This window comes from Vicia villosa, linkage group LG5 (assembly GCF_029867415.1).
Source record: "Vicia villosa cultivar HV-30 ecotype Madison, WI linkage group LG5, Vvil1.0, whole genome shotgun sequence".
Lineage (NCBI taxonomy): Eukaryota > Viridiplantae > Streptophyta > Magnoliopsida > Fabales > Fabaceae > Vicia > Vicia villosa.
In genome coordinates, this window is record NC_081184.1 from 136,153,763 (window position 1) to 136,225,851 (window position 72,089).

The 72,089-nt window shown below is 35.7% G+C and overlaps 6 protein-coding genes and 1 pseudogene across 6 annotated transcripts; 4 read left to right on the plus strand and 3 right to left on the minus strand.

Moving 5' to 3' along the window:
* Positions 1–133: 133 nt before the first annotated feature.
* Positions 134–5,651, minus strand: LOC131602645 (transcription factor VOZ1). Its single transcript, XM_058874811.1, has 5 exons — positions 5,417–5,651; positions 4,675–4,933; positions 4,326–4,475; positions 1,312–1,813; positions 134–1,224 (listed from the first exon to the last, which is right to left on the minus strand). Exons 2-5 carry the CDS (start codon positions 4,900–4,902, stop codon positions 671–673), a joined length of 1,434 nt encoding a protein of 477 aa, XP_058730794.1. The 5' UTR covers positions 4,903–4,933; positions 5,417–5,651; the 3' UTR covers positions 134–670.
* Positions 5,652–12,957: 7,306 nt separating this feature from the next.
* LOC131605527 (uncharacterized) lies at positions 12,958–13,650 on the plus strand. Its single transcript, XM_058877875.1, has one exon. The coding sequence runs from the start codon at positions 12,958–12,960 to the stop codon at positions 13,648–13,650; it is 693 nt and encodes a 230-aa protein (XP_058733858.1).
* A 19,239-nt stretch (positions 13,651–32,889) lies between these two features.
* LOC131602646 (histone H3.2) lies at positions 32,890–33,571 on the plus strand. Its single transcript, XM_058874812.1, has one exon. It carries the CDS (start codon positions 32,982–32,984, stop codon positions 33,390–33,392), a length of 411 nt encoding a protein of 136 aa, XP_058730795.1. The 5' UTR covers positions 32,890–32,981; the 3' UTR covers positions 33,393–33,571.
* Positions 33,572–37,874: 4,303 nt separating this feature from the next.
* LOC131605528 (uncharacterized) lies at positions 37,875–38,294 on the minus strand. The gene has a single exon (XM_058877876.1). The coding sequence runs from the start codon at positions 38,292–38,294 to the stop codon at positions 37,875–37,877; it is 420 nt and encodes a 139-aa protein (XP_058733859.1).
* A 1,367-nt stretch (positions 38,295–39,661) lies between these two features.
* Positions 39,662–40,305, plus strand: LOC131602647 (histone H3.2). Its single transcript, XM_058874813.1, has one exon. It carries the CDS (start codon positions 39,749–39,751, stop codon positions 40,157–40,159), a length of 411 nt encoding a protein of 136 aa, XP_058730796.1. The 5' UTR covers positions 39,662–39,748; the 3' UTR covers positions 40,160–40,305.
* Positions 40,306–68,803: 28,498 nt separating this feature from the next.
* LOC131602648 (histone H3.2) lies at positions 68,804–69,435 on the plus strand. The gene has a single exon (XM_058874814.1). The coding sequence runs from the start codon at positions 68,888–68,890 to the stop codon at positions 69,296–69,298; it is 411 nt and encodes a 136-aa protein (XP_058730797.1). The 5' UTR covers positions 68,804–68,887; the 3' UTR covers positions 69,299–69,435.
* Positions 69,436–69,739: 304 nt separating this feature from the next.
* LOC131605529 (zinc finger BED domain-containing protein RICESLEEPER 1-like) overlaps positions 69,740–72,089 on the minus strand; it is a 6,957-nt pseudogene continuing 4,607 nt past the window's right edge.

The window sequence follows — 72,089 nt, forward strand, 5'->3', positions numbered from 1 at the left end:
TATTATCACTCGTTAATACATTCGTCAATTCCCTGTATTTTTGTCGATTACATTGCCTAGACCTTGTGTATGGGTTACATATGATTTCACAAGCAACAGCAAATAAGATAGCTTTAACCAGACATGAAAATCATCAAAAACAAGATAGGTAGCTCATATTACTGATGGCTTTCAAAGATTTCCTTGAATCATTCAAAAATTACTCAATGAGACTGAAACATTTTTATTACATGGCTAATACTATGTACCTGTAAAGGTTTGTCCTGCAGCTACAAAATACTGAAATGACTTAAATTGAGATCATAATTTGGAGAATATAATCAGAGTTGAATCACAGCAATAGAGCTTAAAGAGCAGGGCAATTCCAATGATGCTAGATAGATTCTAGCATCAAACAAAGTGCAAATCATAAATGACAAACAGCAATTGCTGTAAGTTTTAGGTTAGAACCTAGCATCCAGCAGCTTCCAATGTCGCACTCCAGTGAGAATGAGCTATTCACAATATCTTGACAAGGCAAACAAAAATGGCCTTGGATTCTTGTTACTAGGGGAAGGGAGAAAAAGAAAATCAGAAAAAGGTTGGCCAAAACAAAAAAAGAAACAGCATTGAATAATGTATAAGCATGTTGAATGCAGCATGTTGTACTTGACTCCAATGTGGTATCAGATCATGTCCCATAATAATCGCCCATGTTCTCAGCAAGATAGTCGTATGGTGCAGCTAACCCATATTCGTATGTTCCATTTAGAGGGGTCACTCTGTGTGAAGCTGGATAGACAGTAGCCATGCCAACTTTGGCATTAATCTTGGCTCTGCCTTTGGCCGGCCTTTTGTTATCAGGCGGAAACTCAGCAGAGAGCTTTACCATCTGTTTCTGCAAATCAGCAACTGAATCATTTGCTATTTTTGCCTTGGAGTTCTTCTTCCCATCAACAAGTTTTAGTTCTAAACGGTACAAGGCACATACATCACATTTGCTAATCTCATATTCGTAGAGGTGCCATTCAAAATGGTTCAGAGGTTGTGGATCCATATAATAGGATCTCTTCAGACCTCCAAATTCATTGATAACTTGCTTTCTAGATTCATGCCAACCACGCCCACTGTAATCTGGTAATGACCTCTGCTTTCTGTTTCCACTTTCAAATGCTCTTCGAGGCTTATCGAAGAAAAGCCATTCCCTAATAGTCTCGCCCTCAAGAACAGAAAGATCAAAGAGCTCTGGGTTCAAACAAAAGAACAATCTTGTCAACTCTTGTAGCAGATAAATTGTGCAAAATGAAAACCAACAAAGAAAGATTTAATTACCAGGTGCATTCCATGGAGACTTAGCAGTTGCTGCTCCCTCACACTCTGGGATGCCAACATCTTTTCCTTGTGCCTTTGCACTAAGAGCAGAAAAGAGTAAATTATCCTTTAAACCAATGCCCCCAGGTCGAAGAACTGGGGCCATGCCTGGTGGCCCTTCGTTCAAAGCTAGAGCAGCATGAAAGCTACTGCAATAATCTTGACACCAGTCCAACCCTTGTGCAGGCCTCGGACAGTCCCAAAGTGCACATTTTGGGCCCAAGAAAGCAGAAGGAGGAGGGCATGTACTTGGTAGATAGCTAGATATATGAGGAATAGCTTCCTCCTCAGAATAACCTGTACCATTGAAACCAGTATATAAGCTGTGATCAAAGTCTGGATGCAAATCAAACTGGTGATATTCTAAAGCAGGCCCATCCTGAATGTTAGTTGCCACGGCTTGAACTCCTGAGGTTGACTGCTTGCGCTCATCAACCAACGGGAAATCATGTTGCTGCTGGCCCTGTTTTACAGTTAAGCCAGGAAACTAATTTCAATTACAGGTGAGATTCAACAATGAAACAAGCTTGGGATTGACATATAGATAAATGTACAATGTGCAAGAGGAAATTTTGCTATCTGAAGAAAAACAAAAATCTTTAAAAGCAAACAAGCATAAACTCTAAGGAATAAACAAACCAAACCCCACCAGAGCCTCTCGTTTTTTCAATCACTTAAAAAAAGAAAAAGGTCATTTTAACTAGCCTAATGCCCATTGCAATAGAAAGTAACCATTAAATAAACTCAGGGCAGACAATGTCGTTGAATAGGTATGGATAAAAACAGCTAACTTGTAAAGAAACAAGTTGCTTTCAAATAAAACTTGATACTTGATGACTGTTCCATGCAGGCTATCAGATATAGCCCAATTTACTATGAAACATTATAAAGCAACAACCACTTCAGAGTCAGTATTATTTATTTATTTTCAAAACCTTGCAGAGTCTATAAACTGAAACATATAGTTCATATGCCCAAGATTGATTCACAAGGTAAAATAACCCACAATCCATTTTTAGTAAAAAATTGCATTAAAGAAATTCAAAATTTTGCATTAAGCTTTAAATTTTAAAATATGTACTCAGTAGCTCCAAGTAAATGAAATTAACAACTCAATTTTCTTTCAACCACATACAAAAGGCTGGGTTTATCTTGGATAATGGAATAAGATTTATATTTATCAAATCACAAATCAGGAGACATTTTCAAAAATTATGGATAGAAATTGATAATGAATCACAAGATTCATTAAAATTAATGAACCATAAAACAATATACAAATAAAGAAAATGCTACTTTCATTTTTCTGCACATTAATCTACTTATTTTCTAGCATAGCTATTATTAGGTTTCTCCGTGCTCTTCTCTTTCTAACTTAAAAAACCTAGCCCTCATTTTTTTCAACAACCTCTTTATTTCTCCTGTTTTGAGATGCATCAAGGTCCATAAGTCAAGTTGCATTTCACATCCAAACACGCACCAGCCCACTACCCTCACTTCCAGCAACAAACCATCCAATGCAAACCAGCAGAGGCTCACTATTACTAGAGCCCAGACTAGCCACACACACCCATCTAGGCAGCGAGTGATGGAAAACAAATCAATTTCTTTGGGCTACCTTCTTCATAAAGCTCTCCACCGATGAAAATCAGGCCACACCCAACCACCACTACCTTGTTTCATCACCACACAGATGGTTATCTCATCATCCATCTGAGATCTTAAACCAGAATTACATAAAAATTGAGATTCATGCAATCCTTACATGACCTAAGCAATTCAACATGCACTACCGGTGACAAAATAATAATTTATATAAACCGTATTGATTGAGTGAAGACTTGCATTGAGACGGCGCAAATAAAATTGCAATCCGAATGATTCAGTTATAATGTTAAGGATAGTCAAAATAAATCTGTGTGCATCAATATGCCATAATGTACTTATAACTCTACTACGAGGCAGCCGAGATGTCGAGTCGAGCAGCTAACTGTCCACTCAATTTACCGTCCGCCTCTCTTAAACCCCTTTCCATCTACCCTCCACTCGACTATTAGGTTTCTCAAAGTATATGACAACTGAATATAGTACAAGACTATAAATTAAAAATGTCTTCTTTTGTTGACTTACCCTAAGGAGAGTATTATTTAAAAGGTAAATGGAAAATTCTGTTAAAAGATTATTGCTCACTCTTAAACCGCACGCCTCTCTTAATTTATAGTCTTAATATGATTTATTATAAAAAATAATAAAAATAATATTGGTTCCAATATTCAATTCATAACCAGTATACCGGAAAAGCGTCGGTCTTGAGCATCACGAAATTGAAATGCTATACCGGTTTTCGTATCAGATAGCCAAAATTCCAATACTCTTCGTTATACCGGCACTATACCAGATATTTAACAACACTGACCCACAGAAAGATATAATAGATGAAGGAGATTGTGAAGAAAAACAAATAAAGCAGCGGGAATGAAGAAACTGCTACCAAGGCATGCACATTGTGCATTTTGGCTTCTTCTATATAAACAATAGATAGATAGATAATTAGATAGATAGATACTATTCAAATTTCAAGAAAGGAGGCCATTGACTTTAAACTAAATATAGTTACATTTTCAATCCAAATTTAACAGAAGACCTTGTTTGTCCCACTGAAAGTTCAGACTTTAAAACGATCACACTAAATGTTCGATGAAAACAAATTAAAATAAAAAGTATCGTAGCACCGTTGTCTGAAGCAGAAGAGATAAATTAAAATCTTTCTTAGCTAACATTACATGATATTAACCATTACCGAGGCATATATGAGACTATGATATATATAAAAAGTCAAAGAAATGCACCTAATAAAGTAAAAATAGAGAAACATGAGCGTGATAGAGAGAACTTAAGCAGCCAATGCCACAGGGCCTGCAAAAATATGAAGTGCAAAATAGATTATTTATTTTAAAAGGGAATACAAAACTCACCGCTTGAAAAATGACTTTATCCCCCGCCTGAAGAGCCTGATCATTAGGTTCAGGTTTAGGTGCAGCTAATGGACTAGAGGCATCATCTTCTTCCTCACAGAGCTGCAAAAGCCGACAGATATCGGTGGAGAATGACCCAAGACTTCCACCCTAAATTCACCCACAAATACGAAAGTTAACAATCACACCTTTACCACTAATATTGCCATTCAATTTCACAATTAGCAAATTGTCATAGAAACAACTCAACAAGCTCCCGTGACACGACAATTATCTCAAACAAAGCCCACTGACTAGTCACAACTGCATTGAAGCTAATAAGAATAGCACACAAATAGTATGATCTTACTTGCTGCAAAGAAGAAGCAGGAGAAGGTTCGTTCAGTTCAGCCTTCCACTCACGAAGCATCTGATGCACTTGTTCCTCCAGAACCGCAGCATCAACAGTTCGGCTCTCCTTCCTAGCAAACTGCAAATCCATGAATGTCAGCTGCAGGTCATCAACGCGATTCTTCGCCTTGTCCTTAAAAAGCCGGTGCGATGCAGATTTGCAGCTGCTCTTCGAAATCTTCTTCATTGTCAAACCTAAAGCTCTTCCTTATAAAACCCTAAACCCACAAACACAAAAACGGAGTTTCAGTCCACCACAAGTAAAACATGCAAAACAAAAATCAAAAGAATAACCCAAAAGTACACACATCTAACATGCAAATTCATTATCATGATTCATGATCAGAAGCATATTCCAGTCCAAATCATTCACAGCCCCAACTTGATCTTCAATTATATTAAAAGATTCCCTCTATTTACAACTAATTAACCGATAAACAGGGTGTGTATGAACTATAAACACAGATTCTTCTCCTGATGAAAAATAAACCCTAAACATAGATCGAGACATTTACTAGTATTGATACAGTGAAGTAGAACAGAACCAAGTCAATAAACTAGTATTCAATAAGAAATTGACAATAAAAAAAACAAAACAATGGAAAAAACGCAAAACGAAATGAAGAGTAAAAAGATGATGAAGATCGATTGACAGGTGTGTGTGATTGTAGGTTAGGGTTGAAATAGAACGACGGTGGTACCTCAGCTTATGTGATAATCGCTTTTTTTCACTCCGAAACAAACTGTGTTGTGAATTTTGAGGCGAAAAACGAAGGGTTCGGTTTTTTTTGGGAGTGTCTCTTCCAAAAATTGAGAAGGTGAAGAAAGTGATATATAAAGGAAACGGAGAGAGAGTTTGGGTTGATGACTTCTTTCTCTCCCTCCTTTTGCTTGCTGAATTTCTGAGGCAATAAAGCAAAGACTATTAGGATGAATTAAGATGGAGAATCAATATTAATACGTGATCAGAAGCATTTTTATTTTTGGTGAATAATAATTTAAAAAAAGGTATTGTAATTTTTTTAATTTTTGTAAGCAAAAATAACATAAAACAATTTATTAATAAAAAATTGTTTAATACAATGTCATATTTTTACCTTGGATTTGTGATATGGAATAAAATGGAATGAAATTGAGTGGTAACTAATTAGATTTCATTGTTAAAATTTGTAAATAATAGATGGAATGTAACGTGATGTAATTTATTTCATTTCATTCTGTCGTTTTTTTTTTTTATTCATCTAATTTGGTGGAACCAGACTTTTTTAATAAAATAATTAGGCAATGAAAAAATAATTATGCAATAGACATGCGTCGAACGTGTTTGATTGGTACTTAGAATTTAAACTTAGGTCACCTCCAATTATCCAAATGGTCTTGTGACCTTGGTCCTCATATGCAAAAACAAATCCATGAACAATTTTGGATACGATTGATGGATATTCCACAAGAGTATTTGTACCCAAGTTTTTTTTTTAAGTTGCATTCAGAGTTGGAATACCACCATACATGGAAGAACCAAAATAATTGAGAGGATGATTTACATACACAACATACCCATTAAAGTTATAGAGCCTCTCATATCACACGAGTTTGCTATTTCCATAGCCAAAACACAACCTAACAGGACCTCTCGTCACCATAGGCAAGCCCTAACCACCAAAATACTACTAAGGCCTCTGGTCACCGCTACTAACTTAGAGGTACCACACACTCTTGTACTTTTTGTCAAGTACATTGGGATATACCTTATATTACAATTTCCATCTTGATATCCATTGCCATATCAACTCGTGTATATAGCTATTTCCAACCATGGTTAATAGGAAAGCATCATCCCCTATGCCAGAAAACACCGAGGGTAGCAATGATGCCAACACTCTGGCGGAGATGCGTGCCATCATGGATGAACTGCACCGTCAGAATCAAAGTTTACAAGATAGTGTCCTCAACACCCGATAACACCAACAAGATACTAAACTCCAGAGAAGATAGAAGTGTTTTACCACTAGCCCCTCTCAAACAAGATATGGGAAGCACATGTCCCTGAAGGCTTCAAGCCTCCCTCTCGAGAGAATTTCGATGGGGACATTGATCGTTATGAGCATGTCGCATCCATCTACACACAAATGGCCATCATCAGAACACCTGGATCCATGAAGTGCAATTTGTTGTTTGGCACCTTCATGGATGCAGCTTTGTGATGGCATATGGGCCAGCCCCGATCTTCCATCACCAACTATCAGGATCTGGTGAAGAAACTTGTACATCAATTAGTAAATAGTCGACACGGGAGGATGTTCATCACTAGTGTGTTCAATATACGACAGGGCCCATTAGATTCGTTGAGGAAATACCTCGCTTGGTTCAATGAGGCTACCACAAGGGTCGTCCCTCCAAACCAATAAATATTTATGGGGCATTCTAGAATGGTCTTAAAGTGAGACACTTCAATGAATTTCTCATCCAAAATCCACCATTTTGGTTAGCGAAAGTGGTCACAAGGGCGGAATGCTACATAAAGGGCGAGGAGATAAATGTCGATTAAAAGGTGCGAGACGTTAAAGAGCATGTTTCTAGCACTAAAGTCTCGCAGCACTAAAGGAATGGCAACCACATCTCTCTCATTAAGGACAAAATTGAGTTCAAGTGAGTAGGAAAAACATACGCCTCTAAAAACTTGTCATGAACATATCTGAAGGGAGGTTATCCACTTACATAACATCATTGTGCCTCTAAAGGAATAACAACTACACCTTTCCCATTACGGACAAAATTGAATTCAAGTGAGTATGAAAGACACTAGATAGCTTCACGCCTCTAAAAAATTATCGTGAACATATCTAGCGGGAGGTTATCCACATGCATAACATCACTATGCCTCCAGCCTTAAAAGAGAACTTTATGGGACCGGATCTAGACTAATACTAAGGGAATCGCACATATGACTGATACTAACTCAAGAATGAGATCAAGCAACTCATCCAAGAGAGACACCTCAAGAAGTATGTCAAATGTGATTCCTCCCAAAGGGTCAGTCAAGTCATACTTCCGTGGGCGGAACGATGCAAGGAGCCTCAGATCCACAAAAGGAAAAGAACCTTTCAAGAGGAAGGCGGCAAGGGTGTGCGTCATATGCTCAATATAATTGCAGGATGATTCACTGGTAATTAACTCCGTCCATAAAAGGTATGATCACCAAGTATTGAATATAGAAGATCTCCCCAAGGGGTCGAGAAGGCGAGCCGAAAATGCCATAAGTTGAAATTATCTTCTTACAGAAAGAAGTAACAAGCAGTCACATGCACATTGATAACCACGTGGTCATCATTGTTAGGTGTGATGATTGGGAGATCATTAGAGTTCTCGTGGACTAAGGAGGATCCACATATATCATACACCGTGAAACATTTAAGAGGCTTCTCCTCGACCTAGATGACTTTAAAACCTTCAAGGAATCAATATTTGAATTTTTCGGGGAGCAAAGACAACTAAAAGGCTATTGAGGACCACCTTAGGGGCGGAAGAACAAGCTAAGGAGATTAAGGTCAGGTATCTAGTTATTGACTATCCCTCTTTGTATAGTATGATTATAGGGCGTCCTTCTTTTAATCACTTGAGTGTCGCCTTGTCTAATTTGTAGCTATGCATGAAATATTCACTCTCTGACAGGCGGATTATAGTCATCCAAGGAGGTCATGAAATCGCTAGGAAATGCTACGCGAAAATTCTTAAACTAAAAAGGGTTCGCGCTCTATGCATGAATACCCGGAAATTTGGTTGTATAATCAAGTCGTCAGGAGAAGCTCGTCAAGATGAAAAGGCTCCCCATTCGGAAGACGAAGAGATGGAAGACTGAAATTTCAGTGGGAATTTTCATTAATGCTCATCGTTGGCTTATTATTTTACTGTTAGGCTTAACTGCAACTTTGGCCCCCCTATTTTCCCTTTTTTTGAGTTTTAGTCCCCCCGTTTCAAAAACTAGGATTTTTGATCCCTTTTTTAATTATTATTTTTTATTTTAGTCCCCTTCTCAAATTGAGTCTAATTTTTAATGACATGACACATGTATTGATGACTTGGTAGATTCATATTGACCACTTTTATTTCCATGTTATATTAACTATTTTATATTTTAAAATATAAATACAATAATATTAATCATTTGTTATTACTTAAAAGAAGAAAATAAATATGATTAATAATATTAATATTAAATTTATTTCACTAATGTTAATAATAACTAAAAATATATAATTAACATCCAAAAAGACATGAACAAAACTAAAAAAATGTATGAACAAAAATGATTGAAGACAAAGATGGAATTAATTGAAGAAGAAATCAATGTAGGATGAGACAAAAATGATTGAAGACGAAAACTAATGTTGATGGAGAACGGTGAATTTTGGTTAAAATCATGCCATAATGAAGCAAGATGATTAAAGATGAACATGATTTTTTTTGTTAGGGTTCGGAAGCACGCAATTATGGGAGAACGAAGAACGTCTTTTGAAGGTTTCAGTAGTTTACCATTTTTAATAACTTAAAACTATTTTGATTAATTATTTAAGTTACCATAAATATTATTAATATTAATGAAACAAAATTTTCGAGTTATTAATATTAATATTAATTAACATTAATATTCATTATTAATATTAAAGAAATATTTGAATTATAAAATGAGATAAAACAATGGAGAATTTTTAATTATATTTTTTTATTTATTATTAATATTAACGAAATAAATTTAATAATAGTATTATTAATCATATTTATTGTCCTCTTTAAAATAATAATAAATGATTAATATGACTGAATTTCTATTTTAAAATATAAAAATAATTATAAATTAATTAATATGACGTGGAAATAAAAGTGGTCACGAGGATCTGACAAGACATCAGCACATGTGCCATGTCATACAAAGTTAGACTCGAGTTAAGATGGGGACTAAAATCCAAAAAAAAAAAATTAAAAAGGGACCAAAATCCCGGTTTTTAAAATTGGGGGACCAATACTAAAAAAAAGGATAATAAAGAGACCAAAGTTGCAATTAAGCCTTACCATTATTTACTTGCTTTACTGCTATTTTTAATTAGGCGGTATTATATCTCTGCTACTTGTAAGGATATGTTGTTTTTCAGTGGACACACTTTTTTCACTTTGCGACTTCTGAGGGGCGAGGGTTTTAATGAGGTTTCTCGATCTATTATTTCTCAAGCATTTGCATTGTTGTCTCTCTCTCTCTCTATCTCTCTACATGTGATGTAAAGATATCGAAGAAGACTTATGCTTAAAGCATAGAACGTGTTAGACCCTCAAGAGGGATCATTGCCGCCCTTTAGGAAATCAATGTGTTGGATCCTCAAGAGGGATCATTGTTGCCCTTGAGATGATCAATATGATGAATCCTTAAAAAAGGGATCCCTGTTGCTCTTTAGGCGATCAATACGTTGGATCCTCAAGAGGGATCTTTGTCTCACTTGAGACAATCAATATGTTGGATCCTTAAGAAGGATCATCGTCTCCCTTGAAGCGATCAATATGTTGGATCGTCAAGATGGGTCTTTGCTTCCCTTGAGGCAATCAATATGCTAGATTCCTCAAGAGGGATCCATATCACCCTTGAGGCGATCAATATGTTGGGTCCTCTAGAGGGATCCTTGTTGCCTTTGAGGCGACCAATATGCTGGATCCTCAAGAGGAATTCTTGCCGCTATTGAGGCGATCAATATGTTGGATCCTCAAGAAAGTCCCTTGTCTCCTGTGAGGTGTAACATCCCGTTTTTATTTAGTTGTTATTTTATTATTTATTTGTTTTAATAATTATTATGTGATATGATAGTTAATTATTATGTGTTTGTGATATATATATATATATATATATATATATATATATATATATATATATATATATATATATATATATATATATATATATATATATATATATATATATATATATATATGTGTGTATGTATGTATGTATGTGTGTGTGTGTGTGTGTGTTTTGGGCTAGTAAGTGTGAAAATGATAAAATGATTTATTGGCCCCAATAGTGTGTTAGAACGAGTAAAGGTGGGGCTAATATTTAGTAAGCCTATTTAGAATGTTATATTTGCGAGAGTTTAATAAAACAAGAGAAAATAGTTATGAAGAGAAATTAGAAAGAAAAGAGGAGAAAGAAGAGAAAAGAGAAAGGGAGAAGAAGGAGGCAACTCTAGGTTGAAGATTTTGAACAAAGGTAAGGGTGGGTCTTCATATTTTTAAGGGGTATATGATTCTATGCAATGGCTAGTAACATGTTAGGATTTAGGGATTGAAATTATAGGTTTTTAACATGTTAGGTTTTGGGGATTGAAACTCTAGGTTTTTAACATGTTAGGTTTTGTTGAGAATCCATGAAGTTATTGATTGAATGTTGTTTTGATGTTAAAAATTGATGTTATATGATGAATACATGTTAGAATGTTTCCATTTCATGAATTTTGGTTGTTGGGATGGATTTTAGGGTAAAAATCGTGTTGGACAGAATCTGTCCGTAGCAGAATTTTTATGTATCATCGCAAAGGCGTTTAGCGCGGAAGTTTATGAATATCAATTGGTTGAGAATAATATTGTTAAGCATTGTTTGCTATATGTTATTTGTGTTGTGTTAATTTGGTGAGTGTTATGAAGATGTTTCTATGTGAGAATTGATAACATGAATATGTGTATGTTTGTGCAAATGTGAGGTGAATTCATATATGATGAATGGTGGGATATATGCTTGTATGATTAAGATTTGGAGATGGTTTTAATTGCATATAGTTGTCGATATTTGCATATGCGTTCATTTATCAGGTGAAAAAGAGATGATATTCGTTAGTTTTGTGGGAAACTAGTGACTTGTCTCAACCCTTGGAGACGGGTTTGAAGCATAGAGTACAAACTTATTTTTGGTGGTTATCTGTCTTGGAGATGGACACGGGAAATCCGCTAAGGATAACATTGGTACCACATGCATTTGCATTGAGTCGCATGAAAGTCACATAGGTCGATGTGAATTATGTTAGTGTGTTTATATGTTAATTGTGTAAATGGTACTTTGTTGATAATTGTGATTATATTACTTGATATTTTGAATCCATTGAGTTATGTCGTACGTGTAAACATGTGATGTGTATTTATAAAGTGTTGAATACATGTGTATGTGAAGTGTGTGGAATTCGTTATTGTATGATTTGTAGTTTCTCTAAGATTGGCATGCACTTTGGTAAAACCAACCTAGCAGAAACATGTTGAATAAAATGTCCTAACATACAGATTTCAACATGTCGAACAAGATGTTCCAACAAGGCAGGTATGACATCGTGTTTGCAAGTGTATCAGCCATTTTATTAGCTACGAAATATTTTGGAATATTCAGTTAGCTTATGTGCCATTGAAGATCGATCCAATCAAAGATATATGTTGGTTTTCACAATGCCTATAATTGGAGACAATTTAGGAAAGGTTGGATTGAAGACCTACTTTCTCAGAGAACAGGTAGCAGACTTGGTGCAACCTCTTTGCTGCGTTTTTGAAGCCCAACCCAGTCAATACTAATTCTATAAATAGACTGGCCTAAACCTAGTTTTAATTGGAACTAATGTTTGTATTTTGTTAGGGTTCTATGAATCCTTATTTGGTTGTGTTGTAAGTTCCATAGTTGTCCATTCACAAACCTTTAGGTGTTGAATGTTTGATCTCTGAAGTTGTTAAGCAAGGAGTGTGATTGTAATTCTCATAAGCTGTTAAGTATTGAGAACTGTGTGTTATGAATAGTGTCTTCTACATTTGTTTGAGTGTGTTTTTTGTCACTGGTTGTGACTGAAGAGATTTGAGGAGGGCCTCTTACCCATACGAGTCTTAGATAAAATTCATAGGAAGGATAGTGATTAGGTGAGAAGTTGTAAACGGGAGAGTTTAACTTTGAAATGATACTATCGTATATTGATTTCATCTCTGGCTTGGTAGCCCCCAGAGTAGGTGTGTTTGTCACCAAACTGGGTAAACACATTCTTGTGTCTTTTACTTTTCTTGCACTCGTTTTACTCTTGTTTATTGTCTTGCTCCATAGTGTTTAAACAATAGATATTTGTGTCGTGACATCTCATTCGACATTACATATCTGATCCTAGAATTTCAATTGATATCAGAGTAGGCATCCTGCTATGCATCTGGGTGAGATATAGGGAAGTTATTTTCGGGTACAATGGACAAGGTTGGGAGTGTTGTGACAATGGTACCTATTATGAATAGAACCAATTACGAGTGTTGGCAGACTCGCATGGAGGCCTACCTCAAAACCTTGGTTCACGAGGTTTGGAGGAATGTTGTCAAAACATGGGATCCTCCTAGAATTGTAAGTACATATGGCACTGTTACTGAGGTACTTAAGGCTGAAGAAGATTGGGATGATAAGGAGATATCATCAGCTCAAGCAAACTTCAAAGCATTATATGTTATATTCAGGAGGTTCGAAGAGGATGCCTTCATGATGATCAGTCGATCTAAACAAGCCAAATGTTCCTGGGAAATTATAAGGGAGATCTATGAAAAATATTCCCAGACAAGGATGATAAATGTCCAACTTCTTAACGCCAAGTTTGAAAACTTAAGACTGAAGGAAGATGAAAGTCTCCAAAACTTTCACATGAATATTCAACACGTGGTAAGTGAGTTTGAAGACTTGAGAGAGAAGATGTCAGAAGACAAGGTGGTCAAAAAGATACCCAGACCTCTTCCAGAAAGGTTTGATAAGAAACTAGTCTACATTATAAACTCATATCAGCTGAGTACGATGATTGTGGATAATCTTATAACTTTGCTACGAACTGTTGAGAGATTATTCTTATACTCTCTTTATATTTTGGATATGTTGAGATTATGTGATATGTGGCCTTAGTGCCTAATGCTTGTATGCATGACTTTGTGTTATAAACTTCATTATTGGAATCATTTTATTATTCTGTTGTGATGTGTATATGAAACATGATGTTAAATGTGTGTGATGAACATGACTAGATGCAATTATGTTGTTTTATTTTAGTTGGTATTTTGAAAAACATGTGACGCCCCTCTTGATATGCATGCTTTTATTCTGGTTATGCAATATATTTGTCGTGGGGTTAGAGGGTGTTACATGAGGCAATTAATAAGTTGGATTCTCAAGTGATGGATCCTCCAAAGGGATCCTTTCATCCCTCGAGGAAATCAAAGTGTTGAATCTTCGAGAGAGATCCTTGACGCCATAAAGGCAATCAATACGCTAGATCCTCAAGAGGGATCCTTGTTTCCTTTGGAGGCGGCCAACCACTAGATCTCCAAGAAGGATCCTTGTTTCCCTCCAAGACAAGTAATATGATATGTGCCCACACAAAAACAGTTAAGTAGACATGGAAATAACATAGTAACAATTAATACAAAGACTCCTAAAGGGCACATAGTTTAAGTGTTTATAAAAATCCCCTGCAGGGGCAAGAATACAATAAAATCCACAAAGGGCAAATAAAATAACAAAAAAGCTCGCTTATGGACCATCTTCTTGGGTTACCTTACCTCATCTGCAAGAGCTTCTTGTGGGCGATAAGTTGTTAGTTCACCTTCACCCATTGTTGGGTCACCACAAGGATCATCTTGAGTGTGCGTTACTGAGGGGGATCTTTAATGTTATGTCAGGGTTACCTCCTTATTATTTACCAAATGGTCATCATGGATAACCTTAAAAAGATCCAACTTGCCCAAATCTAGTTTGGGTTAGAATAAGGAGACCTATTTCTTTGCACGCTCAAAATAAACACCAAAAATTGTCACCAAGTCATCCCTGAGACCTAACACCTCATGCTTAGGCTCCTTTTTGGAATGAAGGGCTTTCTTTCAGATATGTGCTTGAATACTCCTTTTTAGCAATGATTTCTTTGGCCTTATTCTGTGGAATAACCATCTTTTTCTCCTAGTAATCGTTGTCCTTTTTCCAGGCATCCACCAACTTCTTGCTTTGGGAGTAGCCATCCTCATACTTCTTGAGCTTCCTCAAATCCTTCTCGGCATGGTTTTGCCTACCCGATCCTCCAACATTAACACCCTTAGTAAAAGATTATTCTTCATGCCAATAAGCGCAGAGGGCGTCTTAGATTGGAAAGCCTTGTAATCACCAGGGAATTTCTCAGTGAAGGACAGAATATATATGTTTGCATGTGTGTGCGCGCGTGCAATTTTTTTTTTGTATTATCGATACCTTATTGTCAGCTATATAGCCTTGAGCTACTGGTCTAACTTTGTTTCTAACCATATCTCCTTACTCATTACATTTGTTTCTAAAAAATCCATTTGTTCCAATGATATGTTTTCCTCATGATGGTGACACATGATCTCAAACTTCATTTCTCTAAAATTAGTTAAGTTCTTCTCACATAGCCATTATCTATCCATCAGATCTCCCACTGCCTCGTGGGTCAAAACATTTGAGCAAATTAACCGATGTAGATATCACTTATGTAAATTATTTTGCGAGTATTCTTTTGATATGATTCAAGCCCGTAAATTTGACAATCTCAAGAATTTTCAATTACTTAATATCAACATATTGAAACAAAACTTTATTTGGAAATTTCCAAATCGATGAAATACATGCCAATCAGATACAATAAATTTTTTCCTGAGTTCCTTTACTATTTGACAAGAAGCCCCTAAACTGACTAGCATGATCTATGATAATACTGGACAAAATACAAAATATACCGAACCACACCAAACACATCTAAATAGGGGGAATTCAAAAAAGATGTAGAAAAAAATATGTTGAACAACACCTTGTCGAACCAAAACATCTTTGATTGATCATCTATCATTCAAAATATTCTAAGAAAATAATGACATTTTTAGAGGAGTAAAGCGGTTATAAGTACACTTAAACAATATAAAATTGATGACGCCTCTTTGATTTCTCAACACTATAAAAATGTCTTTGACAATATAGGAACCGCCAGAAAGAAGGTTCCAATTCCACGAATCTTGCACATCTACCTGCAAAGAAGCATTAGCCAATAACAACCTACATTGAATAAGAAGCTTCTTTTTCCATTGAAAGAATTTCCACCTCCACTTCCGCTAATACAATATATTTATACTTGGTGTACAATGATTTAATGCAACTATAAATATTATGAATTATTAGTTTTCTAAACAGACTTTGGTAATAGTTGTATATTATTCAGAAAACATATAAATGAGAATCAGGAAATTATATTTTTAGATGGTATGAGCTTTCTTGATCATAAACCCTTAATCCTTATCGCCTCAACTTCCTAACCACCGCCTTGTTTAAAATCATTTCCCTCACAAATCACGTTGGTGACATCATTGACGACGTCCATATTAGAACTTGAAAATTCAACTATTCTTCAATGGTTACTCGCACTTCTTCCTCACCCACATTGGCAAAGTTCGTGGCCAACACCATTGCATTAACCTTTGACCCCACCCCTCCATCTTACCCCGCAAACAACACACAAAACTGGGTTGTTTCACCCATCAACTATCACGACAACATAAAGAAGAATAACCACAACAACGACGGGCACGAAGATCGCCCATAATGGCAATAGTTAACCCATTGTCAGCAATGGACTTCTTGGAACATTTTACCTTGTCCTTACCCATTTTACAATTAAAATAAGCTTAACAATATTGTCCAACATGGAGATATTATTCATCCATAACCACATGTTGCTTTCATTGTGAATGCATAAAGCCCAACTGACATTGAAAATGCTATTCCCACCATTAGTCTTGCTCAACTAGACAAATTTTGGTATATGGACTCTGACGCCACTTCTCACATGACCTCATCGCAAGATAATCCCTCATCTTATTTAAAGTTGTGAAAAATAATAAAATAATCGTATAAAAAGGTCATTCTATTCTAATTTATATTCTTATATATTAGAGTTTGACCTAACTCATCCTTACGAAACTGTCTTATAAGGTAAGAAGTGTCACACTATATGAACTCTTTCAATGTTCTATCTCCAACCAATGTGGAACTTGAAATCTTTCCAATACGCCCCTCACATCTAATAATCTTTGAGGCCTGGTGCATGGATATAATCAATGGAAGGCCCATGGTCTGATCGATAGACTCTGATAGCATATTAGAATTTGACCTAACTCATCCTTACAAAACCGACTTATAAGGTAAGGGGTGTCACTCGATATAAATTCTTTTTGATCTAAACCATCCTTATAAAATTGTCTTGTAATATGGAGGGTGTCACTCTATATATAAACTATTTAAATGCTCTATCTTCAACCAATGTGGAACTTGGAATCTTTCTAATACACTCACTCACGCTCAACACTCTTTGAGGTTTGGTGCATGAATATAATCAGTGAGCGGCCCATGATTCGGTCGATTAGCTCTGATACCATATTAGAGTTTGACCTAACTCATTCTTACAAAACCGACTTATAAGATAAAGGATATCACTCTTTATAATTTATTTCAATGCTTTATCTCTAAATTATATGGACTTGAAATCTTTCCGATATTACACTTTCTCCTACCGATTAATTTTTAATTTAGCTTATTCATATTAAGTTTTTAACTTAAAAATCTAATAAAATAAATTTTATAATTAATTAACTCATCATATTATTATTATCTTATCAAATATTAAATTGAGATATGGATCATATATTTTCGTTAATTCTGTCCAACAAATAAGTGTCAATTTTTTTTAATTAACCAACTTTTTAAAAAAAATTAAATAAATAACCAAACTTTCAAAATATTTACGCAAATGACCATTTTTTCAGAAAACATACACGTAGTCGCTACTTGGGGTGGCAACAACACTTATTTTATGTCCACGTCGCCAATTAGGGTGGCGACAACGTTGAATTTAAGGGCAAGTCGCCACTTTGAGTGACGACAACGTTGAGTTTAATTTTTTTTGCCTATAAATACAAGCTCAACCATAAACTCAACCCCACCACCAACGCTTCCAACACAGCCAAGACACCGGTGGCGGGCTCCTCCAGATCACCACTTGCCCCCGACACAAGCATACATGACGAATACCAGTCATACAACTCATTCATCCATCAAACATCATAATACCCAACCAACGACCATTGGACTTCAAGAAACCACCATAACCAGTGTATTTTAACCAACCCGATTCGACTGCCAACTACCAGAGACCATATTTTGAGGCTGCGCCCACCAAGACAAAAGCTTTGAGGGCTCTGCGGGCATCCGTCTTTCCTACAGCGGAAATTCTAGAGGTCAAGGTCGGCTGACAAATTTTGTAGACCCGAAGTACATTGAAGGGCCATCGACCCAAATACATCAGGAACCGGAAAGCGGGCGTCGTAGGAATAGGGGTACGACTAGGGTAGCACTACCAACTCGTGAGCCATCTAGACGAGTTATTAGACCTCCGTCGTGCGAATCGTACCAAGGTTCATCCGCACTAGGTCCATCAAATTTGTAATCGTAGACCCTATTATGATTAATGTAATTGTAGTTTTCTTATTAATATAAAATGGTAGTTGTTTTTTATTAATATTCTTTATTTAAGTAATGTATACTAGTTAAATAGAATAATTTAAACAATGTCAAATAAGTGGAGTAATTAAAAAAAATAAAAATAAAACAACGTAGTCGCCATTAGGGGGTAGCGACTTGGTCGTTTTCAAACATGTTGTTGTCAATGGTGGTGGCGATTTGGTGACTTTTTTAGTGTAGTCGCCAATGGTAGTGGCGGCAACGTATAAATTTTTACTAAAAATGGTCATTTGCGTAAATATTTTGAAATGTTGATTATTTGTGTAATTTTTAAAAAAAATTTAGTTAATTAAAAAAATATTCACAAGTGTCACTATTTATTTTAGAAGTACATTTTTATTCTTCAAAACAAAACAAAACAAAGCGCCCTAAAATATGGTTGATAGAAATAAACTTTTCTGACATGATTTAAAACAGACATGCATTATTTGACAATGCATATTACATGCTCAAAGCCATGTTTTTAGGAAGATGGTAGTTGTCTAGACTAAATAAAGTTTTTTCACATAGTTTAATTTATTCATTTTGAAAATTAATAATACTATAAAACTCAAAGTGTTATTAATTTAATGATTTGTAATGTCAAAGCTTCTTCGTCAATCTTCATTGTTGATAAACATGCAGACGTATTATTATTTATCACTCATTTTTGGAATATTGATTTGGTCATCAATTGAACCGCGACAATCAATAATATTATTGGAAGAATATAAATGACTAAGCTTCTTCTTCAATCTTCATTTGTGTCAAATATTATGTTAACAAAAAAAAAAGAGAAATACTATTTTTTTTGTTTTCTCTTTTCCCATCTGTTTCACAAGATCTATTTGATGGCTCAAAAGTGAGAGAAAAAAATCGAATAAAAGTATAGAATCTTACGGCCACGGGCCACGGCCATTTGAACAAAAGGAAAATAAAAGGGTGATTCCTTTTTATTTCCATGCTAAACAATAAGAGAAATAGAAATGAAATTCTTGTATTGGCCTATTAGGTGAGTATAGGAGAAAGATGATCGGGGTAAGGAAGGAATAAAGTACACTTCCACTATCAAACATATTCTTGTTTTGATGCTTATTTTGGAATTTTGAAAAACTTTAGAGGAGGGTGATTAATGGTTACAATCTTATCTTTTTTAGACCATGAGACCAATTATTTATGGGTCTAAAGGTTGTCAATAATCCTCTAATTTTTTTATTTTTGAAATTAAAGTATGGATTGTAGAGACTAATTTCAAAAGTAGCATAGATTTATTTAAGAGTTTGACATATCTCAACAAGTATATTTTTAATATGTTTTTATTAAATGATTAAGAGGCACAAACATCTATTATTTGTGTCACACTTTGTTGATTCCTCTGATTTATTTCTTGGTTGTGCTATCTTAACTTTATTTATAAAATATTTGAATTTATTTTTTATAATAAGTATTTGTGAATTTATTTGATTACTTTATGATATCTTGATAAATTTTTATTAATTTAAAATATTTTAGAAAAATAACTTTCCTTTTTTTTTATAATAAGTTTTTTTTTCTCCCCTTCATCATTTATTTTAATAATGGAGGAGAGAGGAAAAAAAATTGACACATAATCTCTACCATTTATTTTAAAATCATTCTCATGTTCTCATATAAAAATGTCATTCTCATATGATACGTCCTCATATATATATATATATATATATATATATATATATATATATATATATATATATATATATATATATATATATATATATATATATATATATATATATATATATATATATATATATATATATATATATATTACAAGAATATTGTTAGATTGCGACGGTTATTTTTGACAGATTACGACCGTTAAAATCGTTGCAATTTACAATCTACGACGATTGTAGTACCGTCACAGAATTACGTGTCCTCGCAACGGTTGCTAAAACTATCACACCAATCGTCGCCTTACTTCACGACAAGTTGGAATTGACTTAAATTAGAAATGGCGGCAGTTAAAAACCGTCGTGAATATGCCTTTGAATTTTGTTTTCGTTGTACTTCGTGACGGTTTGAAATTGTCATGAATATGATATCCTGTAATTTTATAGGATGTTTTGTTATTACTCTAAATTCGCAGGTAATGTCGCATAAATTTTTGCAGGTAAATCTTCAAGAATTTTCAAATCCACAGGTAATATTGCAGATATTTATGTAGGTAACTCCTCAAGAATTTTCAAATTCGCAGGTAAGTCCGCGGTTGAGATATTTTTAAAATTAAAGAAATATATATCTTTTTGATATTGAGAGCTTTAAACGTGAAACATTTTGTTTATGAGACATGCATTTAATATGTGTGTTTTGAAGGTTAACTACTCTCATTATCCACATCTCCAACCATAACATAAAGATTTGCTTGGAACCCGTTTGACGATCTATGAGGTCAATTAAAAGAGTTAGCCTCAATATGCTTTACAATCCTATTTTCATGAATAAAAGCGATTTGAGGGGAACCCGTCATAGGATAGCCCAACTGCCCAATCAAGGAAACCTTTGGACGAAATACGAATTGTTGGACCCTCGTCAGAAGGCTGCACACTAGGTTCTACCTACTCACTTATCACCAGCCGTGAAATCTAATAAGACATTCTCTCACACTTCGCGTCAGGTCGAGTGAAACGATTTTAACCTTTTGTTTTATATAAGTTATACCACACACCATAAACATGTATTCATTCATTTACTCTTGCAATATTGCTTCTTTTCAACCTCACTAACTTAAGCGTTGGAATAATACCCTTGCAGATACATCTATGCTCCATTATACCGCTCCATCATACTGGAAGAATCTATTTCTTTTACATAAAAAAACAATTTTAGGTTCATTTATAAAATATATAAACATTAATATAATAATAATAATAATTTACATCATATCACTTCATCCCGTTGACATGATTATGATGGACTAAATCATGATTTAGTAATTTTATAAAAAAAAATACAGTTTAAAACTCTGTGAAAGCCATCTTAGTTTTTTTTTTTTAATTTATGGTCAATATAAAAATACATTATATAAATCATACAATATTTTCTATTATTACAAAAACTCAAAGTACAACAAAAATAGAAAAATATAATTAATATTGATATTCAATTTTATTGTCTTAATATTTAACAAAAATAAAGACAATTTCATACTATTAACACTATTTTGTGTGTTAATTCGACTTATTAAAATATTCGTTTGTAAGTAAATAATTTGTATATTATCATTTAATCATAACAAACAAACAAAATTATTAAATAAAAATAATTTTTTCATAACTAATTTTAAAATTATATTTATAAATAGTTATCTAATGGTACAATATGAGAAATACAAATAAATGTTGTTGTGAAAAATTGAATTAAACACCAATAAACCTTCATTTATTAGTTCAACCGACACATTACAATAGAATGTCAAGTGATTTAGAATTCTCTTCATGTATCGCTAAAGATGAAAGCTATAAATATGAAGATTCTCATTGATTGTAAAGTCAATGCGAATATGGTGATGAAGGAGAAAGACGATAGGTTCTGACTGAAGAACATGGAAATAAATTCTAAGGAGTACGAGAATCACAAAAATGACAAAAAAAAGGATCAAACTCATATTATCCGGGTAGACTCCAAAATCAACATAACTCTAATGGGTCTAAATAAACACTGAGTTCATCTATTTGTTAGGGCGTTATTCTTCGCAACCTTAGTGGTGCTCATCCATCATAGTGAAAAACTAATAATACCCATAAAATTTGGAATTTAAAGTACGGACACACCCAAAATATAACCAATTTTATATTCTTTTGGTTTTGTCTGGTATAAAAGTTAACTTTCGAATTACGAAGTTAACTTCTGGACTTTCCTCATATGCATAGTTTAATTGATTTTGCATGTTCTGTCTCATGAGATTGACTTCTTTGATTATGATATTTTTTTTGTTTTAATTAAAGATAAACTATTTGACAACTAAGAAAGATTGAGACATAATATAGTGACCTAACATGCATCAGCATCGTTGATGCCACTTCATTTGATGTAGAAGTATCGTGTTTCTGAGTCCAGCCTGTTGAACTTGTTACTGTCGTTCCTGATGTTTTTTCAGGAGGCACCTCATACACCTCACTACTTTAACAATTATGCATACTTTGTATAAATTACTTAAAATATAAGGTTTATTAAAATATGTCAAACTTATAACAAGCTTATTGCATAGGAGGGAAACTTATTGTCTTGAGGGTTAGTCAAAAACTTAACATTTAAATTCTCTACTAAGTTGTGAAATAAACACACTATCATGTGTTCAAAATATGTTCAGGAGTTAGTCCAAAAATTAACTTCTGAATTCACCATTCCATCGATCCTTTGCCAAAATGAAGGTGTCCCACTTATGAAGTGTTTTGGTGTGTATTAGAGGCGTCTGAAAATTAAATTTTAAACTACACCAAAGATATTTTTGAGTTTCATAAGGGTGATTTTTTACCATTAAGAGTATCTTCAGCGGCTGTTTTTTGAGCAGATCTCCAGGATGACAAACATATAAGTAATGTTGAGAGCCATTGGAGTGAGTCACTTTGGCCAACTGTTGCTTTACAATGCAGCGATGATAAAACCAACTTTTCATCAAATTAATAATAAATTTTAAAATAGGCCATTGTTGAATAGTTTTTTAAAAAAAATATTTTTAACACTTTATTTAAATAAAATATTAATATATGCGGTAAAATTGTGGACCCAATATCAATTTTTTAAAATTGCATTGTTGAATTTAAAATTAGATGAGTTACTTTAAGATGATGTGGTTTAATGAATCCCACGGAGAACCGAAAATAAATTGCACCATTAGAGATGTTATGGAAAGAGCAAATATTGTTAAGAGAGAATAGAACTACATGTCCCATAATCTAGTAAAAAAAAATATTAAAAAAAATGAATTGATGGCCCAATAAGGGAACAACAAATGTAACAAACCCAACATAAATAGATTTTTTTTAGAATAACCAAGTTTTTCGAATTAATTACCCAAATAATCATGTTTTCCATTTATTTACCAAAATGACCATGTTTAGAAACTGGTTATAGTGTAGGCGCCATCCCATGTGGCTCCTGTGTACCTTTTTTCTATGTACACGCCACCCCAGGTGGCACCTATGTACAAGTGAAAAGCAAGGCGCCACCCCATGTGACTTCTATGTGCAATTTTTTTTGAAAATGAACCATATGTGATGACTTCTATGTGTTTTTTTAAATAACATTAAAAATTAACAAAAAAACGATACTACTTGCTATGTACTAGGCCTGTGGCGGAGTCACTAACATGTTTCTCATCACCCGAGGACACGTCACCAACTACACCCTCACTCTTCGCACGACCGGCAAAATGTCTCGCCCTTCGTAACGGGCAAGTCCATCCATGATCTGGGGATTGTGGGGCAGTTCACCCAGGACGATGAGCACGAGCTGCTCATCCCTAATTTCACGTGAGAATCTTGGCAGCTATCCATTATGGGCCTGGACCCTCAGCCCATAACGAACACTATAAGCCAAGCATTGGCGGCTCATTATAAATACTCTCCTCTGCAAGAGGGTTAAATATGACTCATTTTCAGAAAAATTACACATAAGAGTCACATGGGATGGCGTCTTGCTTTTCACTTGTACATAGGCGCCACCTAAGATGGCGTGTATATAGAAAAAAAGGTACGTAGAAGCCATATGGAATGACGCCTACATTATAACCAGTTTTCAAACATGGTCATTAAGGTAAATAAATAGAAAACATGATTATTTAGGTAATTAATTCAAAAAATTTGGTTATTCCAATTTTTTTCCACTTAAATATCTACTAAAAGTAATAAAAATCCAATTTTATTAAAAAAAAATTCGAAAGAGACCTATTAAAATTATATATTCTAAATTATCATCCAAATAAATTCTATAGTCTAAAGTTTCTTTTACAAATCATTGTCTAATAGAAATTAATTTATTTTAACAATAATTTTTACTTATTAAATATAAATTAAAACAACATAGAGTAATAAAATTGACAATTACTTTTTAACCAAGTTGAACTCTGACAATACTTCATAAAAAAATTATTGCTTTTTTATTTTTTATTTTTCTCTCTATAATCTTTATTTTTAACAAAACTATAATAATTGTTGTAGAGATTTAAATATCAAAATAACACGAATAAATTAATCAACTAAACAACATTTTGATGACTATTTAAATTTCTAATAATTTTTAACAAATAAACTTGTTTGAGCCTCTCAAAAATTGACACGAAGTTAATAGCTCGCGTATTCTTGTATGCTTGAGGAAATGAAAGTGAATTCATGACAAACAAATACTAATTTTTTAAATAAAAGAAGGTGGACTTTTTAAGTTTGAGATGATAAATAGCAAATTTTATAACATATTTTCTCAAGTCTCAACTGATGTCATCACACTTTGCCATTATAAAATTTATTGAATGCGTCGCAACTTTACTTAGATCAGTAAAAACAAAATTTCAACAAAAAAAGGTCGAATTAATATAATTTCTTTTTAACTTCAAGAGAAGGAATGGGGACCCTATAGGCTATAAATATTTAATTAACATTTTTGGATCACCCACCTATACTCAACAACTAACTCGTGGACAACATTAGCACTCTCAAGTTTTTTCATGAAACGTCTAGCACAAGCAAATCTTAATTGTTTTTTATTTTATTTTTAATAAGCAATTTGAACCTAGCGGGTTTCGAACTTGAGATTTTGAGAGGAACACACTCTCAAGACCCAAGCGATTCACCGCTAGACCACACACGCACACACAAATCTTAATTGTTAAAATAATGAGTAAAGTCTCGTTCGGGTCTTTTAAAAACAAGTGTAATGTTTTTTTTTTTGTTTCATATTTTGATTCAAAGTTTATTTCTCTTTCATAACTTTGAAAAAACCATTTTAGTCCATAAATTTATTAATAAGAGTTACATTTCTTTTTACTGTATAATTTTCTCAAGTGAGGTTTAATTTGGTCTATGTGACATTTTAGTTGGCGTATATTGTAACACCCCGTACATATACGTCTAGAATAATATGTAGTGATGCTAAAATGGTACAAGAAACATGCATAAGCGGGCAAAATAACAAGAATTAAAAATCATATACAATTACATTCTTCAACAAAATAAATACAATTAGCATGTCAATAATAACACACAGCGGAAATATATAATCTGATGAGGTCATCCTGCGATCTACTTGTCCATAGTCTTCAATGTGAACCATCTAACAATTTTTCTACTTCTACCCTGTTCATGAAAAATAACAAGAGGATTGGGGTGAGATTACTAAATCTCAGTGAGTTCTCCTATCTTACGGGTTCACTCGGTACTACAAGGTGCATGCAAACAAACGGATCCACCATGGCTCTGAGGTTTTTCCTCACTGCCTGGTACAAACACACAACAAGGATACAATCCACATTGGAAGTCCCTTGACTAACCAATGAGATAAACAAACAACCATGAGTACCAGTTTCCTCCAGAATAGATCTTCCGGGTTTACCTGTTTGCCTCCTATCTGGTGCGACCCTCGAGGTCAAGTCTTCTGGGGTTACCCGCCTTTCTGCTATCGGAAACTATCCTCAAGCCACACAAACAAGTATGTAGACCCGTACCCATGTACGAGGAATCCAGAAGTAAGTTCTACCTTTCTACTTAGGCTACGCTATACCACACCCTCGATGTGTTATCCCTTGTGCCTACGCGTCAAAAGACTTTCACATGCACACCGCTAGATAAAACAAACCATTCCTTGATCCGATGTCGCGCACAGATCAAAAACGAGTAACTTTTGAAAATATAGTGTAACGGTAACGACAACTCGGATATCGTTCTCACAAGGATTCTTGTAATATTATCAACCAATTGAAGTTCCGATTGGGGGGTTTTAAGATTCAATTTAGGAATTTTAGACAAAATAAGCGATTAAATTAAGTGATTATAAAATAAGCTGAAACGACAATTTGCCGATTCGGTTCTTATCTATCATTGATTATTGTAATTCCAACCTCCTAAGCGGATTGTCTATTCCTATTCGATTATAATATCCATTGACAAGCGCAATTGATAGTATAATTTGTATGTTCCTATTATCCGAATTAAGCAAACGAGATTAAGTTTCATGAATTAAGCAAACATGAATTAAACGGACACGATAACGAATTAAGCAAACGATAACGTGACTATAGTTAGGATCATACAACCAATCAAATTAAATCAATATAGTCTATGCAAATCGAATTAATCAAACAAGAGACATAGATTAATATTGAAAGGAATAAAACTGAATTATAATTATAATAACCTCAAGGTCGGAACCTGAATACAACAAATTGTCTCAAAGGAATTAGTTCTCCATGGAATTCGTACAAGCTTGCCTCATAATTTCGTGAATAGTAAAAACGTAACAATGAACATTAGCGGTCAGCCCTAGGTAAATGGGAGAAACAATAATTCGGGTAATAACCCAGCTGGGTCAAACAAACATAACCCAGGCCCAAAACTAACGACCCAAAACTAAATAAAACTAATGATGTAGCTTCAAACGAAATTCTGGGAAATATACACTCCGAATCTAACTTTGACTCCAACACAAAAGTTGTAGCTCTTTCTCTTAGCTTTCCGTCGATTATTAGAACACCTCAATCAGATTCCCGGAGCTCCAGTTATGATCATTTTAGTGCAGACTACTAATGCTGAAAATAAAGTGCGAAAATCAAATTAAACCAAAAATAAACTAAATTAGAAAAACATTATCAAACATAAAAGTAAACAAAGAAAATCAAAGAAATGCTTAAGAACAGACATAGGAGAACGTGCATTAAAATGCACTGATCATTCCTACATAGAATTCCATCCGCGACGGGTTTTCCCATAGTGACCTTGCCTAAGTGGCGTCACAACCCCATCAATCATCTATACGCAGATGTGTTAACCGCCAATGCAAATACGCCATAATGACTACACAAGCCCATTGGGTGAAAGCCTAGTGGCATTGCCTATGTGGCACCACTAGATAAGAGTTATCCGACATGATGTAACCTACATGGCACTACGCCCTCGCCATACCAAGCACACCAATGTTTTATCCACGGTAGAAACGTCTTTTCAGACCCGCTCGCACATTGCAATGGTAGCTCAGGTGTGTATGACTTACCGAGATGCCAATGTTTTTCCACTGGAGGTCACACCCCTCGCCATACCAAGCACGCCAATGTTTTATCCATGGCAGAAACGTCTTTTCAGACCCGGTCACACATTGCAATGGTAGCTCAGGTGTGTATGACTTACCGAGATGCCTATGTTTTTCCACTGGAGGTCACACCCCTAGTCACCGCATCGGTAATACTGATATGAGCGCTTTACCCCATAATAGCCTAGGTCTACTTCGATTCAAGCATATATCAATCACATCATCAAGCCACACAGGCACACAACTTCCGAATGTTCAACCGGAACAACGGAAAGCATGACATGATCATAATATAAAATTCAACATAATGCACCCATCAATAATTCACATATTGAGAAATATCACATTCATGATCATATACAATATAGCATGTTCAAATGCAATATAAACAAGTCTCATACGACTAAGGAGGCATTCGGTTCCCTATTCGGAACGGAACAACTTTCGGGGAAATAGTCACACAAAAATTTATTCACAACATTCTGTCTTAAAGGGTGTTAGATGTGTCGAAGAACGACATTTTGATAACGAGGATGATTTTCCTAGATAGTACATCTTATTAGCTTTTCAATGATATGTACTGCGCGTCAAATGGACATACAGAACAAAAGTTATGAATTTTTGAATTCTGAAAATTCAGCTCAACATGTAGAATAACGAGTTACTTCATTCAAGTAACCAGTTACTTCAGCCCATAATCCATTTTTTTCACTTTCCGCTCCCAGGTAACTGGTTACTTCATCCAAGTAACCGGTTACTTCATTGACAGAACCCTAAATTCTGCATTTTAAAGCTTTTAACTCCAATTCTTTTCTATTCCAAACATTTCCAACATATCAACAACATGCATTATAAGTTATTAGCAGAAAATGTGTTACACACATACATATTAACAACATGCAATTCATTACAAAAACACACATTCATCCAATGGATCAACATGAAAGCATTATTCTCCTTCTAAACCCAACATGCAAGTTATTCCCAAATATCTTACCCCAAGTTCCTATTTATGGAACTCACCTTGCATCAATGCAGATTTGGAAGATGAACATGCTGCAATTGAGCTCCTAACTTGACAAGAACTCCAACTCCAAATTCATCAAACCCGTATTCCACTTTAAACCTATTTTCAGCATCAATCACCAATCTTCAAACTCATTTTTCTCCACTAATATAGAAGTTATGAGTATGAAATCATATATCAAATCGAAATAAAATTCGTGTTGAATCCAAAACTTCAAGAATGACCTGAATTGGAGCTACGAGTAAAAAGCTATGGCTTGATGAATAAAGGCTGCTCAAGGAACTCGTATACTAAAATCAGCTTCAGACCCCTAACTTCAAACCTAATTATCTCTCTGATCGCAAACATGTACAAGGCTAATCTTATATGCAAATTGTAGAGAATTTCGTGAGCTTTCTGAAAAGTTCAAAATCGTTTTAATCGGAGTTACGAGCAGAGAGTTATTACCTTTTTAGTGGAAGCTGTCCCAAGAATATGAAAATGGAGCATGAAGATGATGGATGTGACTTCCTTCCTCTCTTTCTTGCTCATAAGCCTCCCATTCATTCTCCTTATGCATCTAATCTAATTTGTAATGAGCTCACATGCTATCTCTACCAAACAAGACCTTATGGACACATGCAATCATGTTAAATGACACATTTGCCATCCAACTAAGTGGTAATTACCAAGATGTCACTTAGTTGAATTCTAACTAGGTCTTATGATATATATATATATATATATATATATATATATATATATATATATATATATATATATATATATATATATATATATATATATATATATAGGGGACGACTCAAGTGAGAACACTTGGTTATTATGAGAAATGAGAACAATGAATCACGGCCATTAAATTTGATTTTAATGGACTGGATTGGTTTCTCTTTCTAGGATCCAGTCCATTAAATATTAAGGATCTTAGAAAGAGAAACCAATCCAGTCCATTAAAATCAAATTTAATGGTCGTGATTCATTGTTCTCATTTCTCATAATAACCAAGTGTTCTCACTTGAGTCGTCCCCTATATATATATATATAAATATATATATATATATATATATATATATATATATATATATATATATATATATATATATATATATATATATATATATATATATATATATATATATCTTGGGCCAAAAGTCTTCTAATTACCATTTAACCAATTTAAATGATAATTACCGATGTCGGAGAATTGAGTTATTACATATATATTATCATTTTCATCGTTTCTTTCTGACATCTTTTTCATACGTATGTTTTCATCCCTAAATTAAATTAGGTCATGAACTTCAATTCTCTTTCTCTTTGTAATCATCATATCATCCACCTACATTCCATTTCTCTTCATCTTCTCCACAAATTCGTTTTAATCACACTCTTTCTCCTCGTAATACATCATTCATTGAATCTCATCCCAATTGAAGAGTACAATAGTTAAGCGTGTTTTTCTTCCATTCTAAAACAATGTGGTAAACTCCCACGTTCTTTCTCTTTATAACTTAGGATTGTAGGTGATTTTTTTTATTTATATAGGGATATACTCAAACTGTGGAGGGTTATTTTGATTGGTTCTATGATAAGCAGAAGACGACAAGGACATATACGATTAAGCAATTTTTTTTTTAAAATTTTTAACAAAAGCAAATGAAGATCAGAGCTTTAACGAGTTCAGTATGAATGAATAGTTGAATCAAAAAGTAATAATCGATATATAAAATAAGAATTAGGAGAACTTGATGTGGCTGTTAAGAACACTATGAAACAGAAGAATTTATGGTTTGTTGTTTTTAATGTATTAATTTACAATTTTTTTTTAAATTTATTGCATAGATTATTTATGTTATATATGTACTTAAATGAAGTGGAATTCATAATTATGCATTTGATCTTCTTAATGTCTTGCTGTGTTACTATTAAAATGTCCAATATTTCTGTCAACAACTATTTAAAAATACCATTCTGATAAAAAAACGAGATAGCTGTTTATATTTGTTCAAAATTGTGTACATAAACAACACTGACATAAGAACATAAATTACTTCATTATAAATCTAATTAGTACTTGGTTTGTATCTGTTCAAAGCTGGCTATTGAAATAGTAATAACTAATAACATAAACTACTTTCATTTTAAACCTATCAGCTCATTAATAACTATAAAAAAACTCTAAATAATTAAAAAACGGTAACATTCATTAAATTTTAAAATATAAAAAAACATTTTTTTTACAAAATAAAGCATAATTCATTCAAATGACAGGAAACACAAATGAATTAAGTCTCAAAAGCAATTCACTAAAAATTAAATTTTGTCATTTGTAAAATTATAGTAACATTAATTTTTTGATAAATATAATAAATATTGTGTTTAGCAGAAAAGATGATTTATTCTATAGTTAGGGTATGTTTGTGAGAAGAAATTGAAGAGAAAGAGAAATGTGAGAAAGGGTATGAGAAGAGAGAAAAATGTGAGAAATAGAGTAGATTTGTACTATTGTTTGGTATAAGAGAGACAAAGAAGAAATAGGAAAGAAAGAAGTTGGTTATTTTTTGAAAAGACAAAAATATCCTTAATTCATATTTATTTTTTAAATTACTATTATTACATTTTAACTATACATTTTAATATATACATATATGTAAATCATTACATACACTTCATACACATTTATTTTATAATTTAATTGAATTTATACTTTAATTTTTATTATTAATTATCAATACATTCAAAAAAAGAATTATTATTATACATTAAATTGAAACTAGTGGTCTAGATTTATGCAGCACCATGAGATAAAGGGTATGTCTAGAATATGAAATCAAATAACTTCTACAGTTCCATTTCATCTCATTTTTGCACAGAAAGCTAAAATGTATGGGGCCCACCATGTTTTATCTCTCTCTTCTATTTCTTTGATTGTCCAAGCAGGAGAAATACTCAATTTCTCTTATTTACTCTCTCGTCTTAAATTCTCTCGTCTTAAATTCACCGCAAACAAGCACACCCTTAGTGAAGGTTTAGAAAAATGATTAGGACATTTTGTAAAAAAGAACTTCAAACTTCAAAGCCCAATAGTTTGGAATTTCGAAAATTATACCCCGTACCCCTACATTTATCCCAATACCCCTACAATTTTAAAAAAATCTCAATTTTGTCCTTATTAAATTTTTAACTTTTCTTTTTTATTTTTTTTTTCAATTTTACTGAACCGGATATTCCAGGGGTGGGTGTTCCGGTTCCTTTTTTTTTTTCAATTTTACTGAACCGGATATCCCAGGGGTGGGTGTTCCGGTTCTTTTTTTTTTTCAATTTTGCACAGTCGATGATGGTCGGATGTTGCATCGGGAAGGCTTCCTCGTAGCTGCTGCGTGCGGAATCAAACGAGATCGAGATCTGGAAGTTTAAACTGCAAGGTTCTTCTTCTGCAAAAGAAACAAATGTGAATTGAAAATGCTTCAAATAGATCTTTGTTTTTCTTTGGTGATTTGGTATATTGTTTATAGTTTTAAAAGGTTTTAATTCTGTTAGGTTTGTGATTGTTTCATATTTCATGGAGAATGTTAATAAAATATGATGAAACATGATTTTTGAAAATTATTGATGGATGGATGTTGTTGTAAAGTGTTTATGGTTTGTATTTGTGCATCTGAGAAAACAAAGGAACCGGAACACCCACCCCTGGGATATCCGGTTCAATAAAATTGAAAAAAAAAGGAACCGGAACACCCACCCCTGGGATATCCGGTTCAGTAAAATTGAAAAAAAAAAAGGAACCGGAACACCCACCCCTGAAATATCCGGTTCAATAAAATTGAAAAAAAAAATAAAAAAGAAAAGTTAAAAATTTAATAAGGACAAAATTGAGATTTTTTTAAAATTGTAGGGGTATTGGGATAAATGTAGGGGTACGGGGTATAATTTTCTTGGAATTTCAATTCACAAGGCCCATTTTAAAAACCTGCCCAAATAAAAGAACACTAAACCCGCGAGAAGATGAATTTTCCTTCCTATAGTATTCTCATTTTCATTTCCCCCCACCAAAAATCTTTCGATCCGCGTCACTCTCTCAAACTCAATCTCAACCTTTCATCATTACCAGATCAACGATCACCATCACACACTCCAAACTCTTCTACATGCCACGTCACTGATCCGCGTGCTCAACTACTCAAACAAACACCATCCGTCGATTATCCAATCTGAATCAACGGCCACAATCATAACTAATTCACCCTCTCAATTACAAACCCCGCACAAAATCACCACTATATAACAAACCAATTTCTCCCTATCGAAATCATCACTCTCAAAGCAAAACAAACAACAAATCTCCAGTTATCATCTGTTAGTAACCGTTTTCTGTTGCTTTACAATGGCACGTACCAAGCAAACCGCTCGCAAGTCCACCGGTGGCAAAGCCCCAAGGAAGCAACTGGCAACCAAAGCCGCTCGCAAGTCCGCTCCGGCCACCGGTGGAGTGAAGAAGCCACATCGTTTCAGGCCAGGAACCGTCGCTCTCCGTGAGATCCGTAAGTACCAGAAGAGCACTGAGCTTTTGATCCGCAAGCTTCCGTTCCAGCGTCTTGTTCGTGAGATCGCTCAGGATTTCAAGACTGATCTCCGTTTCCAGAGCTCCGCCGTGTCTGCACTTCAGGAAGCGGCTGAGGCTTATCTTGTTGGGCTCTTTGAGGACACCAACCTCTGCGCAATTCACGCTAAGCGTGTTACCATCATGCCAAAGGATATCCAGCTTGCTAGGCGTATTAGAGGCGAACGTGCTTGATTTTGTTGAATTCTTGATTTTAGGGTTTGTGTAGATATTATCGACATGTAGTTAATCACAAACCGTGGTTTCATTTTCTTTAGGCCTAATCTTGTAATTGTTCTGAACGCTTTATCAATTGAATGAATCTGATATGTTCAACTATTGTTTAAAGAAATCTAATCTTTGCTGAAATTTTATGTCAATTTGTTACGTTTTCGGAATGATAATTGCTCTATACTATTTTTTATTCACTTCTGTTATAATAATCTTTATTGAAAATATATATTGATTGATTGATACAATGAAGTCAATGTTATCGTACATAGAACATTGCTATTGGAATGTTAAATTTTGTAATACCCTTAAGAATCCTTGAATTGATATACCAATATTTTTTATCTAATTACGCCTGAGAATTTGCTAGAAGAAAGACCTGTATCAATAACAGTTCCATTAAGTTATGAATTGAAATGTAGCAACAAACTTAATTCTATATACTTATTTGGTTTTTGAAGTCTGTATTGTGTTTAAGTTCCATTTGTTATCTATAAACTAGTTAATTAACCAAAGATACAGGTTAAATTGTTTAGTATAACTACTACTCTGTTTATAAAAAGAATCATAATTAACTTATTAACTTGTATCAAGTTTTTCACAAGAGAAAAGTGGAAACATACTGTGTCTTTTGTTGTTTTTGTTGCAAGGCCATTGAAATTGCAAGTTGCTATTTTACTATTGAACTTAGCCCGATAGGTGCTAAAGACGTATCTCGCATGTTCAGTGACTGAAACTGGTTCAGAGCATTCATTTCCTGGTGAATCTGAGTTACAACTAATGTTTGTTGCATTGCAGAGCATTCTTACAATTCTTTATCATTTTCTCCTTCCCCTGCCACACACCAGGCCTTTCCTCTGTATGGCATATTGTTCTTTGGAGTAGGTATTGATGCAAAATCGGCGATTTTTTTTTTCTTGTTAACTATGAAATAATCTGAATGCAAAGCTATTATCCGGAAGCAACGCGTTGTATGGTCGAGTACAATATCGATAGAGTAAGGGCCGCTGCATTGCCACTTGGATGTAGTGAAAAATAAACAATGGTTCTTACATTTTAGTGAACAAGTGTGAGGAAAGAAGTTAGTTCATGAGTGTAAGATTCATTTTGGATCATGAAATATTGGCACATTTACTAGAAAATCTATGGAAATAGTGGACAATATGGTTTGGCAGATAATCAATTTAACGAGCCTACAAGAAACTAAGTGGACAAGGGAAAAAAGTGAAAGAATTAAAAAAGCTTGCGATTTAAGATTTAGTACACCAAAATAGTTAGATCAAGAAATGGGGGTGGGGCTATTGTTGACAAGGAGTGAAAGAAAGAAATTGTGTATGTGAAAAGAGTAGGAGATTGAACCGTAGTCTGAAATTTGTAGTGAAACAAAACACCTTTAATGTTATTAGTGATCATGCACCATAGGTTGGGTTTGCAAAACACTTTAAGATACTCCCTCCGTCCCAAAATATAAGAGAAAAAAAGCATTTTTCTTGTCCCAAAATATAAGAGAAAAAAATCATCTTTCATTTCTTTCAAGGTAAAATTAAATGCAAATTGCATTTAACTTACATTCTCTCTTATCATTTCTATAACCAACAACAAATTAGAATTTTTTTTTACATCTTCCAAAACACTTTATTTCAAAAAAAACATAAGTCAAATGATAGTGTTTTTAATTTTCTTAATAAACGGAATTTTGTTTTTTTCTCTTATAATTTGGGACAGAGGGAGTACGATTTTAGGAGGATTTAGAAGGATTACTTCAGGATATATCCCAAAGGGAGAAGTTTTTTTCAAGAGGAGATGTTTATGGTTATGTAGGGAGCGTAGCAAAAGGTTTTGAGAGCGTGCATGTGGGATATGGTCTAGGAGAGGTGAATGCGGAAGGTAAATTCATCTTTGAGTTTTCTTCGGCTTTAGCAAATACCTATTTTAGGAAAAGAGATGAGCATTTTATCACATATAAAAGTGGGGTGACATGTTCTCAAATATATTTCTTTCTTATTTGGAATTCTGATAGAAAGATTTACTTGAAGTGTAAAGTTATAATGGGAGAGAGCATGGCTATCCAACATAAAGTATTGGTTATGGATATAAGAGTAAAGTAGAAAGCAAGGAGAAGAAGTCACATGGGAGCGCAACAAGTCTCGGGTGACATTTGAAGGGGGAAACACAAGATAGTTTCCAACACAAGATCTTGGAGGGAGAGTTTAGATAAACACAAGAAAATGCAAATGATACGTGAAATATGATGACCCAAGAGATTAGAAAAGCGGCTAAAGATACATTGAGGAAATCAAAACGTTTTGGACTTAGGGGTAAAAAATCGTGGTGGTGGAACGAAAAATGTTCAAAATAAAGTTAAATTAAAAAAGAATTTTTTAAAAAATGATCTAAATGTAAAAATGCTGAAACATGAGAAAAGTATAAGAAAACTACTAAAGAGACCGAGAAGTGGTGAGTGAAGAAAGAACTCAAGCTTTTGACAAATTATATCAATCTTTAGGAACCAAGGAAGGGTGAAAAAAAACTATATATAGACTTGCTAAGGGAAGATTAAAAAAGATACAGGATTTGGGCCAAGTGAATTGAAGTGTGTTAAAGATGTAAGGGAAGGTGTGAAGGACAGGCGAGCAAAGGAAAACTGAGTCCCATCAAAGATGACAAACTGCGAGATGATGATTTTTTGTGAGACAAATCAAAACATTTTAAACCTCTGTGATTAAGGGGATACTCAATGAAAATACACGAAGTCGATCGGGGTTGTAATTTGTTAATGATAATGGATGGAAACAATGGATCACAATGATATAGAAGTTGAGTAGGAGGGATATTAGACATAGTTTTCTAGGAAAGAGTGTTAAGGATATATGTAATGCATGATGCCAAAATGAGGGAGGAACGAAAGCACGAGCAAGAAGAGAATGAATCATGTTGTTAATGGTGCGTATTTTTTGTTTTGCCTTGTCATTTTGTGATGAAGTGTGACGGCAAGAGAAGCGAAAAATGAGACCATTAGAAACACAATGATTATGAAAAGATAAATTGTTATATTCTCGCCCATTACCATATTGTGTCCGAATTTGATTTGAGATACAAGTGAACATTTCAAAAATTTGAGATTTATTTGTTAGAGAAAACGTCCACAAAAAATAAAAAAACTCATCCAAAAATAAAACACAATAATGATGGCCAGGAGAACTCAAAACTAAGGAGGTCCATAAGTCACTATGTAAAATATCAAAGAGCATCACATAAACATTATTGGATGAAACAAAAGGCAACCTAACATGTTTGCCAAACACACAAGAAGTGTAAACTGTCCTAGAATTCAATTGTTCATAACTAATGAACTTTTTGCTATGAAAAGACTGCAAAGCTGAAGAACTGGGATGTCCTATATGACTGTGCAAAAGAATGTAAGCAAGACCGACAAAAGGATAGGAATTAGTAGGTAGATAGAGATCGATAAGGCCAGCACATCTCATGAGTGGAACCCTTGTCTGAAAGTCATTGACCGAAAAGCCAAAGCGATCAAAACATTATTTTCATTAGTGAGTTGTCGCACCAAAATCAAAATGACCTGTGTTTATGGCAGGTGGATAGGGTTATGTGTCTAGAATCCTGAATTGAAATATCTTTTCTGCTACCAACAAAATTTTTTTTATTTAAGTGACTCAAATTATAATAAGACGAGAGATTATCTTGTGACGTCACTATGTGGGAAGAGGCACGTGTTTCCATATACCACATGCCGTCTGGAGGAGTAAGAGACATGGTGTGCAAACAGTTGCGATATCAATGGGTGTTGATGAAGCTGTGACAATGTAACTCTGAGGAGGCTAGCCCAAATGCCTTTTCGATATGGAGGAGCAGAAGGGCGAGTCTACTAAGAAATAGGATACAAACACGGAGGCATGGCCCATGATGGTGGAGTCCAATCCTATTACTAGTAAGGGGATACTGCTAACGTGGATGTTTCTTTTGCAAAGAAGGAAAACAATGTATGCTAACACCAGGAGGACCACTATGGTTACAATGATTACCACACTGGTTCTAATTGTTATGAGAACAAGAGCGGTTTCTAGAGCGACGATTGGTGCTCTAGGATGAGTCGTCAGAAGGACGCGGTTGGGTGGTAAGATAAGTAGTAGGAAACTTAGGGGCGTTATCTTAGCTAAACCAACTTCTTGCTACATGAGCATGGAACAAGCTTGATGAAAGGGGGAAGCAAATTAATCAGTCAAATCAAGGAGGAAACATCTCAGTAGACATCAGTAAGACTTGAGATGAGTTGAAGGACCAAACAATGATTGCCCACAGGAGCACCGATATCCTGTAACTGGTCATAAAGTGTCTTTAAACTTCTACAAATGCATAGACATTTTGAAAACTCTCCACGTGAATACCAGATAATTTCTATTAAAGAGTGACAACGCAAGCATTCTAGTTATCCTGGAAGATGTTAGCCAAATGCGTCCAAGTAGCCAAAGCCATTGAGTCAGGTTTTATGATGGTGGTTTGTAAGTCAACCAAAATAGTGTAATAGATCCACTTAAGAACAATTACATCTAAGGTGGCCCAATGGTCATAAGTGGGGTCAGTGACAGGTGGTGGAGTCTTGTTATCTGAAGACACAATATGATGCAGGACCTGATGAGAGTGGACATGAATCTGAAACAGCTCAGCCAAGATGCCATAACAATCAATTTCCGTGTCAAGAACAATATGAATATTATTTCTAACGTTGGACACATCGAGAGAGGGATGAAACTTTGGTTTGGCAGAGGATGAGGGAGGTGGTGTTTGGGTTTCCAAATTGGGAGGAGTCACCATGTTGATTTCATCGTTAGATGAGGAAGACATGTTATAGGCGGATAGGATGAAAGTGAACAATGGCCGCAAGAGAGGTTGGTGGTTCTGGAGAGGTCAACACAAACTGAAAAGCGGCGCTGGGCGGTGGTTACTCACGAGCGGCAGTACGCGGAGAAGGGGTTTCGATGATGAGCAGATATTCAACAAAGCAAATATGGTTCCTGATAACACTACAAGCATTAAAACTAGTGTTGTCGTTAGATATAACCTATATAAGCATCTCTGAAATCACGTTAGGATAAACACTCAATATTACTTAGTTTGATATGGCTGTTATACTGAATCCTGTTAGAAAGCTGAATTGGCTTGCCTGAATCCATTGAATCGACTTTGTATTCATTATTTTTCTGGATTAAAAAGTTGTATTTTCTTAAAAAAAAGAAGCATAACTCATTCAAATATAAAAAAAAGCATTAAATCTTAAAATTAATTTAAAAAATAACTATTTTTTGTCACCATAAAATTATAATAACATTATGGGTGTGATTGTTTCAAGGATTAAAATTATAATCCTTGGAATATTTCCTGGGAATATTATTAATGGAAATTTTATTCCCATTTATGTGTTTGGTGAGTAATATAATTTTTTGGGAATGTTTATGAAATATATTTAATTTTTAAAATAAAAAATAAATGAATTAAAATGCTTGTGAAAGAGAAGTTATGGATGATTACTTCTTATTCCCATGGAAATGTATGATTCCCATCCCATAACATGGGAATAGAAATGGACAATATTATGTGTAAAATAAGTTTTTGGGAATAAAAAGTTCTTAGACATAATTTATCAAAACATGAAACAAATATAAGAATGAAAAATATTTTAACCTACTTGAGAATAATTTTTCAATGAAACAAACGCCCCCTAATTACTATTTTTTTCAAGAACATTAATTGTTTTTTGATAAATATAACAATATTATGCTCAACAAAAAGATGATTTACTCTATAGTTAGTAAAGTTTTAGAAAAATGGTTAGGACACTTTGTAGAAAAGGAGTTTAAACTTCATAGCCCAATGGAATTTCAATTTCATAAGACCCATTTTCAGAACCCGCCAAAAGATGAATTTTCCTTCCTATATTTTCATTTTCGTTTTCCCTCACCAAAAATCTATCGATCCGTGTCACGCTATCAGATTCAATCTCAACCTTTCATCACTATCAGATCAACGACTTCCATCACGCGCACCAAACTCCTCGACATGCCACGTCACTAATCCGCGTGCTCAACTATAGAAATAATTATCATCCGTCGATTATCAGACCAAAATCAATGGCCACAATCATAACCAATTCACCTCCCTCACAATTTCAAAACCCGCACAAAATCATCTCTATATATTAAACCAGTTAGTTTCTTCATCCAAAATCATCACACTCAAAGCATAACAGAAAACAAGCCTCAAGTTATAATCTCTTAGTAACCGTTTTCTGTTATCTTCCAATGGCACGTACCAAGCAAACCGCTCGCAAGTCCACCGGCGGCAAGGCCCCAAGGAAGCAACTGGCAACCAAAGCCGCTCGCAAGTCTGCTCCTGCTACCGGAGGAGTGAAGAAGCCACATCGTTTCAGGCCAGGAACCGTTGCTCTCCGTGAGATCCGCAAGTACCAAAAGAGCACTGAGCTGTTGATCCGCAAGCTTCCTTTCCAACGCCTTGTTCGTGAGATCGCTCAAGATTTCAAGACTGACCTCCGTTTCCAGAGCTCCGCCGTGTCTGCACTTCAGGAAGCGGCTGAGGCATATCTTGTTGGTCTCTTTGAGGATACTAACCTCTGCGCCATTCACGCTAAGCGTGTGACTATCATGCCTAAGGATATCCAGCTTGCAAGGCGTATTAGAGGCGAGCGTGCTTGATCTTGTTGAATTCTTGTTCTTAGGGTTTGCGTAGATATTTTTAATGTGTAGTTAATCACAAACCGTTGGTTTCTATTTCAAATCTTGTAGTATTGTAATTGTGCTTAGCGTCTTATATCAATCGAATGAATCGTGTTTTTTTTCAACTATTGTTCGATTAAATTTATTAATTTTCTGAAATTTGCTTACAAGTTCTTGATGATATTCTGAAATTCTAGATCAATAATAAATAAATGTAACCGTAATAAATACTTTAATTATTCTAAGATTAATAAATATCTGTATCTCCTATTTTTTTATTTTTGATCTATAATTGCTTATGATCTTTGGAATTGTTAATGGTCCAAAACCCTGTTTCGTTCTGTTCTGGGCCCTGGTTTTTGATTTTCGTCAATAGTGAAAAGATGTAGGTTGGGATGCACTTGGTGTTAGTGGATGTTCTTATGGGCGATCTTGCTGTCATTCTTGGATAATTACAATTGTATAAGGCTTTGTTGATAGTGTTTGCGCCTAGTTCTTCCACGTCACCGGAGTTTGGCCATCTTGTTTCTGGTATTAAGAGTTGGATGTCAGTGTAGCCGAGTTTTGACATGATATAGATAACTGGGTCAAGCATTTGGTCTAACAAGTTTCTGTAGATTAAGCCACTACCAGGGTTTATTGTGGTGAAATTTCCCCTGAATACCGCGTAGTTGGTCTAACAAGTTTATGTAGATTAAGCCACTAAGGGTAAATATTTGTTGGGATCTTGTGACCATGGGAAATATGGGTATATATCAATGAAGAAAAACGAATTGGTTCTGTCTTAGAACTTAAGCATTGGTACTATCACAAGGCCGGCTTTGATCCTTGTTAGTAACTCAATAGACCAATAAGGAGATGGTAGATTGTTTCCAAGCACACACCATAGTTCACACCAACATTGCTACTGGCTTTTGCATATGTAGAGTTAGGAGAATTTGCATATAGTTTAATGAAATACAGAAGATACCGTAGCAGAAAAAAAAAGTCCATCTTTAAACTTGATCACAAAACTAAACAGGACAAATACAGTCAAAGAATCCATTTCTTGAACTAATGTTCCAATTGCTAGGTGTTTCCTACATGTGGCAGTAATGCTTAAGCAATAGAGTGAGATGAAGAGAGTATTAACAGTATCAATTTATACCAAGGCAATGTAGATTGGTATTGAAGACACACATTCACTTATTAAACTAGTAGAGGAAGCAAGGGTGTATTTTCTTTGTTTTTTGGTTAAACCTGTTTCAAGAACAAAATTCTTACAGAACTCTTTGATGTCTAATAATACTCCATCCACCTGAAGTGAAGAAGGAATAAAACTTTTAAGTCCATTTAATGCTTACCTCACTAAATTGGATAGTACATGCACCAATAGAATGTTAAATCCCCCTCCCAATTTTTTTAAAATACTTCTGATTTGATAATCTAAAACTATCATTTGAATTTTAGAATCTGGTGCATATTATTGAAGTGTTCGGATTCAAGAAACCAAACAAATATAATGAATATAAATATCCGGTTAAATCAAGTCAATTTCTATTGCGTAATACATCAACAACGACAGTGCATCAACATAAATAAAAAACATTAATTAAACACAAAAAAAAAATTATGGAATAGACAAATTAGTTACTTCACGAGGTTTAACCATGCACGCCTAAGTGTCGTCAAATGCCTTGAGACAAATCAAGGTTGAACAAACAACATGAGCAAATTTGACCAATATAGTTCTTCCAACATCGTCGATTTGAAGTTGTATGTTTGGTAACACACCCATCTAAGTCGACTGACGTACAATGATACTCAACACTGACCATCCTTCTTGTGTTGTAGTGGTTGAGATGATGATTTATTTGGTCTAATTGATCTTTCAGATCCCACAATGTAACATCAACGTTGATCCTAAACAAATGGGAATAAACACCCTTTGTTGTGGTAAACTACAACAAAATTAGAGTTTATTTTAACTAGGTTTGAAAAAAAGTTCATTGTTTTGGATTGTGGGCGCAAATGAACCAAACACATTAATTTATCTAACTTTAGGCATGATGTAGTCCATAAAAAAACCCAGACCACATATTAGTGTGTTGATAAAGTTCAAATTCTATAATCCAAACTTATAATTGACGTGTTTTACTCAAGTTTAGATTTAATAACTAGAACTTATAAAGTATCCCTTAGTAGGTTCTAGAACTCGAACATGTGTTTTAATGTAAAATAGATATTTTGTTAATACTTAAAATTTTAATTTACACATAGAAAAATAATAAACATAACATGACAACATAAAATAATATCAGAACTTAATGAAAAGACTTGTTTCCACGAAACTGTCTAATCTACCATCCAAACTGAATATAGTAGCCTTAAAAGCTTATTTATTATTCAATAAACTAAAAATTCAGCTACATTTACCTTTAAAGACTTCACATTTAACTCATGGGCAAACTATAAAGTAGAATATTTCTACTATATGTAATTACTTTTGACAAGCGATAAAAAAATCAATTAAAAGGAACACTACCGTCATTCATTTTTACTAATCACAAATCTTTCCACCAAAACGAGTCTAGGATACTTCCCTATTGAAAAATATCATTTTTCATGGTGGGGTTTAACGTATGAAAGGAGAAAGGAGAAATGGGTGGCAAAATAGGTTAGGCCTATTGGACATGTCCATTTTGCCTAGTGCTATGAAGGTTAAGGATTTATACCCGCACCCTCTAATGTGTCTGACCTGCTCCTCCCTATTTTTACAGGCTTTTACGAGCACAAAAATTAACATAAATTTTTTATTTTTAGGCTTATAAGGTGGAGTGCCCGTGTGCCCGCCCCACCCTCACTTTTACTGTGGGGCTGTCCAAGATTTTAGTCCCACACCCTTAAGTATGCCTGCCTGATCCCTCGATGTTTTTGTTTTGGCGAGTCTAAACGGGACGGACATGCTCGTTTGCCATTCTTAAAGAGTCCTTTCCAAGCATAAAAAAGTCATCATCTTCATCATCCATATATTGATATTTATTGAAGTGAAACTGAATTGAGAGAGAAAAACTAAATTTTGTTTATTGAAGTAAAGCTTTTACACATTATGAATCTGTTTTAACTGACTGACAGCTAGCATTCTATACTTACAACTAGCATTCTAATACTAATACATGCCTAACTCTACATGAACAATAAGCTAACTTATCTAACACCCCCTCAAGATCATAGTGAAATTCTTTAGAAACCACCTTGAGCTTGGACCAGAAAAGTAAAAATTTGTCATTGGAGAGTGGCTTAGTTAGCACATCTGCAATCTGATCATAACTAGGTTTGTGAACAACACCAAGTTGTTTGGAAAAAACCTTATCTCTTACAAAAAACAAATCTATTTCCATAAGCTTGGTGTGGGCATAAAGCATGAGGTTGTGAGCCATGGCCACTATGCTTTGATTGTCACAGTGGATTATAGAGGAGACAACAGGGACATGAAGCTCTTGCATAATTGTTTGAACCCAGAGCACTTATGCAGTAGTGAGAGCAAGGCTTCAATACTCTACCTCCGCATTAGATCTAGAAACAACTGTCTTCTTATGAGACCACCATGAGATTAAATTAGGGTAAAATAAAGAGATGACGCTAAAACATATCTATAGTTATCTGGATCTACAGTCCAATCAACATCACAAAAATCATGAAGAGAGAGCGAGTGTCTTGTGTTAGAACAAGATTTGTTCTGATCAATATTCTTAGTTTTGATGATAATAAGGATATGAATTTTGTGTGAGATAATGTGGTACTCTAATACATTGCAATTTCCCTTTCAAGAAATATATAAAGAGTATGCACAAATCAGCGCTCAGAAGCTTTGTCTCAGAAGGTTCAGCATGCAACATCAGAACATGGTCCGGCAAGACATCAGAAGATGGTTAAGGCAGAATCAGAACATGGGTCTATGGAAGCATCATAAGAACTTGAGATCAGAAGCAGAAGCACTGAAGTTCTCATGGTATCACGCTCAGAAGCACTTCAAGGTCAGAAGACAAGAAGATGCTATGCACCAAGCTGTTTGACTCTGATGATATTCAAATATTTTATTCACAAACATCAGATCAGTAGAAAGTACAAGTGGCAGGCTACGCTGACTGACAAAAGGAACGTTGAAAGCTATTAAAGGCAACGTCAGTAGACACAGCGTGAACAAGGCTCGAGGTAGTTGACAAAAGCGTGAAACATTAAATGCAATGCTGTACGGAATACGCAAAGCATTAAATGCGCCCAACGGTCATCTTCTCAAACGCCTATAAATATGAAGTTCTGATGAGAAGCAAGGTTACCAATTCTGAACGAAATTATTCTGAAAGACTTGCTGAAACGCTGTTCGAATTCAAAGCTCAGAAACTTCATCTTCATCAAAGCTCACTACATTGCTGTTGTAATATATTAGTGAGATTAAGCTTAAACGTTAAGAGAAATATCACTGTTGTGATTATAGCTTTTAAGAAGCATTATAAAACTCTTATTTGATTACATTAATTTGTAAGTAACTAGAGTGATCAAGTGTTGATCAGGATACTCTAGGAAGTCTTAGCTTGTGTCTAAGCAGTTGTAATTAGAGTGATCACGTGGTGGTCAGGATACTCTAATAAAGTCTTAGCTTGTGTCTAAGAATTTGTTCCTGGAGTGATCAGGTTGTGATCAGGATACTCTAGAAGACTTAGTCGCGGACTAAGTGGAAAACCATTGTAATCTGTTGCGATTAGTGGATTAAATCCTCAGGTGAGGTAAATCACTCCGCGGGGGTGGACTGAAGTAGTTTAGTTAACAACGAACCAGGATAAAAATAACTGTGCAATTTATTTTTATCGTTCAAGTTTTTAAGACTACACTTATTCAAACCCCCCCTTTCTAAGTGTTTTTCTATCCTTCAATTGGCATCAGAGCGCCGGTTCTAAGGTGCAAGCACTTAACCGTGTTTAGAAAAGATTCAGGAAGAGAAAAACGCTTCAGTAAAAGATGGCTGGTGAAGTTCATACAAATCCAACTGCATCTACATCTGGCTCTGCTGAGCAATACAACGGTAACAATGGTTATACTAGACCACCAGTATTTGATGGTGAAATCTTTGAATACTGGAAAGATAAATTGGAAAGTTACTTTCTTGGTCTGGATGCTGATCTATGGGATCTTCTGTTGGATGCTTACAAACATCCTGTTAAAGCTTCTGGTGTAAGGCTCACGAGAAGCGAAATGAATGATGATCAAAAGAAAGATTTCAAGAATCATCACAAATGCAGGACTGTTTTGCTGAATGCTATCTCTCATGCTGAGTATGAGAAGATATCTAACAGGGAAACGACCCATGACATATATGAGTCCTTGAAGATGACTCATGAAGGAAATGCTCAAGTCAAGGAGACCAAAGCTCTTGCACTAATCCAGAAGTATGAAGCCTTCAAGATGGAGGATGATGAAGACATTGAAAAGATGTTTTCAAGATTTCAAACTCTGACTGCTGGATTGAGAGTTCTCGACAAAGGCTACACCAAGGCTGATCATGTAAAGAAGATCATCAGAAGTTTGCCCAGAAGATGGGGCCCAATGGTGACTGCATTCAAGATTGCGAAGAATCTGAATGAAGTTTCTTTGGAAGAGCTGATCAGTGCCCTGAGGAGTCATGAGATTGAACTTGACGCTAATGAACCTCAGAAGAAAGGTAAGTCTATTGCTTTAAAATCTAATGTCAAAAAATGCACTAACGCTTTTCAGGCTAGAGAAGAAGATCCTGAAGAATCAGAATCTGAAGAAGAAGATGAACTGTCCATGATCTCCAGAAGGGTAAACCAACTCTGGAAGAGCAAGCAAAGGAAGTTCAGAGGCTTCAGAAGTTCAAAGAAATTTGAACGAGGAGAATCTTCTGGTGACAGAAGATCTGACAAGAAGAAGGCTGTCTGCTATGAGTGCAATGAGCCTGGACATTACAAGAATGAGTGTCCGAAACTTCAGAAGGAGAATCCCAAGAAAAAGTTTCATAAGAAGAAAGGTCTTATGGCAACATGGGATGATTCTGAATCAGAATCAGGATAAGACTCTGAAGGAGAGCAGGCAAACTTTGCGCTGATGGCGACAGAAGATGATGGATCAGAATCTACATCAGAATCAGATTCTGAAGAGGTATTTTCTGAACTATCTAGAGAAGAGTTAGTTTCCAGTCTAACAGAGCTTCTTGAATTAAAAGCTCATCTTAGTATCAAATACAAAAAGCTGAAAAAGCAATTTGAATTTGAAACTAAGAAGCTTGAGTTGGAAAATTCTGAATTAAAAGAAAAAGTTTTAAAATTATCCAATAATGTTGGATCTCTTTCTGATTCAGAAAAATCCACTCCCAGTCTGAATCATATTCTGAAAGAATATGATTTAAGTTTCAGGAAGTTCTTATCTAGAAGTATTGGCAGAAGTCAGCTAGCTTCTATGATATATGCTGTGTCTGGGAACAAGAGAGTTGGCATTGGTTATGAGGGTGAAATCCCATACAAGCTTGAATCTGTGGATGATATGAAAATATCATACAAGCCTCTGTATAACCAATTTAAATTTGGCCACTCCCATGATATTAAGCACACATCACATGCACAAAGTTTTCACATAACACACACCAAGAAGCATGTGACACAACCTAAGAAATATCATGGAACTCAGAATAAGAAGTATCATACTGTTCCTCCTGTTAAATATTTTGCTAAACCCAAGTTCAATCAGAACTTGAGGAGAACTAACAAGAAAGGACCCAAGAAATTGTGGGTACCTAAGGAGAAGATAATTTCTGTTGCAGATATCCTTGGCGGCAAAGAGGACAGAAAGCAAAATGTCATGGTACCTGGACTCTGGGTGCTCGGGACACATGACGGGAAGAAGGTCTACATTCCAAGACCTGGTGCTTAAACCAGGTGGAGAAGTCAAGTTTGGAGGAGATCAGAAGGGCAAAATCATTGGCTCTGGAACCATAAGTCTTTGTAACTCTCCTTCCATAACTAATGTACTTCTTGTAGAAGGATTAACGCATAACTTATTGTCCATAAGTCAATTAAGTGACAATGGTTATGACATAATCTTTAATCAAAAGTCTTGCAAGGCTGTAAGTCAGAAGGATGGCTCAATCCTATTTACAGGCAAGAGGAAGAACAACATTTATAAGATTGATCTTTCTGATCTTAAGAATCAGAAGGTGACTTGTCTTATGTCTGTTTCTGAAGAGCAATGGGTCTGGCACAGAAGATTAGGACATGCTAGTTTGAGAAAGATTTCTCAGATTAACAAACTAAATCTGGTCAGAGGACTCCCAAATCTGAAATACAAATCAGATGCTCTTTGTGAAGCATGTCAGAAGGGCAAGTTCTCCAGACCTGCATTCAAGTCTAAGAATGCTGTTTCTACCTCAAGGCCGTTAGAACTCTTGCACATTGATCTGTTTGGCCCAGTCAAAACAGCATCTGTCAGAGGGAAGAAATATGGATTAGTCATCGTTGATGATTATAGCCGCTGGACGTGGGTAAAGTTCTTGAAACACAAGGATGAGTCTCATTCAGTGTTCTTTGAATTCTGCACTCAGATTCAATCTGAGAAAGAGTGTAAAATCATAAAGGTCAGAAGTGATCATGGTGGCGAATTTGAGAACAGATTCTTTGAGGAGTTCTTCAAAGAAAATGGTATTACCCATGATTTCTCTTGCCCCAGAACTCCACAGCAAAATGGAGTTGTAGAACGAAAGAATAGGACTCTACAAGAAATGGCCAGAACCATGATCAATGAAACCAATATGGCTAAGCATTTCTGGGCAAAAGCAATTAACACTGCGTGCTATATTCAGAATAGAATCTCTATCAGACCTATTCTAAATAAGACTCCTTATGAATTGTGGAAGAACAGAAAGCCCAACATTTCATATTTCCATCCTTTTGGATGTATATGTTTTATTCTGAATACTAAAGATCATCTTGGTAAGTTTGATTCCAAAGCACAAAAATGTTTCCTTCTTGGATATTCTGAACGCTCTAAAGGCTACAGAGTATACAATACTGAAACATTGATTGTAGAAGAATCAATCAATATCAGGTTTGATGATAGGCTTGGTCTTGAAAAACCAAAGGAGTTTGAGAATTTTGCAGATTTTGATATTGATATATCAGAAGTTGAAGAATCAAGAAGCAAAGCTGCAGAAGCTGGCAGTCTCAGAAGCAATGGATCAGAAGATCAAGTTGCTGCATCTTTAGAGAATCTTAGGATTTCTGAAGAACCAACTATCAGAAGATCACCTAGACTTGCCTCAGCTCATTCAGAAGATGTGATCCTTGGAAAGAAAGATGATCCCATCAGAACAAGGGCATTCCTTAAGAACAATGCAGAATGTCAATTAGGTCTTGTTTCTTTGATCGAGCCAACTTCTATTGATCAAGCTCTAGAAGATCCAGACTGGATAATTGCCATGCAAGAAGAACTAAATCAGTTTACAAGGAATGATGTATGGGACTTGGTTCCTAGACCAAAAGGATTTAACATCATCGGTACTAAGTGGGTTTTCAGAAACAAGCTAAGTGAGAAAGGTGAAGTGGTAAGAAACAAAGCCAGACTGGTTGCTCAGGGTTATAGTCAGCAAGGAGGGATTGATTATACAGAAACCTTTGCACCAGTGGCCAGGTTAGAATCTATTCGTCTATTAATTTCTTTTGCATCTCAACACAACATCACTCTTTATCAGATGGATGTCAAGAGTGCCTTCTTAAATGGTTATATAGATGAAGAAGTTTATGTTCACCAACCTCCTGGTTTTGAAGACTCCATGTCTCCAAATCATTTTTTCAAATTAAAGAAATCATTATACGGATTGAAACAAGCTCCCAGAGCTTGGTATGAACGTTTGAGTTCTTTCCTTCTGGAAAATGATTTCACTAGAGGAAAAGTGGACACTACTCTCTTTTGTAAAACATTTAAAAAGGATATTTTAATTTGTCAAATATATGTTAATGATATTATCTTTGGAACATCTAATGCTACACTTAGAAAGGAGTTTGCTGAGTCTATGCAGGCTGAATTTGAAATGAGCATGATGGGAGAACTCAAGTATTTCCTTGGGATTCAAATCAACCAAACTTCCGATGGAACCTATGTTCATCAAACGAAGTATGTGAAAGAACTTCTGAAGAAGTTTAATCTTTCTGAAAGCAAAGAAGCCAAAACTCCTATGCATCCAACATGTGTACTGGGTAAGGATGAGGTAAGTAAGAAGGTAGATCAGAAGTTGTACAGAGGTATGATTGGATCTCTTCTATATCTAACTGCTTCTAGACCTGACATTCTCTTTAGTGTTTGTTTGTGTGCTCGATTCCAATCAGATCCAAGAGAATCTCATTTAACAGCGGTTAAGAGAATTCTAAGGTATCTGAAAGGTACTACTAATGTTGGTTTAGTTTACAGAAGATCTAAAGATTACAACTTAGTAGGATTCTGTGATGCTGACTATGCTGGAGATAGAATAGAAAGAAAGAGCACTTCTGGAAGTTGTCAATTTCTTGGAAGTCATCTGATCTCATGGTACAACAAGAAGCAAGCTACTATTGCCCTCTCAACAACAGAAGCAGAATATGTTGCTGCTGCTGGTTGTAGCACACAAATGCTCTGGATGAGAAGTCAGCTGAAAGATTATCAGATATATGAGAGTAACATTCCTATTTTCTGTGATAATACTTCTGCTATATGTTTATCTAAGAATCCTATTTTACATTCAAAAGCTAAATATATTGAGATTAAACATCATTTCATAAGGGACTATGTTCAGAAGGGTGTTATATCTTTAAACTTTGTGGATACAGACCATCAATGGGCTGATATCTTTACAAAACCCCTTGCTGAAGATAGGTTTAAGTTCATTCTGAAGAATATCAGTATGGATTTATGCCCAGAATGAGAAGATGAGAAGATCTTATGTATGAGTATCTTCTGAAATGAAATTGGATTTTTTTAAGAAGTTCTGATTGAAATCAATTAGAAATTGTGATTCAGTTATTACTAACGTTTCATTGTCTAAGTTGATTCAGAATCTCTTTAAAAGCAAAACAGCTGTAACTGGCTATCCAGATGGTAAACACGTGTTCACTATTTCTGGACAAGCGTGCGTGCAGTTGAGGGGACGTCTACTTAGGTAATTGTGAAAATCTCGTCTTTTGTCATTATCATCTCTCCTCACGTCATGTTACATTAAATGCCATTCATCATTTCTTTTATTGTCCTTCTTTTCTTTTTTATATTCCTCGAACGTTTCCCTCTTCTTTTTCTCTCTATTTATTCCTTCATTTCGTTGCATTTTTTTCAATAAGTCTTGGCTCTCTTTCTCTTTCTTTTTCTCTCTTGTCCAACAAAGTTTTTCTTTGGCATAAACCCTAGTTCATTCATCTTCAACCTAGCGTTCATCATGAATCCTTTCAACTCAATGAGAACAGATGGAAGGGTTAATCAGTTACAGGATGTGAAGCATATCTTGGGATGGCTCTCCAAGTCTCTTTCAAGACAGATCTCTTCTTCAATGCTGTTATCAACATTTATCCAAAGGAAGAAGACCTTCTTGAGTCACTGGAGCCCGTTTGCAACATTAGCTCCCTGTCTATGAACTCTCCCTCACTTCCTCTTTGGTCTCTTGGATCTCTCCTACAGTGGAGGTTCTAGTCTAGACAGACATGAAGAGTTTTCAAGCTTTCATGGCTGAACAAACTGAAGACCAGAGGGTTCTTGAGTTGTTTGCGCAGTCTTTGCGTAGGATAGAGTCTTAGGCTTTAAGTCTTTGTAGTTTTCTTTCCTTGTTGCATCTGTTTTCTGCATACACCTTTTGTAATCCTTCTTGTTGGAATCAATGAAAAGTTATTTATGTTTCTTTCCTTTTGTCTCTTGCTTTACATCTGAATCTTTTATGCTTTTTGATGTTATGACAAAAAGGGGGAGAAAATATATGATAAATGATCTGATTAATATTATCAGTTACCGAGTAAAAATGCTCCACATTTACTAACAGAACTTGCAAAGTTCTATGTTTTTAAGTTGTGTTGTTGCAGGAATCAAAGATTCAAGATCAACATAAGAAGCAACAAAATGAATCAAGCTCTTGGATTCTTGAAGCAAGTTGAGTGCTAGGAAGCTTCAGAATCAGAAGCAAGAAGGAAGAATGATCAGAAATAGCTCTTGGATTCTTGAAGCAAGCTGAGTGCTAGGAAGCTTCAGAATCAGAAGCAAGAAGGAAGAATGATCAGAAATAGCTCTTGGATTCTTGAAGCAAGCTGAGTGCTAGGAAGCTTCAGAATCAGAAGCAAGAAGGAAGAATGATCAGAAATTCTGATAATAGAATATGATCCAAATCATTGTCTATTTGCTCTTATACATTGTCTATTGGATCTGATAAATTCTATATGGCTTATATGGCTCTGATACATATTTTGTGTTCTGATACACATTTTATGTTCTAACTCATTCATGCTGACTTTTGTCGTTTAGTTTTGTTCTGTAACATTTCAGGATGTAGAGATGCTCTGATGATGCTCTGGTACATTCAACAATGTTCTGATACAATCTAGCATGAAGTGATGTAAGTAGAAATTCAAAGCTCTGGAGCTACCCGAGGGAAGCAGAAATCAGAAGCTGTGAATGTTCTAAAGATCCAGAAAACTCAAGTTCTAAAGTTGTCCTAAATGGAAGCATGAATCAGAAGCTGTGAATGTTCTGAAGATCAAAGAAATTCAAGTTCTGAAGCTGTCCTAAATGGAAGCAGGAATCAGAAGCTGTGAATGTTCTGAAGATCAAAGAAATTCAAGTTCTGAAGCTGTCCTAAATGGAAGCAGGAATCAGAAGCTGTGAGTGTTCTAGGGATCTAAAGAAATTCAAGTTCTGAAGCTGTCCAATGAAAGCAGAAGTCAGAAGCTATGAATTATCAGAAGACAAAAGCTTATGTGATCGTCTCTACCGAAATAATCAGGGAAGTCTTTTATTATTAAAGTTCTTCGAGTATTTATTTCAGGGGGAGATTATTCATCTCAGGGGGAGATTGTTAATCTCAGGGGGAGACATATTCACATGCTTATGCTATAGCTGTGTAATTTGTCTTTAGCCGTCTGCTCTTTCTGATTGCAAATTCATATCATTTATATATGTTTTTGTCATCATCAAAAAGGGGGAGATTGTTAGAACAAGATTTGTTCTGATCAATATTCTTAGTTTTGATGATAACAAGGATATGAATTTTGTGTGAGATAATGTGGTACTCTAATACATTGCAATTTCCCTTTCAGGAAATATATAAAGAGTATGCACAAATCAGCGCTCAGAAGCTTTGTCTCAGAAGGTTCAGCATGCAACATCAGAACATGGTCTAGCAAGACATCAGAAGATGGTCAAGGCAGAATCAGAACATGGGTCTATGGAAGCATCAGAAGAACTTGAGATCAGAAGCAGAAGCACTGAAGTTCTCATGGTATCACGCTCAGAAGCACTTCAAGGTCAGAAGACAAGAAGATGCTATGCACCAAGCTGTTTGACTCTGATGATATTCAAATATTTTATTCACAAACATCAGATCAGTAGAAAGTACAAGTGGCAGGCTACGCTGACTGACAAAAGGAACGTTGGAATCTATTAAAGGCAACGTCAGTAGACACAGCGTGAACAAGGCTCGAGGTAGTTGACAAAAGCGTGAAACATTAAATGCAATGCTGTACGGAATACGCAAAGCATTAAATGCGCCCAACGGTCATCTTCTCAAACGCCTATAAATATGAAGTTCTGATGAGAAGCAAGGTTACCAATTCTGAACGAAATTATTCTGAAAGACTTGCTGAAACGCTGTTCAAATTCAAAGCTCAGAAACTTCATCTTCATCAAAGCTCACTACATTGTTGTTGTAATATATTAGTGAGATTAAGCTTAAACGTTAAGAGAAATATCACTGTTGTGATTATAGCTTTTAAGAAGCATTGTAAAACTCTTATTTGATTACATTAATTTGTAAGTAACTAGAGTGATCAAGTGTTGATCAGGATACTCTAGGAAGTCTTAGCTTGTGTCTAAGCAGTTGTAATTAGAGTGATCACGTGGTGGTCAGGATACTCTAAGAAAGTCTTAGCTTATGTCTAAGCATTTGTTCTTGGAGTGATCAGGTTGTGATCAGGATACTCTAGAAGACTTAGTCGCGGACTAAGTGGAAACCATTGTAATCTGTTGCGATTAGTGGATTAAATCCTCAGGTGAGGTAAATCACTCCGCGGGGGTGGACTGGAGTAGTTTAGTTAACAACGAACCAGGATAAAAATAACTGTGCAATTTATTTTTATCGTTCAAGTTTTTAAGACTACACTTATTCAAACCCCCCTTTCTAAGTGTTTTTCTATCCTTCATCTTGCCGCAACAGGGGAAAGTTGAATGCCAAATTTTGTAGTGCATTTCAAATATCGGAGAATACATTTTAATGCATGCGAATGAGAGTCTAAAAGGTTAGCCATAAATTGACACACATTGTTAACAGAGTAGCTAGATCCAACCATGTAATAGTGGAATACTATAGAGCACCCACAACTGATATGAAGAAAGTAGGATCATTAAATTGAGGTGATCCAGTTTTTGAGAGTTTAGAGCTAGATGACATGGGAGTGGCAATAAGATTGGCTTCATGCATGGCTTTCTTAAGTATTAGGACGTGAATACTTACTATGTGTAGGAAGAAAAACACCAGATTGCTGAGTGTGAACTTCAATACCTAAAAAGTAATCAAAATTACCTAACTCTTTGAGAGAAAAGGCATTGTTCAATTGCTGAGTAGTAGAGTGCAAAAACTTGGGAGAGTTACCTGTTAAAACTATGTCATCCATATAGACTAGAAAATAAGCAAAGATAGAATTGTGTGAGTAGGTAAACAAAGAAGGATCACACTTGTTGCTTTTAAATATAAGTTGGACCAGAGTGCTTTTCAGTTTTTCAAACCACTGCCTAAGGGTCTGTTTAAGGCCATTTAAAGCTTTGTGTAACCTACATACCAAGGAGGGATCAATGGAAATAAAACCAGTGGGCTGCTCCATATAAACCGCATGTAAATGACATCCATATAAGTGACACTCTTGTCCACAAAAATGCAAGTGCCAACCAAATACAACATGTATACTCTCATAGCATACTCTGTATGCTGCTCTTCCTGCTCGTTATCACCAACAACCTTCTATGCTCTCAGTATCTAATCTATAAACACCTTCTTCAAGAAGCTAAACCTAGCATGAGCCCTTCGGCTGAATTCAGACCCCCATGGAAACCTCTAGGTCAACTTCTAGCTAGTCTACCATCAATTCTATTGCCTAGTCTTTAGTGACCTTCCCATTATTTAAAAGTTTCCTCCTAATCGGAAAATGTAGTAGTCATGAGACATCGTCCAGTGTGATTGACATCTCATAATGTGGTAAATGATATGATGACATCTTCATGTGCCATCTCTCAATAAACGCATTAAACATACCATGGTTAACTTTAACATAACAAGTCTTGCACAAGTCTCGCATCCCGGATAACTGCAAAACTTCTTGAAACCACGACTCATTAGGCTTAATTAGACCAGTAATCTTCCGCCCATGATTGATTATTTTTAGCGGATCACATTTATGCATATATAATTTAATAATAATGAATTCAACAAACATATGTTCTGTCATACCCCAAAATTTGCTCTCACATATTTGCGAATGCCATTTTATTACGAATCAAAGTAAAGACACGATTGGTAAGAGGTTCAACCTTGCAGGTATAAGGTCACGGGTTCGAATCCCACTTCTTGACACTTTTATCTTATCTTTTTAATATGATAATTTTTATTATTAGGATATTAAAGTGAAAAAGAAAACAACAAATTTTTTTTAACTATCACGTTTTAAATGCTAGAATTCTTAATTATTATTGTTATTATATTATGAATTTTTTTTTTTATTTTCTATAGATTTTTAGTTATTATTATTATTATTATCAAGTTTTATTTTGTTGTATTATTAGTAATAGTGTTATCAGACTTTTATCTTCTATTTTTAGGATAGTATTATTATAATCCCTTTTCCCTTTGTTAATTTATTAATGAAAAAATAATGAAGAGAGAGAGGTATGGCGAGAGTGCATCAGAATGATTAAAATAAAAAAGGGAAGTAATTTTCGGTTTCAAATCAAATCTTCATTCCACCAATTTGTTCCAATATCTCAAAACAGAAACAAATCTCAACTATCCTCAATCTCACTCAATCAGCATTTAATCAGATTCAATCAAGAATTATTCTTCAAGACCTAATTTGACATTATAAAAGCTGCATAAAATTCACAACGCAGGGGAGAAAGATGGTGAAGCAGAACCCTATTCACCGCCAAAATAAATCGTGAACAAGAGTGAGCAGAGGGGCGAGTTGCAGCCTAGTTCAGATCAAACAAAGTGTTGCAATCAAATCCTTGGCGCTTTCTGAACGTATACCAACCTTCATCATCGACCAAAACATTCTGAATCGTATTCCCGCGTTCGTATTTTTACTGCAAATATTTTTCAATCTGAATGTGTTCATAAGCGCATCATAATCCATGTTTAAGTGCATAATCGTGTTCAAAATCTTGCTTTCAAGCTACCTTGATGATTTGATTTGAGTTTTGTGGCAGATTGATGAACCCACCATAGTTAGGGTTCAAGAGCTTCAATTTGGGGCCACGCGGTTATAGGACCAATCAATCCAAATTGATTGTGTTTTCATGTTCAGGGGCTTGATTATGTTTTATCTGGGTTATCTTTTCGTGTTTATCGATGAGTATCTGCAGGTTTTGGAATTGAATGCTACGGCCACGCATAACAAACCGTTGCCAAAGAGTTGTGTTCTAAAAAGTTCCAACGAGGAAGAAGAAGCAAGGGGCGCGCGTTCCTTTTTTTTTTAATTTTAATTCATGAATTTTCTTTCAATATATACTAATGGAATGATTCTTACTACATCATATGTATTTGGCACAGATGGTAAAAAGTGTGGACATGCTACTTGAAGGGAGCGGGCTCGATCCCTGGTGGCCGCTATTTTTTTCAAAAATCATTTGTTACATTGGTTTCGATGATTCCCTACAGCTCCCAACGCATGAACACCGTAGAACCTCAACGCCAGCCTTCTGATCCATCAAGCAACAAATCCAACGCTTCTGGAGCTGCAAGCCTACCATGGTCCTTCAGCCATGCGTCACACAAGATCCAGAGCTAAGATTTCTAAACTTTTTTTTCTTATAATTAATTGCATTTTTATAATAATTATAAATCATTATTAGTTATTTCCTTTTTTCTAAAAATCATATAAATAAATAAAGATCATATAGTTATGATATTTAATCGAATGTTCGACTTTTTTTGTTATTTAAACATTGAAATTACTTGTTTTACATAGTTTTTTTTCAATTATTTCAAATTAGGATTTAGGTTTTTACTGATTAATTTTGTTATAGTTTTAAACCTTAGTCCGTAGGTTTTAACCTTAGGATTTTTTTTTACCTTTGCCCCTGACTCTGAGCCTCATAAACCTTTTGGGTCACAATAAGTTTTCTTAAATAAGGGTTTATAAATTTTGTAGGGTTTGTAATCCTTTAGGGTTTGAATCAGTTAATGCACTAACACTACTCTTCTTCATGCCTAATTTTCAGGGTTAATCACTATCCTCCGACTACGCGCCAGGGCAATCAAAAGCTAAGTTCTGATCCCTCTTTATTATTATTTTAATTATTTTTACCTTTGATTTTAATTTTTGCCTTATGGTTTAAATTACTTTCAACTGTCAATGAATTACTCATACACTTACCACTATCATTTTTCTGTTTAATTCTCAGATGATCAAGTCAATCAAGGTTCGAGGAAGATCAATGGCGGAGATCAAGATAATTATATTAATTATCTATATTTCTTATTTTCTATTTTTCCCCCATCCCCACAGGTGTTTATTGTGTTTATTGTAATGGCGTAGGTTTTAATTCTTGCCTTTAATTTCTGCCATTTTAACTGCGTGGTTAGTAATCTTAGGGAGTGCAAGCCTTTAACAGAATTAGATAACTAATTATAAGATAAATATCTGAATTAACCACGTGATTGGTGCACCCACACACCTTTAGGGTAATCCCTCTTGTTGCCTTATACTGTTGCCTTATTAATTGGTTGCCTTAACTTTGTTGCCTAAAAATAGTCAAGTCCCTCGATTCCGAGGATACCTAAAGCAATGTTGCCTTCAAAGTTATTGAAACTCCCCCGAGGTTGCCTTATAAAGAGTGATTGTCCCTATTGCTAAGGTATCCTCGCATGATGCCTAAAGATATTAAAATGACTATTATATTCTTCCCTTAGACTACCTGCCCTCTTTATGGCCAGGGACAGTCTTATGGCGAACGATTACTCTCGATGACCCGCACATCCAATTGAAAGGCTTCCTGCCTCAAATTACTTTTTACACCTCTTTTCCAAATCAAATTCAAAAAGACTACGCTTATTTACAAGCTAAAGTTCTTCTTTCGAAAATCTTTTCAAACAATTCAAACAAAGTGAGTCAAGCAATTAAGAGCCCATGGAAAACCATGGATGCAAAGGGTGCCTTACACCTTCCCTTTGCATAATTACCCCCCGAACTCAAAATCTTTTCAAAAGGTCTTTCCTGTTCTTTTAGCCTTTCCTAATTGGATAAAATAAAAGTCGGTGGCGACTCTTGCTATCCGCACATTTCAAATAAAATTCAGTTCACCGTATTACAGAACTGGCGACTCTGCTGGGGACGCTTTCAAATAAAAGAGGGGTTACCTTAGAGCTAGGATCACTTTAAATTTGTTTGACTTGTTTGCTTTATCTTTAAAGGTTGTTTTGGGTATTCTACTGAGTAAAAGATCCTTCACCCGGATCTAGTGTACCTTAGGCATGTGGCATGAGACCAGGGAGGCTGTACGACATGTATCGTTATGGTTGAACTGGTGGCCACCGTTAGTGCGACGCTTTGGTTTGTCCTGATGGCCCTTGAATATGATCGAGGAGACATTTGGCTACCGCGTGGTGTCACAAGCACTAATTCGCCCTTAGAACCTTAGTTGAACTTGACTTTGGCCTATAGGAAGTAGCGAGATAGCTGGCTTTGGATTCCTGACTAAAGCCGGTTGATACTCGATGCTACACTCATTGAGATTGGACTCTAGGGATGCTTTTGGCTGGCCGATCGAGTGCCATGTTGAGACAATGCCCGCGAGAAAGATCAGGGATATGAGCACCATAGAACCCGGTTACTATTCTAGGACAGGTTGAACCAACTTAACTTCAGTGGGGAGGGTACTTACCTACGAACTTCACGCAAGCCTTTAAACCTAAGGACACTTGTGTGACTTGTCTGTGCTTTCTACTAACCCTTTGGTTTTCTTGCAGGTTTTTCTTGTGGGACTCACTCGTCCTTATTACCCTACGTTTTGTCTGATGCATTGCATTCGCATGACACCATGACATCATGACATCATAAGCATAACATGATTTAACTAACCCTTTCAAGGATCTTAGGAATTTAGGGCGCACAATTTCAGGTGCTCTTATCAAGGACTGAACTCTTATCAAGGGGCAAGAGGATTTACTTTCCTCTCGCCACATACCTTCCAATTCAGAGACGCTGTACCTATCAAGGGGCAAGAGGATTTATTTTCCTCTAGCCATGTACCTTCAAATTCAGAAGTTCCCGAATCAGAGGCTACGACCCACTGGATATGGTGAGCTTGATTCCCATAGAAGAACATCCAAAAATCAGAGTCCTTCAAACAAAGATGCGACCAAATCATTTTCTAAAGTTGCTAACTAAATTCCTAAAGATCCCTGAAAACATTGCATCTGCATTTATAACATTGCATCACAGGTTTCCACCACAGGTTTCTCACCTCCTCGCTGTTTATTTCAGCATCATGAATCTCGAGCAATCAGTCAAAGACCTTCAAGCTCAGAATGCCCAGTTCCAAGATCTGATCCTGAACTTATCCAAGGGGCAAGATGAACTGAAATCACTCCTGACCAAGAAAGAGAAAAGGCCTAGAAAATCTGTAGGTGTCCTTAACATGGGAAGAAGATTCCGAGGTCCACTCAAGAGGGTTGAAGAAATCAAGGTTTCTAAAGAAGACGACGATGAACAAAAGGACGATGCTAGTGTCAAAATTGATGCAAAAAGCAACCATGATTCTGCCAATCCCTCTGAGGAAGAAGAGGACTATTATGAGGACGAACACCCTGATGACAAGTACAAACTACTGGAGGAGCGTCTGAGAAGCGTGGAAATTCAGAAGGTACCCGGGCTGGATTTTGAAGAGCTTGGACTCGTTCCTGGGGTCGTTATTCCTCCAAAATTCAAAACTCCCGCCTTTGCTAAGTATGATGGAGTCTCCTGTCCTAAACTACACTTGAGGTCTTATGTAAGGAAGATTCAACCTCACACTGCTGATAAGAAGCTCTGGATCCACTTTTTCCAAGAGAGCTTATCTGGAACTCAACTCGAATGGTACTATCAACTGGAAAGTACCAACATCCGTACCTGGGAAGATTTGGTTGTTGCTTTTTATCAGCAATACCAATACAACGCTGACCTCGCGCCAACTCGCATGCAACTACAAAGCATGTCTATGGGATCCGAGGAAAGTTTCAAGGAGTATGCTCAGAAATGGAGAGATCTAGCTGGAAGAGTCAAACCCTCCTTGACTGACAGAGAATTGGTCGATATGTTCATGAATACACTGACTGGTCCTTTCTACAGCCATTTACTTGGTAGCTCCTCGTCTGGTTTCACCGACCTCATACTGACTGGAGAACGTGTTGAAAGTGGTATCCGAAGCGGAAAAATTCAGGCGGCTACTTCTTCTGGTAATGTAAAAAAGCCATACAATGGAAAGAATGAATCCAACACCGTTGGGGCAGTCCTGGTCTCTAGTCAGGCTCCAACACAACAACAACAGAAAGATCAACGTAAGCAACAAGGTGGCCAACGTACTTGGAAATCCAAACCCAAAAGGTCATTTACCCCACTACACATGCCATTGGCTCAAGCTTTGCAACACTTACTCGATCGGAGTCTGATAACTCTACTGCCTCCATACTCAGCTCCATCTAATCCCGTCCCTGGGTACAAGCATCATGCAAGATGTGCTTACCACTCGAATAGCCCTGGTCACGATACAGAAGATTGTGGGCCATTGAAACATAAAATTCAAGACTTGATCGAAGAAGGGATCGTCGAATTTGGCCAACCAGATGAGCCACACAAAGTCTAAAGGATGGCTATTTAGATTATTAATTTACTCGCATTCGCAATTTCTTTCCTGTTTGTTTAAACATTCGTCTTATGTCAGACTCTATTTATTTTATCATAATCATTAATGCATTGCATACGTTTGTCTAGACTTATTTCTCTTCCTATTTCTATATTAAACTTTGTTTTTACTTGATTTTCTGTATGATATTTAACTCTCGCTAAAGATGTAAGCCTTTTGAGGGAGGATGACGAAAACAATACCGCAACCTCATACAGTATGCTTTTGAACGGACTATGCTGATGATGTACAGGCATTGTTTCAATTCCTAAACAGTGGAGATATAAGGATGTTAATCCCTCGTCAACCCCTTCGAGCCTAAGGAGTAGAAGTTTTCTTTCTCATACAGATTAAAACCCTTCATCATAACCTGGGGCAGGGTAGTCACTCAGTTAACTCAATTATACCAGGTGCTTTACACAAGTGATGGATCCCCGTAATTCTCAAGTCAGGCAGTCAATATCCAAAAAAGAAAAAAGAAAACTGTTAAGTCAAAACCTATGAAGGAGACTTATCAAAAATCGAAACATCCCGCTGACTGTAATCTCAAAATAAACAGTTCAGGCAAAAGTTAGGGATAATAAAGTCAAAAAAGAGGTTACTACAAATCCTCGACAAAAGAAAAATTACAAGAAGGATGACTGCCTTTTCAAATAAACTTTCGGTGCTTCAACCATCATCAAATGTCAACATTACGACTTCAAGACCTGCTAGAACCTAAATGCAAAGCTAACTGAGCATAAGATCGAAGAACATCACGAAGATTGGGATGGGTACAAATAAACTTTGAGCCTTTATCTTTTGTTTCTTAAACCATGAACCAAGCCACGTTACAACCCTTGAAAGTCCTAACTGAAGCATGGTTAGTTCGAAAGCATACTGTCACAAAAAGGGTATCCTGACTCCTTAAAGTTTACCAAGAATCCTGAGTTGATGTCATGTTTTTACAAATATCACTTTCTCACATATTGTGTTTTACTAAAAATGTTTTTAAACTCCAAGACAGACATATGCATTGCATTTTTATGAGTGTCATTATAAAACAATTTTGTCTACGTAATTTCAAATGTTTGACATCAGGAAGAATCTGCATGGGGCATAATTACTAAAAGTCCTCCAGACAAATAAATTTGCAGAGATGTCTCGTATGCATGACTCGGACAGCTAAAAGCTTGTTTATACAAGGGGCATGACATATTATTATCCCATCTACTGGGGGAAAGCTGGTCATGATTCACAGAATCTCTCAGAGGCACTGAACAACCAGAGAAGTTAGTCCATCACTGGGAGCATGTCACATCAGTCACAAATCTCAACAAATGCTATTTAGCTACTGACATCAGATGGTGTCAGTATCTGTCTCTCCTTCGAAGTTTGAATTCCAGTAATCTAAAACATCAAGCATACCAGGTTACTGAATCCATGGGCAAGTATATTCCCGCAAGCGAAAGACCATATATGGTTAAAAGTGTTTTCCAATAGCAAGTACTCAAGGACATGGGGCAATGGAAAGTTGAAATCTCGGAGAATCTTCCCCACAGAGCAGTTTTCATAATATATCCCCACATAGCAAGTCATCTTCAAGCGATTTCTTCCCAACATAGACTTGGTTCCCCAACAGAGTTCATACCTTCGATACTGCCGGTTCTCCGACACAATCTTCTTCTCTAGCATGGTTTATTCAAACTCGCTATTTTCATTAAAGTTGCCGCTCAGAAATCTGGTCGGATAGTACGCTCATCTCTCTTGTCCCCAAGATACATCAAGATCAGATCACTCAAGTTGCTCTCATCCCCAAGCAAAGATCAAAAATCCCCAGCTGGATATCATCGAACGAAAGACAGGAATTCTCTTGTCATTATCTCCAACGGCATACAGGGATTTATTTTCTCAATCAGCAGTTGCTATACAAGAGTTATCAATATGCTTCAACCATATAGTCCATCCCTGCATCACTCATAAATGCATAACATACAATATTCTCGTTTATTTCGAGAATCTCAACACATGCATCATGACATTGCATAAAACTAATCTTTCCTTTTCAGGTCATTTCATAATCAAAAGAATATTATCATCCAAGTGCGGTGCAAATACAATCATATCAACGATTTAATCTCAACACTCATTCAAGACAAATACAAATTTAATACTTCATTCCAGATCTTTCTTCAAAATAATTCAGAAACAATCAAAGAACTTCTCATCCTTTCTAGGAGCCTTTCTAGGTAGTCTTTTCTAAGACATTTATCCTCCTTTCTAGGAACCTTTCTAGGTAATCTTTTCTAAGATGATTCATATCCTTTCTAGGAGCCTTTCTAGGTAATCTTTCCTAAAATGATTCATATCCTTTCTAGGAGCCTTTTTAGGTAATCTTTTCTAAGATGATTCATATCCTTTCTAGGAGCCTTTCTAGGTAATCTTTTCTAAGATGATTCATGTCCTTTCCAAGAACCTCTCTAGGTAGTCTTGTTTAAGACGTATCATATCCTTTCTAGGAGCCTTTCTAGGTAGTCTTGTTTAAGACGTATCATATCCTTTCTAGGAGCCTTTCTAGGAAGTTTTGTTTAAAACATATCATATCCTTTCTAGGAGCCTTTCTAGGTCAGTCTTGTTTAAGACATATCATACATTCCTAGGTTAATCTTGTTTAAGACATATCTTAACCTTTCTAGGTAATCTTCTTCATTCAACATGTTCTAAGACATCTACCGCCCTTTCAAGGAGCTTCTCAATTAATATTCTACAAGACACTTCTTCCCGAGCTTTGTTCAAAGCCTAATCTCCTTTACATCAGTCAATGATCTATCCTATTAAGGAACCTCTCCAGGTAGTTTGCCGTAAGACATTACTTCATATCAATCAATGCATATGATCCAGTCTGAAAAGCATCTGCTTTAGACAAACAAATTCTTCAAACGTTTGATGGCATCTTCAAGCCCATCTCCGACAAACGCCTCTCAATACTTCAAGCTCGGATATAGTCTAACGTATGACTTATCCTGATTTTCGTACTTATCGACATCAGATGGCATCTTTAAGCCCATCTCCTACAAAAGTCCCTATCTCAGCAAGGGCAAATTTCTTAGGTATTCTAGTGTTCAATCCTCTTCCACCTTCAGATTCCGATAGGCACACAAGCCAATCTACATCCTCAAGTGTAAGAAAATTGAACAGGGGCAGCTGTCATACCCCAAAATTTGCTCTCACATATTTGCGAATGCCATTTTATTACGAATCAAAGTAAAGACACGATTGGTAAGAGGTTCAACCTTGCAGGTATAAGGTCACGGGTTCGAATCCCACTTCTTGACACTTTTATCTTATCTTTTTAATATGATAATTTTTATTATTAGGATATTAAAGTGAAAAAGAAAACAACAAATTTTTTTTAACTATCACGTTTTAAATGCTAGAATTCTTAATTATTATTGTTATTATATTATGAATTTTTTTTTATTTTCTATAGATTTTTAGTTATTATTATTATTATTATTATCAAGTTTTATTTTGTTGTATTATTAGTAATAGTGTTATCAGACTTTTATCTTCTATTTTTAGGATAGTATTATTATAATCCCTTTTCCCTTTGTTAATTTATTAATGAAAAAATAATGAAGAGAGAGAGGTATGGCGAGAGTGCATCAGAATGATTAAAATAAAAAAGGGAAGTAATTTTCGGTTTCAAATCAAATCTTCATTCCACCAATTTGTTCCAATATCTCAAAACAGAAACAAATCTCAACTATCCTCAATCTCACTCAATCAGCATTTAATCAGATTCAATCAAGAATTATTCTTCAAGACCTAATTTGACATTATAAAAGCTGCATAAAATTCACAACGCAGGGGAGAAAGATGGTGAAGCAGAACCCTATTCACCGCCAAAATAAATCGTGAACAAGAGTGAGCAGAGGGGCGAGTTGCAGCCTAGTTCAGATCAAACAAAGTGTTGCAATCAAATCCTTGGCGCTTTCTGAACGTATACCAACCTTCATCATCGACCAAAACATTCTGAATCGTATTCCCGCGTTCGTATTTTTACTGCAAATATTTTTCAATCTGAATGTGTTCATAAGCGCATCATAATCCATGTTTAAGTGCATAATCGTGTTCAAAATCTTGCTTTCAAGCTACCTTGATGATTTGATTTGAGTTTTGTGGCAGATTGATGAACCCACCATAGTTAGGGTTCAAGAGCTTCAATTTGGGGCCACGCGGTTATAGGACCAATCAATCCAAATTGATTGTGTTTTCATGTTCAGGGGCTTGATTATGTTTTATCTGGGTTATCTTTTCGTGTTTATCGATGAGTATCTGCAGGTTTTGGAATTGAATGCTACGGCCACGCATAACAAACCGTTGCCAAAGAGTTGTGTTCTAAAAAGTTCCAACGAGGAAGAAGAAGCAAGGGGCGCGCGTTCCTTTTTTTTTTTTAATTTTAATTCATGAATTTTCTTTCAATATATACTAATGGAATGATTCTTACTACATCATATGTATTTGGCACAGATGGTAAAAAGTGTGGACATGCTACTTGAAGGGAGCGGGCTCGATCCCTGGTGGCCGCTATTTTTTTCAAAAATCATTTGTTACATTGGTTTCGATGATTCCCTACAGCTCCCAACGCATGAACACCGTAGAACCTCAACGCCAGCCTTCTGATCCATCAAGCAACAAATCCAACGCTTCTGGAGCTGCAAGCCTACCATGGTCCTTCAGCCATGCGTCACACAAGATCCAGAGCTAAGATTTCTAAACTTTTTTTTCTTATAATTAATTGCATTTTTATAATAATTATAAATCATTATTAGTTATTTCCTTTTTTCTAAAAATCATATAAATAAATAAAGATCATATAGTTATGATATTTAATCGAATGTTCGACTTTTTTTGTTATTTAAACATTGAAATTACTTGTTTTACATAGTTTTTTTTCAATTATTTCAAATTAGGATTTATGTTTTTACTGATTAATTTTGTTATAGTTTTAAACCTTAGTCCGTAGGTTTTAACCTTAGGATTTTTTTTTACCTTTGCCCCTGACTCTGAGCCTCATAAACCTTTTGGGTCACAATAAGTTTTCTTAAATAAGGGTTTATAAATTTTGTAGGGTTTGTAATCCTTTAGGGTTTGAATCAGTTAATGCACTAACACTACTCTTCTTCATGCCTAATTTTCAGGGTTAATCACTATCCTCCGACTACGCGCCAGGGCAATCAAAAGCTAAGTTCTGATCCCTCTTTATTATTATTTTAATTATTTTTACCTTTGATTTTAATTTTTGCCTTATGGTTTAAATTACTTTCAACTGTCAATGAATTACTCATACACTTACCACTATCATTTTTCTGTTTAATTCTCAGATGATCAAGTCAATCAAGGTTCGAGGAAGATCAATGGCGGAGATCAAGATAATTATATTAATTATCTATATTTCTTATTTTCTATTTTCCCCCATCCCCACAGGTGTTTATTGTGTTTATTGTAATGGCGTAGGTTTTAATTCTTGCCTTTAATTTCTGCCATTTTAACTGCGTGGTTAGTAATCTTAGGGAGTGCAAGCCTTTAACAGAATTAGATAACTAATTATAAGATAAATATCTGAATTAACCACGTGATTGGTGCACCCACACACCTTTAGGGTAATCCCTCTTGTTGCCTTATACTGTTGCCTTATTAATTGGTTGCCTTAACTTTGTTGCCTAAAAATAGTCAAGTCCCTCGATTCCGAGGATACCTAAAGCAATGTTGCCTTCAAAGTTATTGAAACTCCCCCGAGGTTGCCTTATAAAGAGTGATTGTCCCTATTGCTAAGGTATCCTCGCATGATGCCTAAAGATATTAAAATGACTATTATATTCTTCCCTTAGACTACCTGCCCTCTTTATGGCCAGGGACAGTCTTATGGCGAACGATTACTCTCGATGACCCGCACATCCAATTGAAAGGCTTCCTGCCCTCTTATGGCATGGATAGATCCTTTCGTCTGAAAAGCTAAAAGAAAGAATTTTCAAACTTAGGGTAGTTGCTACTAATTGCTTGCTCTAATTCAAATTACTTTTTACACCTCTTTTCCAAATCAAATTCAAAAAGACTACGCTTATTTACAAGCTAAAGTTCTTCTTTCGAAAATCTTTTCAAACAATTCAAACAAAGTGAGTCAAGCAATTAAGAGCCCATGGAAAACCATGGATGCAAAGGGTGCCTTACACCTTCCCTTTGCATAATTACCCCCCGAACTCAAAATCTTTTCAAAAGGTCTTTCCTGTTCTTTTAGCCTTTCCTAATTGGATAAAATAAAAGTCGGTGGCGACTCTTGCTATCCGCACATTTCAAATAAAATTCAGTTCACCGTATTACATGTTCCAAAGAATGAGTCCAACTAAAATTTACATCTGCGTCCCAGATATGTCTCGCAACACGGTCTAGGTAAAGAGGCAACAATGATAAGTTTGACGATTCTCATCCAAAACCCCGAGGTGCCTCTGGTGCCCCCTTGGCCCTGAGATTAGGGGTGGAAAAACGGGTCTGACCCGTTGGGCATGCCCGTTTTGCCCAAACTTTAGTGCAGGGTCGGCCAAGGTTTTAGGCCCTCAGCCTTTAATGTGACCGCCCGCCCTGTTTTTTATGCGGGCTTTTGCGAGCACATAAATTAACATAAATTTTGACATTTTTAGGTTTAAAAGGTGTAGTGCCCGCGGGCTTAGCCCGCCCTCACCTTTTTGCGGAGTGGGATAAGGTTTTAGGTCTGCACTCTTAACTATCCTGCCCGTACTGCCCCATTTTTTGCGGGCTTTTGCGGGACGGGTCTAAACGGGGCTGGCATGCTCGTTTGCCACCCCTAACTTGGATGCCTTAGGTGCTGCCACTATCTATTGGGCATGGGATGCCTCATATACCTCTAGTGTTTGAGGTACCTCGGGTGACTCAGATACCTTTGCTGCCTCGGGTGCCTGAATATGCGAACTCAGTCGTCTACGGGAAGATGGAGGCAAGGATGCAAAAGGAGGGAACCCTCGCCTACTACGGAAAGAGGAAGAAGAAGGCATAAATACATGATCCCCAGAACCTGACACCTCTAGATCGACCGAGCTAGAGGTAACAGGAGTCTGCGATGGTTGACTCTTTTCCCTCAAACATATGAATATTGTGCAATCTTGTAGTGTCTCAATCGGGGTGGTCTATCATCCATAATTCATGTAAACACATAAGCGTTACACAACGAGTTATGTACAAAAAGGAATAATATTGCAGATTGATTGATTACAGAGATGCATCTCCGGTTTCCGGGTATACATTATAAATTTACGGATATGCATATCTGTAACAACCTGCAACTATAACCACCATCAATGACATAATGTATTGATCGTAAAAACTGCCCATCAGATTCGTTTCATTAGGTATAAATAAGTTATCAAACATGTAAAATCTATATATTTCGTAACTTAAAATCAACTTCTACACATATATACATAAACTTAATAAAGGGGAAAAACTTACAAATAATGTCTTAAAGTTGCTTGAAGTTGGATGTTTAAAATTGCTTGTTGTTGCTTGAATGTAGTTTGAGAGAGTTTGAGAAAATGGGGTTTGAGAGAGTTTGAAAAAAATAGGGTTTGAGAGAGTTTAAGTAACTAAGAAAAATGAAGGGTTTGAGGTGCATTTTTGAAAGAAGAGTGTCTAGAGTTGCATCTATGTAAGTTTTACGGAATTGTATCTGCGAAATAATTGCATGCGGAGTTAGGGATTCATCCAAATTTGCAAATTTTATTGTGTCCGAAGATACATCTACATAAGGTATACGTAGATGTATCTCCGATGAATCCTTTCTATTGATTTAGAATCTAATTCATAGATATGTTGAATTTTAGTACGTTGATATTGAAAAATTCCATTGTAAAAAAGAATTCAAACTTCAAAGCCCAATATAGCTTCAAATTCAATTCATAAGACCCTTTTTCTTAACCCGCCAAAAGATGAATTTTCCTTCTTATATTTTCATTTTCGTTTTGCCCACCAAAAATCTACCGGCCGCGTCAATCGCAACCTTTAATTACTCCCAGATCGACGATCACCATCACACACTCCAAACTCCTCTACATGCCACGTCAGTAATCCGCGTGCTCTACTATTCCAAACAAACATATCCGTCGATTATCCAACTAAAATCAACGGCCACAATCATAACCATTTTTCACCTTTCTCTCAATTTCAAAACCCGCATAAAATCACCACTATATAACAAACTAATTTCTCCACTTCCATAATCATCACTCGCAAAGCATAACCGGAAACAAGCCTCAAGTTATAATCTGTTAGTAACCGTTTTTCTATAATCTTACAATGGCACGTACCAAGCAAACCGCTCGCAAATCCACCGGCGGCAAAGCTCCACGGAAGCAACTGGCAACCAAAGCCGCTCGCAAGTCCGCTCCCGCCACCGGAGGAGTGAAGAAGCCACATCGTTTCAGGCCAGGAACCGTCGCTCTCCGTGAGATCCGCAAGTACCAGAAGAGCACTGAGCTTTTGATCCGCAAGCTTCCGTTCCAGCGTCTTGTTCGTGAGATCGCTCAGGATTTCAAGACTGATCTCCGTTTCCAGAGCTCCGCCGTGTCGGCACTCCAGGAAGCGGCTGAGGCGTATCTTGTTGGACTCTTTGAGGACACTAACCTCTGCGCGATTCACGCCAAGCGTGTCACTATCATGCCAAAGGATATCCAGCTCGCTAGGCGTATTAGAGGCGAGCGTGCTTGATCTTGTTGAATTCTTGCTCTTAGGGTTTGTGTAGATATTTTCGTTATGTAGTTATTCACAAACCGTTGGTTTCAATGGAACTTGTTATTTCTCTGAACGTCTTATCAGTGGAATGAATTCGTCTCTTGTTCATCTAATTCTTGCCTGAATTTTTGTCAGTTTGTTACATTTCTGATTGTTGTTTTTGCTCTACAATTTATTTTTCTTCCACTTTCTTTCATTAATTATTAATGTTGATAAACTTAATAATAATATTGATTAATTCAATAATGTCTATGCTAAATTATGTAAAGATATCTATTGAAATATAAATATCACAAATCTTTTGTTTATTCCTTGTTGTGATGTTCAAAAAAGCCTTTAGAGAATTACGACTGTAAATTTGCAAGAAGCTAGACCTGTATTATTAGTACATTTGTTGTTACAGTTTGTAATGTAGAATCAAAGAATTGTCTTTATACAAGTTGCTGCTTTACTTTTGAACTTACCCCAATAGTTGCTAAAAATGTAACTTGCACAATCAGTGACTGAAACCGGTTCATAGCATTCATTTCCGGGTGAAAGTGAGTCACAGCTTATGTTTGCTACATTGCAGGCATAGGACTAAGTAGCTTTCAATTTTATTTCATTTGCTCTTCTGCTGCCACACACCAGACCTTTCCTCTGTATGGTACGTTCTCAACCCCGAGATCCAATTGATAGCCGATAGGGCCGTCGTAAATAAGTAAGTGGTTAAAGGGCATCTCATTTTAGATGAAGTCAAAAAGTGATGGTCCTTTTGTTGTAACATCAATGTGATACAAATACAATGGACATAGTCTCATCACGAGTTATGCATGTTGCTTTTAATGTTTTGTTTTGTATTGTATGTTTGCATTCATAACCTACTTGTATTGGCTCACATATATTATCGACCAAGGATGTCTACACTCAACCCCTTTCACCGCTTTAAAAACTTGAGACGCTTCCTTTATGGAGGAAAGAGGTTTTGTTCTATACAAGCACATATCGTGTGTAAGTCATTCCTCCCAGTTTCCACTGACACTCTCCAATCTTCATTTGACACCCCTAAATAAAAGTCCATTCTCATACTCTGTCTGGCCGTCGGTCCGAGGTTATTCCTCAAAGGTGAAATGTTGGACCACATGCATATCATCTTGCAAATATAAGAATATTCTAAATCTGTTCTTGGACTTCTTCTAAAAATTACAAACCGTTGGTTTCAATTTCTTAAGAATCTTGTTATATTGTAATTGTGCTTAGCGCCTTATCAATTGAATCATCTTTTGTTCATCTATTGTTCGTTTAAATTTATTCTTTTGCCTTAATTTATGTCAATTTGTTACATTTATTTGTCATACATGTTCCTGACAATTTCAGACAATTCTAGTTCAATTGGAAATATAAATAACATTCATAAATATTTTGATTGATAGAACAATTCAAAGAAAAATTATGTTGAAGATATGTAAATTTATAAAGCAGTAGTTTCTGAAGAATTCTTGTTGTGATGATCCATATTATGTGATGTTTTTTTTCCTTTGTATGTCACATTGTTCATTGGAGCTGGTAATGGTGCAAAGTCTGTGATGTTTTTTTCCCCTGTTAAGTCTAAATCATAAATTGGGGTTCCGTCTGTGTGTAATAAGCCCCAGTGTCGCTCTGTTCCGGGTCCTGGCTTTTGATTTTCGTTGAAAAGTGAGAAGATGAAGGTTGGTATTTGGACTCCGGGTCTAGCTGGTGTACCGATGGATGGTTTTGCTGTCATTCTTTGGATTAGATTACGATTGTATATGGCGGCATTGAAAGTGTTTGCACCTAGTTCTTCTATGTCACCGGAGTTTGGCCATCCTGTTTCTGATATTATGAGCTGGATGTTGGAGTACCCGAGTTTTGACATGGCGAAGATAAGCGAGTCAAGCATTTGGTCTAACAAGTTTCTGTAGATTAAGCCACTACCCGGGTCTATTATGGCGAAATTTCCCCTGAATAGAGCGTAGTCTAGGTTAATATTGGAAGGGTCTTGTGACCATGGGAAGTATGGGTATACATCAATGAAGAAAAACGAGTTGGTTCTGTCTAAGAACTTAAGCATTGGTGCTATCACACTGTCTCTTACGTCGGGTCGGAATGTCCCGCTTGATGGTGGGAAGGTTGTTTGTAAGACATCCATTGCTAATGGGGTGCCAATTTTGATGCCTCTGATGTTCTGAGATTTGAGTGCTCTCTTAATGCTTCGCATTGCCGGGACAAGATCATGCCACATTTTGTGAGCTTGTTCTGTATTGTAGCTTAGCACTTCATTCCCTACAAGTAAGTATCGAATCAGGGTGTTCGGGTAGTATGGGAGGATATTGTTCTTCACCCACTCATCTGCTATGCTTTGGTTTGCAGCAATGCCTGAGATTTCATTGTTTGGGATCATAATGGAAACTTTGAGCTTTGTGATTGATAAAAGCCGTAGAATTTCTGGGTTGGCATCATAGATCTTCACAAGGCCGGCTTTCATCGTTGTTAGTAATTCAATGGACCGGAATGGAGAGGGTAGATTGTTTCCAAGCACACCATAGTTCACACCAATATTGCTACTGGCTTTTGCACCTGTAGAGTTAGGAGAATTTGCATATAGTTTAATGAAAAACATAAAATACTATAACAGAAAAAAACATGTATGTTTCAAACTTACTTGATAATGAAAGTAAACAGACGAAAAATATAGTCAGAGAATTCATTTCACCAACTACTCTTCCAATTGCTAGTTGTTTCCAATGGTGGCAGTAATGGTTATGCA

Bases quoted from the DNA above. Each gene is read 5' to 3' on its own strand.
- LOC131602645 (XM_058874811.1), bottom strand. From the start codon at position 4,902: ATGAAGAAGATTTCGAAGAGCAGCTGCAAATCTGCATCGCACCGGCTT. The intron at 4,476-4,674 runs GTAAGATCATAC...GGGTGAATTTAG, and splicing joins CTGCTTCTTCTTTGCAGCAA to GGTGGAAGTCTTGGGTCATT. The intron at 1,225-1,311 runs GTAATTAAATCT...GTTTGAACCCAG, and splicing joins GTCTCCATGGAATGCACCTG to AGCTCTTTGATCTTTCTGTT.
- LOC131605527 (XM_058877875.1), top strand. From the start codon at position 12,958: ATGGACAAGGTTGGGAGTGTTGTGACAATGGTACCTATTATGAATAGA.
- LOC131602646 (XM_058874812.1), top strand. From the start codon at position 32,982: ATGGCACGTACCAAGCAAACCGCTCGCAAGTCCACCGGTGGCAAAGCC.
- LOC131605528 (XM_058877876.1), bottom strand. From the start codon at position 38,294: ATGTCTTCCTCATCTAACGATGAAATCAACATGGTGACTCCTCCCAAT.
- LOC131602647 (XM_058874813.1), top strand. From the start codon at position 39,749: ATGGCACGTACCAAGCAAACCGCTCGCAAGTCCACCGGCGGCAAGGCC.
- LOC131602648 (XM_058874814.1), top strand. From the start codon at position 68,888: ATGGCACGTACCAAGCAAACCGCTCGCAAATCCACCGGCGGCAAAGCT.